The sequence below is a fragment of the Dipodomys spectabilis genome, unplaced genomic scaffold (assembly GCF_019054845.1).
Source record: "Dipodomys spectabilis isolate Male_0828 unplaced genomic scaffold, ASM1905484v1 ptg000231l, whole genome shotgun sequence".
NCBI classification, from domain to species: Eukaryota; Metazoa; Chordata; class Mammalia; order Rodentia; family Heteromyidae; genus Dipodomys; species Dipodomys spectabilis.
The window spans coordinates 5,873,215-5,935,244 of record NW_024870908.1 but is presented as its reverse complement, the minus strand read 5'-3'; the positions used below and the strand labels follow the sequence as shown (position 1 = coordinate 5,935,244).

General features: G+C 56.1%; 4 protein-coding genes across 6 annotated transcripts; 1 reads left to right on the top strand and 3 right to left on the bottom strand.

Moving 5' to 3' along the window:
• Positions 1 to 1,967: 1,967 nt before the first annotated feature.
• Positions 1,968 to 7,967, bottom strand: Nagpa (N-acetylglucosamine-1-phosphodiester alpha-N-acetylglucosaminidase). Its single transcript, XM_042698411.1, has 9 exons — positions 7,870 to 7,967; positions 7,323 to 7,778; positions 5,936 to 6,075; positions 4,601 to 4,838; positions 3,726 to 3,931; positions 3,597 to 3,644; positions 3,050 to 3,151; positions 2,894 to 2,957; positions 1,968 to 2,769 (listed from the first exon to the last, which is right to left on the bottom strand). The coding sequence occupies exons 1-9, from the start codon at positions 7,953 to 7,955 to the stop codon at positions 2,559 to 2,561; spliced, it is 1,551 nt and encodes a 516-aa protein (XP_042554345.1). The 5' UTR covers positions 7,956 to 7,967; the 3' UTR covers positions 1,968 to 2,558.
• Positions 7,968 to 13,001: 5,034 nt separating this feature from the next.
• CUNH16orf89 (chromosome unknown C16orf89 homolog) lies at positions 13,002 to 20,913 on the bottom strand. Of its 2 annotated transcripts, XM_042698412.1 has the most exons (8): positions 20,709 to 20,913; positions 19,358 to 19,507; positions 17,925 to 18,075; positions 16,920 to 17,037; positions 15,988 to 16,123; positions 14,989 to 15,093; positions 13,973 to 14,059; positions 13,002 to 13,256 (listed from the first exon to the last, which is right to left on the bottom strand). In XM_042698412.1, the coding sequence occupies exons 1-8, from the start codon at positions 20,911 to 20,913 to the stop codon at positions 13,126 to 13,128; spliced, it is 1,083 nt and encodes a 360-aa protein (XP_042554346.1). In that variant the 3' UTR covers positions 13,002 to 13,125. The 2 variants fall into 2 exon arrangements, with proteins under 2 accessions (XP_042554346.1, XP_042554347.1); XM_042698413.1 differs by lacking the exon at positions 13,973 to 14,059.
• Positions 20,914 to 22,632: 1,719 nt separating this feature from the next.
• Alg1 (ALG1 chitobiosyldiphosphodolichol beta-mannosyltransferase) lies at positions 22,633 to 31,198 on the top strand. Of its 2 annotated transcripts, none has more exons than XM_042698403.1 (13): positions 22,633 to 22,949; positions 23,943 to 24,020; positions 24,191 to 24,294; positions 25,347 to 25,495; positions 25,944 to 26,033; positions 26,336 to 26,446; positions 26,769 to 26,890; positions 27,032 to 27,070; positions 27,472 to 27,531; positions 27,833 to 27,943; positions 29,056 to 29,170; positions 29,938 to 30,013; positions 30,731 to 31,198. In XM_042698403.1, the coding sequence occupies exons 1-13, from the start codon at positions 22,733 to 22,735 to the stop codon at positions 30,854 to 30,856; spliced, it is 1,398 nt and encodes a 465-aa protein (XP_042554337.1). In that variant the 5' UTR covers positions 22,633 to 22,732; the 3' UTR covers positions 30,857 to 31,198. The 2 variants fall into 2 exon arrangements, with proteins under 2 accessions (XP_042554337.1, XP_042554338.1); XM_042698404.1 differs by lacking the exon at positions 22,633 to 22,949 and adding an exon at positions 23,418 to 23,522 and having other exon boundaries at positions 30,731 to 31,196.
• A 36-nt stretch (positions 31,199 to 31,234) lies between these two features.
• Positions 31,235 to 36,226, bottom strand: Eef2kmt (eukaryotic elongation factor 2 lysine methyltransferase). The gene is made up of 8 exons (XM_042698405.1): positions 36,120 to 36,226; positions 34,727 to 34,792; positions 34,570 to 34,650; positions 33,604 to 33,705; positions 33,226 to 33,359; positions 32,869 to 33,134; positions 32,397 to 32,543; positions 31,235 to 31,335 (listed from the first exon to the last, which is right to left on the bottom strand). The coding sequence occupies exons 1-8, from the start codon at positions 36,216 to 36,218 to the stop codon at positions 31,235 to 31,237; spliced, it is 996 nt and encodes a 331-aa protein (XP_042554339.1). The 5' UTR covers positions 36,219 to 36,226.
• Between the last annotated feature and the right edge of the window lie 25,804 nt (positions 36,227 to 62,030).

Sequence of the window (62,030 nt, the reverse complement as noted above, 5' to 3'; positions counted from 1 at the left end):
AGCTCAGGTATACAGTATTTGTTTTGTGGGTGTGCAGTTACAAATAACCAATGGGGTTCAAGTGACAGGAATGATTTCTCCCCAGCTCTGGAGGCTGGGGGGTCACATCAAGGGTTCTGCAGGGCTGTGTTCCCAGAGGAGGCTCATGGCCTCCTCCAGCCTCCGGTGGCTCCCAGCAGGCGTTGGCTTGGGGCCCCATCACCCCACAGTCTCCGGCCTCTGTCTTCACAGGACCTCCCCTGTACATCCCCTCTTCTTTTACGGTCTATGTAGCCCAGGCTGACCTTGAATTCCAGACCCTCCTGCCTCAGTCTCCTGAGTGCTAGGATTACAGCTGGGCACTACCACACCCAGCCTAGGTCTCCTTTTCTAAAGGACATCGGTCATTGGGTTCAGGGCCCATTGTTTTGTGATCTATGGCTAAGGATGTCTGTGGGGACATTTGCCACCACACAGGCCCCATGCTGAGGTCCTGGAGGACGTGCATCTTGTGGATGCACAGGTGCATCTTGGATCCCACCTGCTAGGATTCAGGAACCCGAGGGAAGCAAGGGCCCTCCTTAGGCACGCTCTTTCCTGGGCTGCTCACTCTGCCCAGCTCTCTGTGGTTCAGGCCAGCCACAGCCCTGGTACCACAGGGTATGAGGGCCTGTCCAAGACGGCGCCTGTCTTTTGGTGGTCTGGAGCCGGGCACAGGACGGGAGCACTGGCTGTCCTCCCACTCGCTCTGACTCCATAGGTTTCCCTTGGGTCACGGTGGCAGGTCAAGGCTCAGCCAGTGGCTCCGTGGGTGCCCTGAGTGTGGAGAGAACAGTGCCTGGAGCTGGCCTGCAGGGCCTGGCTGACGTCTGATCCACCTTGCTGTTCCCGAGGCCTCACGGGCCAAGCCCAAGCAGAGCGAGGTGGGAAGAGGGGGGACTCAGGTGTGCCCTCAGGATCCTAGGACAGTCTTGGCCAAGCTGCCACCCTGGGGGCTGGTGGGACCAGACTCCCCAGGGAGGCTCTGAGACCCTCCCTATCTCGCGTCTCCCATCTTCTCTGCACCCAGCCCCCCAAGGCAGCTCCGAGGAGGCAGTTTGAAACCCAGTCGGTTCTCTGGGGAAGAATTTTCTGAAACAGACTCCTTTGAGAACCTGACAGAGGTTGTGAACACACTTGATGCCTGAATGGCTGCCCTGGTCCCCAGAACGTTTCAGAGGTCTCCCGAAGCTCGTTCTAAGAGGGCGGCTGGGGTGACCCCAGTGACTCATGAGTTCCTTACTTTCTGGGCTGTCCGAGATGCCAAAACTGAACACAAATGGCTTCAAACAAAAATAAAGATTTATTGGCTTCAGGTACAGCTGGATCCAGGGGCTGGGACGTGTCGCCCCTCTCCCTCTGTGGCTCTTGTGCGCAGCAGCTGGCCTCTCCCTCTGGTCAAGTATTCACCACATGGAAGAGCTTCTCTCCTCTCCTCTGTGTGGCTCAGGCCTGGACGTCGGGCCGTCCCAGCACAAGGTTCAAGATGGGCTTTGGCTGCCGGCCTGGGGCAGATGCTTATCTCTGAATCGGTCCCTGAAGGCCCTCTGGACTTGGGCCAGTACCTTCCGGACCGGGAGGTAAGTGGCCTGGGCACCCTCCCATAATGCTGGCATTTCAGGCATGACTACCACGCCCGGCCTCACCACTGGTCGCCTGTGGTGGCTGAGCCCCTGTGGAGGGGACGTGGGCAGCAGCCACAACCAGCCATGCACAGGCACTGGCTGCCCGCGCCCAGCTCACCCCGTCTCGCGTGGTACAGGAGGGATGGCACTGAGTGGTGGTGGCCTGATGCTCAGCACACACCCGGCACGGGCTGCCCTCCCTCCCCGTCCCCGGCTTCCTGGGGCCACCTCCCAAACGCACCATGTGCTTGGAGTGGGCTCTGGGAGGCCCAGCTGATGACTGCCTGTAATCCCAGCGCCTGGGAGGCTAAGGCAGGAGGATCCGGAGGTTGAAGCCAGACTGGTGAGATCTTGCCAGAACAAATAAATACCAAGAAGAGGGAGCAGCAGGTGCTGGGCAGGCAAAGACAGCAGAGAACCGCGGTGCCGATGTCCAGTCCCTGCCAGCACAGCAGAGGACAGGGACGTGGGGAAGGCTCGGGGGCGGCGTGGGCACAGCAGGTCTGAGAGCACAGGTGAGCTGGTCACCTGCCAAAGCCTGGCGTCCTCCCAGCCAGGCCTCACCGACGCCCCCTGGTGGCTCCTTCAGTGCAGCTCTAGGCAGAGGGCTGCGGACCACGGAATCCACCTGTAAACACGACCCCAGCTCTTCCCATGCCTTCTTCTAGGAGCTTGTGACGAGACACCAGGTCCTGGCCAGCAAGCCCACAGTGAGCAATGTGGACAGGTGTTCTGACCTGGCCTGGTCACTGATGGCCTCTGGGGATTCTTTGGCAATGGCGCAGGCCCTCCTGGGGCCAGGCCCTGGGCAGCTCAGGCGGTCAGGCACGAAGCAGGCGTGGTCTCAGGCTCTGCATTGCTGGGGTCAGGTGAGGGGCCGAGGCTGCCCGGCGTCTCGCCAGGCAGGCGGGGCCGTCAGTCCTTGAAGGGGTCGTGGCTGTCGCCAGGCTGCTCCTTCTCGGGTGCCAGGGACTCCCCGCCCACCTCCTGCAGCGGGTGGTACACGTAGTCCCCGTCCACGTGCCGGGTCCTCTTGGATCTGGAGCCCAGGAGCAGGGACACGTTGGCCGACACGCTGACCAGCAGCAGGAAAACCAGGCCCAGGGTGAGGGCTAGCCACGTGGTCCTGGGGCAGAAGACAGAGTGGATGGAGGCTGCTGGGAGCTTGGCCCCGCGCCTGTCCTGTGCTGGGGATGGGGTCTCGTGCCATACCCCATGGGCGGGGGCTGGGCCCCCACGGGAACACCTACCTGCTGAAGAACGAGAGCTCTGCTGCCTGCGGGGTGGCCTCGGAGGGCTGGAGACACTGCTTCACTGTAATGAGCAGAGAGCCGCTGCAGGCCTGGCGGGGGAGGGGGAGGGGAGAGGAGGAGGGGGGCTGCCCATCCCCGGCCCAGGGGATCTACCTTGGGAAGTGCTGCAGTTGCCAGTCTGGGGATCGCAGGGGCACTGGTGCTCACACTGGCAAGGCCTCTGGCAGCCAGGCCCGTACCAGCCCAGGGGACACTCTGCAGACAGGAGGAGGCAGGTCAGGGGTAGAGGCCTGGCCTTTGGGTGTGGGTGAACTGCGTCCCTGAAGGAGACCTTGCGGGAAACCGTGTCTCTGCAGGTGCCACAGGGCTAAGGATCTGGAGGTGCCACCCGAGATTTCAGGCAGGGCCCAGAGGGGGTGTCCCCCTGCTCCTCAGGAGACAGGGTGGCACAAGCAGAGGCTTGGGGAGGTTGAGCAGGGACAGCAGACACTCGCCACTCAGGGCTGGCAGGGCCAGGGACCCCAGGAGCCACTTCAAAGGGTCAGGGAGGACCCTGGGGACCCCTGCTGCTGTCTGGCTGCCCACATCCACGCGTGCGATTTGTCACTGGGGCACTGGAAACCTGGATGGAACTCAGATTCCCCCTGAACCAGCAGGCAGACGGGGGCGCGAGGCTGGGGTTGGGGTGCGTGGCTCTCACCTTCGCTGCAGCTGGGCCCAGTCCAGCCTGCGTCACAGCGGCAGCCGGCTGCCAAGACAAGAGCAGGGGGCTGGGTAAGAGGCCGGGCGGGGCTGGGTGGGGTGGGTGGGACACCAGACCCCCACTCACTGTCGGTGCACAGCCCGTGCCCGCTGCAGTTGGAGGGGCCACAGTCCAGCTCGCTGCAGGCTGCACCGCGCCAGAACTTCCCGGTGCACTGGCAGTGGCCGTCCACGCAGGTCCCGTGGCCGCTGCAGTCGGGCGGCTGGCAGCGGGGCTCATGCACGCAGACCACGGTGGACACGCGGCGGGGACAGCGCCACCTGCTGTCCTGGCTGCTGGGGGGAAGGGTGTAAGGAGGCAGTGACGCTGCCCCTTCTGCGCTCTCCTCCCCCCTCCCCCGCCATCTCTCCACCACAGGGCCTTGTCCAATATGGATAGCGCCCTCTACCCCCTCCCCAGCCAGCCTGTCCTTCCCCACAAATGTCTTTCCTGACAGACTGGCCCTGCCTGCGAGGGGAGGGGGCTAGTCCTGGTGACCGCTGGCTCAGGCCTTAGTGCTTGGTGTGTTTGACTGAGACAGGGTCTAACTGTATAACCCAGGCAGTCCTCACAATTGCCATGCAGGCCTTGGTGATTCACGCTTCTAATCCTAGTACTCAGGAGGCTGAGATCTGGAGGATCACAGTTTGAAGATAGCCTGGTAAGCAAAGTCCAAGAGACCTATGTGCAATTAGCCAGCAAAAAGCTGGGCTGGAGGTGTGGTTCAAGTAGCAAGAGTACCAGCCCAGCAAGGAAGCTGAATAAGAGCAAGCATGAGATCCTCAGTTCAAGCCCTAGTACCAGCTTTAAAAAAAATGCTATGTAGCTCAGAGCGTCCTTAAACACACAATCCTCTTGCCTTAGTCTCTCAAACTGCTGGGATTACAGGTATGTACCACCACACCAGGCTTTTGTGTTCACTGTTAAACCCCCGGGGCTGAGGTGGGCTGACGGTTGCTTACCAGTGATCTGACGGGTAGCTGGCCAGGGTCCCATTGAGCACGAAGGTGGCGGAGCCACCGCCATCCAGGTTGATGGCGTTGACCACGTCCTGCTGCAGCAGGAACTCGGCCACCTCCCACAGGCTGAGGCCACGCTGCTCCGTCTGTCCATCCACGTGAAAGAGCACCAGCTGTCCCTGGCGGTCGTGGCCTATGGCTGTCCTGGCCGACATCACATTCACAAATTTGCTAAAGGAACCTGTAAGAGAAGCAGTCAGCTGATCACCAGCTCTCCCGCCTGGAACCTCTTGCCAAGGACCAACTGTCCACCTCCAGGCTCAGGGCACCCTGAGCACACACCACCCTTGCTGGGTCCCTGAGCAGAACAGCTAACAGCTTCCACCGGGATTTCTTTGTTTGGTTTTGGTGCTGGAATCCAGGATCTCATGAATATGAGAGGAATTCCACTTGGGCCGTGTCTCACAGCCATTTTGTTTTTGAGACAGAGTCTTGCCAACTTTACCTGGGCTGGTTAGAACTTAAGATCTTCCTGGTCTGGGAAGGTGGCTTAGTGGTAGAGTGCTTGCCTAGCATGCAGAAGCCCTGGCTTTGATTCCACACTAGCACATGCACACAGAAAAAGCCAAAAGTGGCACTGTGGCTCAAGTGGTAGAGTGCCAGCCTTGAGCAAAAGAAGCTCAGGGACAGTGCCCAGGCTCTGAGTTCAAGCCCTAGGACTGGCAAGAAAAAAAAAAAAAAAAAAGATCTTCCTGCTTCCATCTCCCGAGTGGCTGGAATTACAAGTAGGTGCTGCCATGCCCAGCTTCAAAGTTTTTCTTCCTTTGCGTTTATGACTTTATTTTTTCCAGCTTATTATATAACCATTTCCTTTGTTATGCATTCCATACAAGACTGCCTAGATCTCCTCGGCTACCAGGAGTGCTAAGTACAACTTGGTTGCTCCCAGAGGCTTATGGGAAGGCTTAAGAACAGCCCACCCCACATTGCTCCTGGTTCTCTATTTCTTTTTTTGGTAATACTGGGTTTGAACTCAGGGCCTTGTGCTTGCTAGACAGGTACTCCAGCACTTGAATCATGCCCCCAGCCCTTTTTAAGTCTTCAGTTGTTTTTGAGCTAGGGTGTCCAGTTTATGCTTAGAACGGCCCAGACCAATGCTACTTATGCTTCCTGGATAGCTGGGATGGCATCTGGTCGAGATGGAGTCTCAGTGAACTTTTTGCCTGGGCTGGCCTGAAACTGACAATCTTCCTGATGGCTACCTCCCAAGCAGCTAAGGCTATAGGTGTGTGCCACAGCGCCCAGCTGTCGTACGGCGGCGACGGCCTCTCCTCGCACCTGTCTCCTGTGTCTCGTCGCACTCGGCGGCCTGGCTCTCGTTGATGTAGATGCTTCCATTTCGAATCAGCCACACGACCCCGCTGAGCAGCTGCTCGAATGGATTGTTGGTGTCTAGTGCCTCCTCTTCAGACAGGTACCTGCACCCAGGGAGGGCGGGAGGCTCACTCAAGGGCAGTAGAGCAGGTGCAGGGGGAAGGTGAGCTTCCTCTTACCCCTTACCAGGCTTCCTGTTCCTCCCCTTACCCCAGGAATATGCCTGGCCAGGGTGCAACTGTGGCTTCCTGCAGTCCTTTGCTGTCTCCCCATTGTTGGGGCCCAAAAGGCTGAAGCCAGGCAGGGGCTCCGCAGTACCCCCCCCCACCCCCGGCTCCTCACCCCCTCTGCAAACCCTCTACCACACTTCATTAAAAACCCCACCAGATCTCAAATCCATGTGTGACCCTCAATTTCTGGCAAAATGATCCTGTTACAGTCCCTCCACCCTCCCTGTCCACTTCTCCAACCTAGCATCTCTCCTCACCCCAGGCATGAGCCAGGTGGTAAGCAGTCATCCCTGTCACCTTCAGATAACAGGTTTCATTTGTTTGTTTATTTTTAGGTCCTAGACTGGGCCTCAAACTCCTCAGCTCACTGGCAGGCACTGTACCAACAGAGTCATGCCTCCAATCCCTATAACTGTTTCTTCTGTGGCTCCTCTCCCTATCCCCCTAAGTCTTCTTGATCTCTGTGTGTGTGTGTGTGTGTGTGTGTGTGTGTGTGTGTTACTGGGGCTTGAAGTCAAGGCATGGGGTCCTTCAGCTTTTGCACACCAGGCTGGCACTCTACCACTAGAGCCACAGTTCAGTTTCTAGACTTTTAGTGGCTCAATAGAGATAAGAGTCCCATGGACTTTTCTGCCTGGGTTGGCTTCAAATCTTGATCCTCAGATCTCAGTTTCCTGTGCAGCTAGGATCACAGGTGTGAGCCACTGCTTGGGGCCTTGCTGCATCTGTGAGCCTTCGCCTGTTAGCTGTTCCTTTTGCCCCAAATTCTGTTCCTCCACTTCGCCCCTGGGTCGTAACTCTTCAGAGGTCAACTCACCGGTCACTTTCTCAGATCCCATTACAGCCAGCCCTGGCTCACTCCTGTGCACCCTGACAACCTCCACCGTCTGAACTGATCACTGTCTCCTGACTTTTCCTACTCCCGGGGCCGGTCCCTTCACGGAGGGCGCTCCCCGGGGCTCCGCACACCGCCTGGCACCCCGCAGGCGTCCCGGTGGAGCGCACACCGCCAGGAGGCGAGGTGACCGGTGGCCTCCACCCGGACGGCACAGCTGCCACCCCATCTCCGGTCTCCGGGCGGGAAGGAGGGGAGGGGGGCGCGGCGCTCCCGGCGTCCTCACCCGGTGACCAGGGTCCCGTCGCGGCGGATCCCGAACTGCGCGTTCTGCAGCCCCCCGGAGCTGCTGGCGCGCCGCCCGTCGCTCACCACGTTCCCCAGGCACTCGCCCGAAGCCAGGCGGAAGAAGCCGCCGTTCTGGGCCACCCGGCAGCCGGCCGCCCGCGCCGTCTCCTCCACGGTGGCGCGCCGCCGCTGCGCGCAGCCCCCGGGCCCGCCGGGCTCCAGCACGGACACGGCGCGCCGGGGCGCGGGCACCCGCGTCAGGTGTCCGGCCACCGCGCGGCCCCCGAAGTGCGACACGAAGGCGCGCACGGCGGCGCCGGGGGCGGCGGGGGCCGCGGGGGCCGGCGCCCAGCTCTCGTGCGCGCGGGGGCCGGCGCGCACCCGTGCGCAGTCCCGGGGCGGGCGCGCGCGCGCGCGGGGGTAGGGCGACAGCAGGTCGTCGTCGCGGGAGGCCCTGCGGGGACGGGGCGCGCGTGAGCTCGAGGGGGGGACACAGGAGGAGGGGGGACCCGGGCCCGCCCCCCCCCGCCGCGGGCGCCACTCACCCCGAGCCCACGCCGCCCCACGCCGCCCGGACCAGGCCCAGCAGCACGAGCAGGAAGCGAAGCCCGCGACTCGTGGGGGCCGCCATGTTGGGACCCCGGCTCCGATCACGTGGGCCCGGCCCACGTGACTGACCGAGCGGCTCCGCGGGGGGCCGCTTCCGGAGGGCCGGGGCGTCCGCGCCTGGTCCGGGTTATCGCGAGATCTCAGCAGGTACCTGCCGGGTGGTGGGAGCCTGTTATCCGGGTGAAATGTAAGATCTGTGGGAAGTTTCCAGAACGAGCTGTTGGAGTCGTTGCCAGAGGCGGTGGGGAGGGGAGCGAGTCCGGTGGGGACTGGGCCGAGGGAGGCGCAGGGCGTGCGGAGCTCTGGCTACTCATAGTCGATACTAATTACATATTCATCCTGTGTGTGTGAGTGTGTGTGAGTGTGCGTGCGTGCGTGTGTGAGTGCGTGCGTGTGTGAGTGTGTGTGCGCGCGCGTGAGTGTGTGTGCGTGAGTGCGCGTGCGTGTGTGTGAGTGTGTGCCTGCGTGTGTGTGTGCGTGCGTGTGTGAGTGTGTGCGCGTGCGTGTGTGAGTGTGTGAGTGTGCGTGAGTGTGAGTGCATGAGTGTTGCGTGTGTGTGTGCGTGCGTGTGTGAGTGTGTGCGCGCGTGTGTGTGAGTGTGTGAGTGTGTGTGTGTGAGTGTGTGTGAGTGTGCGTGTAGTGTGCGCGCGTGTGTGAGTGTGTGCGTGTGTGTGTGTGTGCATGTGTGAGAGTGTGTGCACGTGCGTGTGATTCTTCTGCTTCAACCTCCCTGCAGGCATGCACCACCTCACCCACACCCACCACCAGAAGGACTCACCCAAGGACTCTTGGCCTGATCCTTTTATGTATCCCAAGATGGAACAAGAAGGCTCGACCCCCTGGCCTCGTATATCCCAGGTGCATACAGGTGCCAGGCAAGACCCCGGGTATGCACCGACCGTGCCCAGGTAGGGCAATCCGACCTAAGCCAGCCTGTAAACGTTCTGTTGTGTGGGTCTAACCTGTAGGGAACTCTTGAGGCTGAGCTGTGAGACCCGGAAAGTGTAAGGTCCATTCCTAGAAGGCAAACAGACTTTGCCCAGTACCTGTGTTACCTAGGCAACTGGGACACCTGGAAGAGGTCACCTCTGCATCCGCTGAGGTCACATCTTAATCTGATGTGCCACACCTTTCTCCTACCTGATCCCACTTCCCTTTACCTGGACACACCTTTCTCCCCGCCCCTACCCTATATAAGGCCTAACCCGGGGCCAAACCCTCTCTTTTGCCAGCCACGTGGAGTGCCAACCTTGCCTGGTCCCAGCAGGTCTATTGAATAAACCTATCCCTACCTGAATACCACGTGCGTGGTGCTGTTCTTACTCAGCTACCTCTTTTTAAAAACCTAACAGAAAGGATTAAGAAATCAGACAGAAGGCTGAGAACTGGATTCTGAAAAGGTCAAACCATCAAGGCCAGACAGATGTAGAGCCGTTTGGACCTTGAAAAGCTTGAGGCTTTGGAAAAGGGAGTCAATTGTCACTATACTTAGCCTGTACTCTGCCCGCACCTGCAGTAACCTCCCCGTACTGAACTCAAGTTACCTCTGTCTCCTTGTTCAGACCCCACAAAAGCCTAATTCCAACCCCACCTCCTTGCACAACTTCTGATCCCTCAGGAAGATTGTGCCCCTTGCTGTCCCTCAATAAACAGTCCTAGCCTGTTGATAATTGAGTCTGGCCTTTGCCTTTCTCCTCCATTTTCCTAACTATTACAAGCCAGCTGCACACAAGCAGCTTTTCCCTCAGCTTCATTGTTCTGTAATGCTACCTTTTCGTGAATCCAAGTCAGAAAAGGATATACTTAACCTTTAGATTCCTGGCCAATGCATCGAATGCATTACCAGACATTTAGGGCAGCTAAGGTGACCTCAGGTGCCTGTGTCTGTCAAGAGATGAATTCAGGCAAGATGTGAACTGTAGTAAAAGTGACACAAAAGTGTATTAGGATAGAAATCTGGCAAGGAAGGGTGTGGCATCGCTCATCTCAGCTACTTTGGTCTTCTTCCTCCTTACAGAGCTTGGCCTTGGGTTGAATGGTGAAATGAGGGGTCTTTAAAGATGGCTTTCTGACTGGCAGGTCTCCTTTCTGTTTCCTGTAAAACTGTGACCTTAGAGATGTGGTGTCCCATCTTTATTTCCTCATTCTTCCGTTCCTCTTACTTTCTCCTTTTGTGGTCACCAGCCCCCATTTTGTTGTGTCGAAGGTTTCAGTTGATCAGTTTTCTCCTGTCATCTGTGAGTTCTGTAGACCACAATTTCCTGATGGGCTGATTTTCTATGAGGTCCTATCTCAAGGACAGGATGTTATCTTAAGTAACCACTGGACCACTAAAATGAGGACGTTGGACATAGGCAAGTTTTTTATCTAATCATGTGGAGAGTGCTCTGGTTGCCAGTGGGAGCCTGGACTAGGTGGGCCACTCAAGACTTGACAGCTGGGGCTGGGAAGGTGGCTCAGTGGTAGAGCGCTTGCCTTGCATGCCTGAGACCCTGGGTTCGATTCCCCAGCACCACATAAGCAAAAAGAAAAAAGCCGGAAGTGGTGCTATGGCTCAAGTGGAAGAGCGCCAGCCTTGAGCTGAAGAGCTGAGGGATAGCGCCCAGGCCCAGAGTTCAGGCCCCATGACCGGACCAAAAAAAAAAAAAGACTTGACAGCTGGCTCCGGAGGGCCCGGAGTCATGGAGCGAGTGACTAGTGCCCAGTTTAGATTTTGTCAGTTGTCCCTTTCATGTCATTTCTGACATCCCCCCTCCAGGAGCCCCTGCTAATGTAGGGGATTACGTAGCCTGGTGCCAAGCTGTTGGCATGGAGGGATTTGCCTCCTCCTGGTCTGCATCCAGGGTGCTAACACTACTTAAGCCAGCTGAGGTCTGAATGAGGTCTGAATGTTCCCGACAGTCCTTCCTCTTCTCTGTCTATTCTACTAGGAGTGTAGGGGGCTGGTGACCTCTGACCAATTCTCACCTTGGAGTCTTGTGAATTATTTTTTGCCCAGAGGGTCTTGAACCATGATTGTCCCATCTCTACCTCCCAAGGAGCTAGGATTACAGGGTGGAACTGCTGTGCCTGGTTTTTTTTTTTTTTTTCCCTTTTCTTTTGTGACACGGGGCCTTGATATATTCCCCAGGCTGTGTGGGCACCCTGCCTCAGCCTCAGAAATTGTTTTAGTAAGATATAATTTACATATGAAAATTTCCTGGGTCTTAAGTGTACAGTTCAATGATTTTTTTTTTTTTGCCAGTCCTGGGGCTTGAACTCAGGGCCTGGGCGCTGTCCCTGAGCTTCTTTTTGCTCAAGGTTAGCACTCTACCTCTTGTGCCACAGTGCCACTTCTGGCTTTTTCTGTGTATGTGGTGCTGAGGAATCGAACCCAGGGCTTCATGCATGCTAGGAAAGCACTCTACCACTGAGCCACCTTCCCAGGCCCTAGTGCAATGATTTTTAGTAAGTATGAGATATTCTATTTTTTAAACATTTTTGGGGGGTTTGAACTCAAGGCCTTGAATTTGCTAGGCAGGAGCTTTATCACTTGAGCAACACCTCCAGCCATTTTTGCTTGAGTTATGGTCTGCATTGGGGCTCTCTCTCTCTTTTTGCCTAGGCCAGCCTCAGACCTCCACCTCCCGAGTAGATAGGATTACAGGTGTGAGTCACCAGACCTGGCCTTCTAGAAGATTTTTATGACCCCCTACAATTCTGTTGTATGATTCTGTTTTAAGGCCAAGCTGGGTTGACAGCAAGCAGCTTAGTGGTTTCTTGGAGCTGTGGGCTGAGGGGGAACAGGATGATGATTAGAGGTTTGCTTCGTCACCTCATGGGTAAACCTGAGAGTCTCCCTGTGACAGAGCCGTCCGGCTCCACATATTTACCGGACAGACCAAGAGCTCTAAGCTCCAGGATGTGGCAGGGATTCTTACACAACTTAAGCTGATTGAGTACATGAATCCCCCTGCTGGGGTGGGAGTGGACCAAGTGAGAGGGAGGGGGTTGGTTCCCCTGCTGTTGGGTATAAAAGGGGCTTTACCGGCTCTCTGCTGAGAAACACGGCCTCCTCACCAGGGCCCATGAATTAACTGGGAAGAGGATAGAAGTTAGGTACCCTTTCTGTTTCTTTGTGCCAGTACTAAGGATTGAACTCAGGGCCTGGGCACTGTCCCTGCCCCCACCCCCTTTTTTTCCTCACTTGAACCACAACTCCACTTCCACTTTCTTGGCAATTAATTGGAGATTAGAGTCTCATGGACTTTCCTGCCTGGGCTGGCAGGCTTTGAACCATGATCCTCAGATCTCTGTCTCCTGAGTAGCAAGGATCACAGGATTACAGGAGTGTTGGCCTCCGTGATTTTTACCTGCATTTTCCTGCGACGTTAGTAATGGCGAAGGTGCTGGAGGCCATAGCACGCTGGGACAGTGGGAAGGGAGAGGGAGAGGGCGGCTTTGCGAGTCAGGAAAGAGGCTCATGCGGACTCAGGGCTTGTGGGGAGGAGTGGGAGGGGGGAGAAGGGCACCCCTGAGCAGCTTCTCTAGTGGGGTGCAGAGAGAATAGTCACACACGGCAGAGACTAAGAATGATGGTCTCTAGAAAGACTGAGTATCCATGTTGTGACCTACAATTCTAGGGAATTTAAATCTGTCCTGTAATTCCCTGTTTCCTAACATGACATTACTTGGAGTAGAAAAAAAAGGATGTTTTTTTTTTGGTCGGTTGTGGGGCTTGAACTCTGGGCCTGGGCGCTGTCCCTCAGCTCTTCAGCTCAAGGCTAGCGCTCTACCACTTGAGCCACAGTGCCACTTCCAGTTTTCTGGTGGTTCATTGGAGATAAGAATCTCACAGGGACTTTCCTGCTCCGGATGGCTTTGAACTGTGATCCTCAGATCTCAGCCTCCTGAGTAGCTAGGATGACAGGCGTGACCCGCCCAGCGAAAAAGATCTTTTCTCCCCTCTCTCCCCTCCCTCCCTCCCTCCCTCCCTCCCTTCTTTTCTTCTTAAAACAGGATTGTGAAATCCTGACTGGAAAGAAAGATAAAGAAAGAAAACAAAAAGACTCGTTTCTTGCGCTGTGAATGTATTCACCTGCTCCCTGCTCAGTCTGGGTTTCAAACCAGCCCAGAAGTTTTCCACAGAGCTGTGTGCTATGCGGCTCCTCTTCAGCGGCTGACCCTTTCAGAGATGCCAGTGGAGCCCCGGCTCAGCGGCCGCTGGGGGGTGACAGTGTCGCCGGATGAGGCCCGTCATTTGCCAGTGGGTGTGCCGCCAGGAAGTACAGGAACCCACCCAGAGCGCCCACGGCGGTGGCTGTGCTGTGGCAGGAGCAGCCGTCTGGGGGGGGGGGGCAGAAAGAGAGGGAGAGAGGGAGACCGCTGGTCACAGGGCTTCTTCCCCTGCCCTCAACTATCTTGCCATGTGTCCCATGGGTGCCCTGGGACTTTGTGTAGACCCCACTTTGCTGGGGCTGTTCCCCAGCACCTGGGGGGGGCACCCACTCTGTGAGAAGTCATGCCAACCCCTTCCTGCTCTGCCTTGTGGGACATCTGTTTATCTGGGTCGCTGTCCCAGAGTTTTTTGTTGTTGTTGTTGTTCAAGGCTGGCATTGTACCACTGGAGCCATGGCTCCATTTCCGGCTTTCTGGTGGTCAATCAGAGATGAGAGTCTCATGGTCTTTTCTGCCCAGGTTGGCTTTGAACATGGGATCCTTATATCTCAGCCTCCTGAGTAGCTAGGATACAGATGTGAGCCACTGGCATCCAGCCATTTAAAAAAAGAATGTTTTTGAGACAGTGTCTCCCTGTGTATTCCAGGCTGAGCCCCAACTCCAGATCCTTCTGCTTGAGCCACGTGGGGGCTGGGATTGCAGGCACCCACCATCCCACTTCCTAAGAGGAGACTCTCAGAGCCGCCTACCTTTCCTTCCACTCAAACTTCAAGGCCCTGGCCTCCCCCCCCCCCCCCCCCCCGATGTATGGGGCCACCGGGGTCAGGGGGCACTGCAGGCCTCAGTTTCCTAGCCAAGGGGTGCCTAGGGGCCTGGGGTCACCTGTGAATAGCTTTTCCCGCCTCCTCACTCTTCTCAGAGCGTGCTGTGGGGGAAGGGGCACACTGGGGGCTTCTTGGTCCTTGGTATCTGAAGGGGAGGAGAGAGGGGAGGGAAGGGGGGAGAAGGGAAGAAGGGGAAAGGGGAGCGTCAGGTCCTGCTAGATTTGAGCTGATTTAGAACCAGTCTCAATATTCCGCCCAGGCTGGTTGGAAGATCCTCCTACCTCAGCCTCCTGCGTGCAGGGATGGCAGGCATGAGCTGCCTGATCTGTTTTCTCAGTGTGACCTGTAAACCTCTCTCCATAACCCTCAAGTCCCTCAACACAGGCTATTCCAGAAGCTTCCTCCGTTACCTGTCTACAGGTCCTTCCAGGTGGCCTCCACTGTCCTCTCCTGATGGTTTCTCAAACTGTGGCTCTCAAACCACATGGATCAGCCCTCGGTGCCCTCCCTTGCCAGCCTCATTTCTTTGTTTAGGGGCTGTCTGCCCTCTTTTCCCCAGCCCCTCCGCCTTTCCCAGAGCCTTGTCATCCCGGCTACTCAGGAGGCTGAGATGTGAGGATCCAGGCTCAAAGCCAGCCCAGACAGGAAAGTCTGTGAGACTCTTATCTCCAATTGACCACCAGAAAACCAGAAGTGGAGCTGTAGCTCAAGTGGTAGAGCGTTCACCTTGAGTGAAAAAACTAAGGGGTAGTGCCAAGGCCTCCTGAGTTGAAGCCCCAGCGTCGGCAAGGCGCACACTAAAGGAAGTCCACCTCCTTCCCCATCTCATCCCAAAGCACCAAGCCCATTTCTACCTATGTGTGTGCATGCACACATGTGCACAGCACGCACATGTGCACACACATGCACAGCATATGCACAGTACACATGCATGGTACAGACATGCACAGCATACACAGTACACACATGCACACACGCACATGCACACGTATTACCAATCTCTCTCAGTGTCCCCACACCAGTGCACCCCCCTCCTGCCCTGGGGCTCCTCGTCGGGCCAGGAGTACAGCTCACCGGGGTTCCCGAAGCAGCCTTCCTGTTGCTTCTGCCAGCTGAGGATGGCCTCCAGCCACCGGAGCTTGTAGAAGTCGGAGAAGCCGGCGATGCCACAGAACATGACTGGAAGCAGGCACAGGGGCCCCTCTGAGGGTCTCCTCCCCCCCCCCCCCCCCCCGCGGCCACCTCCTTCCCTCTCCAGGGCCACTGTATTGCTGCCTGTCTCCTGCCTAGTGAGGCGGCGGCGGCGGCAGGAAGGTTTGAGCAGGGGGATGTTCCACGCAGGCTGGAAGGAGGAAGTGCTCCAGGCTCTTCCTCAGCAACCCAGGGCCTGCAGGTCTGTGCCCCGCCTCCCGTCCTCCCAGGGCTTCCGTCCGGCACAGGATTACTTAAATGCTAGAGCTGGAGCCAGGCCTGGTGGTACATGCTTGTGACTTCCAGTTATTCAGGAGGATGCTGGAGAATCCTAAGTTTGAGGCTAGCCTAGGTGAAGTTAGTGAGACCCTATCTTAAGAACAAAATACATGGTAGACCTGGTGGCTTAGACCTGCGATCCTTGTTTCTTGGGAGATGGAGTTTGGGGAACTGAAGTTCCTGAGCTAAACACACACACAAACGACAACAACATAAGTTCTTGAGATATCATCTCTGTCAGTGGCTGGGCATAGTAGTGACCACCTGTCCCCTTCAGTGATTTAGGAGGACACGAAGAGGAATATCATAGCCATCCTGAGCGCCAAGCAAAAATAAATAAATAACAAACTCATCCCAAATACTGCAGGGGATATACATTGTTAGGACAAGGATATCCCAAGGCAATATTTGGGATATGCTAACACTCTGCATTTCTCCATTGTTTATCTTTAGTTCCAACTGGATGGCTCATCCTGTAGGTTTTTACTGGTTTCATCTGACACCGTGAGTGTGCATGTGTGCCCCATGCTCTTACACACCCATTCCCACTCCCCCCCCCCCCCCACTTCCCCATCCTGAGAGCAGAAGGTGCGGAAGGCTCACTGTTCTCCATGAAGAGGTCTTGGGTGGGGTAGGTGTAGCCGGCGGCCTGGGCTCTCTGGTTCAGGGCCATCATGTTAGCACAGAAGATGCCGATGTACAGCTGGCTCTGGCGGAACAGGCTCTGTGTGCAGCCTTTCTGGAGACAGCATGCAGGAGACACGGAGGTTGGGTTACAGGAGGACCTGCAGATCGCAGAGGCTCTTGGGGATGAGTTTTTCTCCTTCCTCCCACCTCCCCAATCTGTGTTCCCAGAGGGCTTGTCAGTAGGGGTCAGGAAGACGGGTTTGAGTGAGTTCAGGCTCTGCCACCCAGAGGTTATGTGACTTTGGCTGGATAAATTAGCCTTTTGGAACTTCAGCATCTTCTTCTGGAAAGGGTGAGGATGCTAGGATATACACTAGGTGGCACTCTGCAGCCCCTTCTCCCTTGGCAGTGTCAGTGCCTGGCTGGTTCCGGCCCCACTCTGGGAGGACAGGGTTCAGAACAGCCAGGGTTTGAACCCCGGGCATGGCATATGCTAGGCACTCTTCTTTGGAGTTTCGCCTTCAGAGTAACTTTTGCCTTGTTGAATCTACCGAGCAAAACAATGTAGTTCACTGAGTGCTGGTGGCTCACACCTAAGCATGCCTCTGAGCTTTTTTTTTGGTTGTTGTTTGAGGCTGGCGTTCTACCACTTGAGCCATCCAGCTTTTTGGTGGCTACTTGGAGATAAGAGTCTCACAGATTTCCCTGCCTGAGCTGGCTTTGGATCTTAATCCTCAGAGCTCAGCCTCCTGTAGCTAGGATGAAAGGTGTGAGCCGCCAGGGCCTAGCCCCACTTTGGTGTGGAGACAGGGTCGCCTCTAAACTGAATCCAGGAGCCCCTCGGTTCCCTCTGCCTGCCCGTGGTGTCCATCATGCTGTCCCCTCCCCTCCGCCCGGCCCTCACTCACCATTCGGGCCCACAGGAAGAAGAGCAGCTGATGGGACAGGCTGTAGCCGGAGCAGCCGGCCTTGGTCATGAGCGCCCTGCAGAAGTCTGAGAGCATGCAGGGCTGGCTCTGGTCCGTCCTGGGGAGGCCGTCCTGGGCTGTCACACATCCGCCCAGCTTGTGACATGCCGCCCCCTCCCCCCAGGCTGTGACTTCCCCACAGGCTCTGGGCTAGACAAAGGGGTTGCTAAGAAGAAGGCTGGTGTCTGGTGCTAGCGTGGCTGAACTGCACCCCTGACTCTGGGGAGATGAAGCTGGAGGTGTCCGGGCTCATCTCCCCATAGGCTGGGACTTCTCCCGTTGCCCCGTACAATTCCCATCTTTCCCATCTCAGGCCTAAATAGGGGACTTGGATCCACACAGCTTGGAGGTCTGGGCCTAATATAATATACTTCCAGAGTCCAGTCACCTGCAGACTGAGCTCTGGTGTAACCCGGGCACCTATAAAGGATGCTGAGAGGATTAGAGTGGGGTACCAATGCCCATTCTGTCCTGGCCCCCTGAGCTTGGGGCTTGCTTCAAGCCCAGCTGCTGAATAATCCAGGGAGACCCACTGCCCCTGGACTGTGGAAGAGGCATGAACTGCATTTGCATACAAGAGATGTGGACTTCATTTGCATAAAAGGGATGTGGGCTGGGCCTGGCTATAGGTGCAGGCAGAGCCCTCCTCAGAGAGCTGCCTGGTGCCAGGATTGGTCTAGAGGTGAGTTGGTCTTGGGGAGTTGGGGGTGGATGGCTTGGGGCAGGGTGGGCCTGAAAGGAGAAGCCAAAGTCTTAAAGGGGGCGGTGCCATTGGGAGTATGCCCAGAGGCCCCTGGGAGGGTATGGGGCAGCAGAATCTGAGGTTTCCACTGCTGGGTAGGAGTTCACATCACACTGCCCCGGCATGCACACGTGAGGCATGGAGAGGGAGCCCCGCCCCCCACCCCTCTCAGTCTTCAGCCAGCGGGGGCAGTGGGGACCCACCCAGTTCCCAGTAGCTGCACCAGACACAAGTCACTGCTGTCCTCGGAGAACGAGTCATGGGGGTCGAGCCAGGCGTAGACTAGGGAGGCATTGGTGCGGGTCCACGTGTGAGGCAGCTTCCAAAACCCAGGCTGGAGGCTTGGCTGGAACTCTGCAGGGGAGAGGCGGGAGGGGCAGGGCGTGGCTGGGAGTCCTGGCTCCTCCCCCCAGGAATGGTGAGCCTGCCCACAGCAGGGGCAGGTGTGAATCCCCATAATCTCCAATATTTCTCCCCTCCCTCGTTAATAAGAATAATAATTATATAAGAATATATAATGTAAATTACATAATAACAACCACAGTAACAGTGTGGGTCAGGCTTTGGCTAAATCCACTGCCTTCCAGGAAGTCTGAGGCACCGGGAAGGAGTTCAGGTCGCACCATAGGAGCTCTTAAAACACACATGCCCAGTCCCCGCTCTCCTCATCCTTCTTCCTCTTTCCCTGGGCCTTGAGCACGCCCCCAGCCCCTTGGTTTTGAGACGGGGTCTTTGTAACTTTGCCAGGTCTGGCCTCAAGCTCAAGGTGCTCCCGCCTCTGGTGGGGTCAGCTGCAGGCCTCCTCAGAACGGTGTCAGAGGCTGGACGTGAGGGGCAGGCCTCTACCTCAGGTGGGGCTAGGGCCACCTGTGGCCGGGCTGCTGCTGCGGCTATGACCCTACCCCTGACAGAAACCCCCAGAGCTGGTTTCATAGCTGCCCGAATGTCCTCCCCAGGAGCAGCTCTGGCCAGGCTCATAAGATGGGCTCTGAGGCGGGTTTAGGTGAGGTGTGGGGGGCTGGTTTCAGGCCAGCTCAGGTGAAAGCTAGACACCCTAGCTGAAAAACAAACTAAATCAAACAAAGCCAGGTGCCAGGAGATCCCCTTGTAGTCCCAGCCACTTGCTAGGTGTAAAGATCAGGAAGATCATGCTTCAAGGCAAAAAGTTTATGAGATCCTCATCTCAAGCAATAGCTGTTTACAGTGGCACATCCCCAGCATCCCAGCTATAGGACAGGTGTAAACAGGAGGATCACAGTCCAGGCTGGTCAGGAAACAACCAGACCTAAACGAGTTGGGAGGGGGCATGCCTCCTTTCGGTACAGTGTCTGCCTAGTACGCTTGAAGCCCTGACTCCAAGGCCCAGTACCACGAAGAAGGCGCTGGAGAGATGCTAGAATGGGTGGAGTTAGGCGAAGGGGTGGACTGCCTTTTAGGGTTTCCATCCTTGGGGCAGACCAGGCCTGCCCCTCTTGGACAAGGCCCCTCAGGCTGCGGTGAGAGTTAAATGGTGAGGAGGGACAGTCACCTGCTGGGAGGGGGCTGCGCCTGGCCCTGCCTGGCACCAGCGGGGTCTCTCAGTTAAACACCCCCGATACGGCCTTCCCAGAGCCCCCCCCCCCCCCCCCGCTAGTACCTCTTAGGTAAGTGGGGTCGGTCTGCTGGAGGTAGACAACAGCCTGGCGGAGGAGGGCGGTCAGCTTGGCGGCCAGCTGCCCGGCGCGCAGGCCGAGTGGCCGCAGCAGGGGGTCAGCCGCCCACTTGTCCTGGATGCCCCGGAGCTGCTCTGGGGGACGAGGGGACAGAGGTCATTCATTCTGCCAGCTGATCAGCCACCCCGGCTGAAAACCAAGGCTTCACCGCTGCCCCCCCGGAGCCTTTGTGGGGTTGAGCTGGACCGCCAGCTGGGGCCAGAGGGCTGGACAGGGGCAGCTGAGGGCTTGTTCTCTGGAGGCGGTCTTGGGTTCGACTCCTGACTGATACTTTTTTCACAGGGTGGGTGGTGAAGAAAGCCATTTTATCTCTCTTCCTCTGGGAAAAGGGAACATGGACAATGGTCAATTCTGGGAGCTGGTGGCTAAGGATGGAACGTGCCAATAGGCACATGCTGTAGCCCAAGCAAAGAAGAGGGAGATGGGGAGCAGAGGGACAGGCCGAGAGCGGGTGGACCTGGTACACACCCACCTGTTTGCCTCCTGAAGCATCTTCAGGGTTCTGGAATGTTCTATAATGGGCCGCCTCCTCCCCCCCCCCCCCCCCCCAGCCTACCCTGGGCATTTTGTTTTTTGGAGAACCCTGCCCCGGGGGGATTAATTCTTCACACTTCCTTTTGCCTTTCCCCAGAGGTGAGGCTGGCGGATAGATGACCCTGCTCAGGTCCAGGTAGGTTCAGGGAGGGAGGTGGGGGGGGGGCACAGCAGTGTACGTGTGTGTGTGTGTGTGTGTGTGCGCGCGCACGCATGTGTATGTCTCCCTGTCCCTGCTTGTCTTGGCTTCTTTCCAGTCCATTCTCCAAGGATCTTTTACTTTCAAAACTAAATAAACACTTGATTGTTTTCTCCGGCCCTGCAGGTGGCTTTGGCTGGAAGTGCAGGAAGTGGAAAGGAGCCTGGTTTTGGGGACACTGTGGTGTCTCACCACCTTCTTGCAGGGGAAGCCCCCCAATTGTAAATGTCCATTAAAAGGGACCCCCTCACCCTCTCCCCTCCCCTTAATCAGGGCATGACGAGAAGGCCATCTGCTGGACCTTTGCCTTTTCAGAAGATGATTTCCAAATCTCTCCTCACGTTACCTTTAACTCCTTTCTCCCGAGAAGCTTGAGAACCGCCTGTTGAGCCCCTGCCCCAGACCAGCACCCCTCCAGTCCTCCCCCCACCCACAGCAGGTTATACTGGAAGCCGGGAGGTGTCCAGGGGTCCAGGGACAGAGCAGACCAGGTGGCCTTCCCAGGGGTCAGCCTGGGGTTCCGGGGGTCTCAGCCTGCTCACCTTCCAGCACCTGGAATCCCACCACTGCATCCAGGTTAACCCCAGGCAGCCTCTCCTGCAGGAACAAGGTGGCTCTCTCCAGCGCAGACAGGATCAGATCTGCCATGGTGGCCTTGCCCTGGGAGGTGTCCGGCTGTGGCAGGGAGGATGGCTGCCGTGGCAGGGCCAGGAGCAAGAGAAGTGCCAGCAGCCGGGGCCTGGCCATGTCTGGTGCTCTGACTGTAGCTGGAGCGGCAGGCATGCACCCTGGGTGCCTCTACTCACTCCTCCCGCCTCTTCCTCCTCCCCCTTTCCCCTGAAGATCTGCAGACAAGTGGCCTGACAGGGCCACAGGGGATAGCCAGGGAGGCCAAGGCTAGGGTCAGGCTAGGCCTGAAGTGCAGCCGGCCGGATGGCTGCCTGAGGGGAAGAGGAACCCGCCCTGGCCTTCCAGCCCCTGACTTCCCATTATGGACCAAGAGTGTGAGCTGCAGCTCAGAAATCCAAAGACCTGGGAAAGTCCGGCTGGATCCAAGTCTGGAGTAAACTCCCTGGAGGGCGGCCCTGTCTTCAAGAGCTTCTTTGGGGGGGTGGGGGTGGGGGAACCGTCCACTGGAATGAGAATTCAAGCTACAAAGGTAAGCATGTTGCACTTTCCATTTTTCTAGTACTGGGCTGGAGAGTGTAGCAGTGGTACAGCAGCTTGAGCTGAGGCCCTGGGTTCAATTCCCTGTGCCATACTTTTCTTTTTTTTTTCTTTTTAAAGCACTGAGAAGGCACTGAAATAGATTTCAATGACCTCTCTTATTTCCATCAAACACATTATCATTTCAAATGTACTCACTATAGAGTGGTTTAGCTTTCTCCCTCTTTCTCAAACTTAGGCTTGAGCTTGCCAGGCAAGTACACACCCACCCTCTCTCCCTCCCTCCCCCCCCCATCCATCCCTTCCTTCCATCCATCTTTCCTTCTTTTATTGTGCAGGTACTGGGGTGGAACTCAGGCCTGACACAGTCCCTGAGTTTTTATTGTGCTGGTACTGGAGTTAAACTCAGACCTGACACTGCCCTGAGTTTTTCTGCTCAAGGCTAGTGCTCTACTACTTGAGCCATACCTCCACTTCTGGCTTTTTGCTGGCTAACTGGAGATGAGTCTCTTGGTCTTTCCTGTCCTGGCTGGCTTCAAATTGTGATCCTCAGATCTCAGTCACTGGAGTAGCTGGGATTATACCCATGAGCCATCAGTGCCTGGCACCCCCCCCCCCCCCGAATCTTTTTGTCTTTAATTAAGATCGATCCAAATTCTTGTTTCGTTCCACTTTGAAATTAGTGCTTTGAAAAAAAAAGAAGTTATAGGTCTCTGTAGCTCAGTGGTAGAGTGCTTGCCTGGCACACACGAAGCCCTGGGTTCGGTTCCTCAGTACCCCATACACAGAAAAAGCCAGAAGTGGCGCTGTGGCTCAAGTGGTAGAGTGCTAGCCTTGAGCAAAAGAAGCCCAGGGACAGTGCCCAGGCCCTGAGTTCAAGCCCCAGGACCTACCAAAAAAAAAGAGGGAGAAGATAATGAGTAAAGTATACAATATATGTCAGAATAATAAATACTACACATTAAAAATGGAGTGTTAGGGCTGGGAATGTGGCTTAGTGGTAGAGTGCTTGCCTTGCATGCATGAAGCCCTGGGTTCCATTCCTCAGTACCACATACACAGAAAAAGCTGGGAGTGGTGCTGTGGCTCAAGTGGTAGAGCGCTAGCCTTGAGCAAAAGAAGCCCAGGGACAGTGCCCAGGCCCTGAGTTCAAGCCCCAGGACTGGGACCCCCCCCCCAAAAAAAAGGTATAGGTCTCTCTAAAGAATTCTGTTCACACCGATTTGTGGCCGCCCCGAACTGTGTGGTTCCGCGGAGCCCAGTTAGGGAACGGGCTCCTCGCCCCGCCCACTTCTCCCGCCCCGCCCACCAGCTGAAGAGTGGTTCTGCGGCTGCGCACTGCACACCGTGGGGGCGGGGCTACGACGCTGGACCACGTGGCCGCGACCGGCCGGGCAAGATGGCGGCGTCCTGCGTGGCGCTGCTGGCCCTGTGTCTGCTGTTGCCGCCGCTGCTGCTGCTGCTGCTGGGCGCGTGGAGGCGCTGGCCGCGGGGGCGCGCGGCCCGGCACGTGCTGGTCGTGGTGCTGGGCGACGTGGGCCGCAGCCCCCGCATGCAGTACCACGCGCTGTCGCTGGCGGGGTGCGGCTTCTCCGTGACGTTGCTGGGCTTCTGCGGTGAGTGCGGGAGGGGAGGGGCGGAGCACGTCAGCACGATCGCGTCATCGCGCACGCCACGCCCCCATGCCCCCCCACCCCTGCGTGCCACTCCCGCCCGGGCCTCTCGAGGGACCCGCGGGGGGAGGCGGGGAGCAGCTGGCAAAGACCACGGCCCGGGCTGAACCACTCACTCCCTGCGGGGGGGTCCATTGAGTCCTCGGGTTCGAATCCCGGCGCGCGGGGCCGCTGCAGCCCCTCCGCAGAGCCGCCTCTGAGCTGACGGGAGCCGGCCGGGCCCCTCCCGGCCCTCGCCCCTCGGCTCTGAGCCCCGCAGGCCCCGGGGGTTCACTCCACGCCGAGGCCCGCTTTCCCGCGGTGCAGGCCGGTGCGGTGCGGGCCGGAGCGGGTCCCCGTGGACCAGATCCTCGTGCATGGCTGGAGAGGGGGGCTCCGCCTCAGCCTAGGGTTGACCTTTAGCCTCTTGTGTACAGTCTGCTCCTGCTGCAGCGCGGCGGATCTAGACTGCCGTGCAGGAGTCTTGGTCGGCTTGAGCTCCTACGGTGCAGCTGGGCCTGGTGTTCGGTAAACGTGGTACGATTTTGGACCCCTTCTCGCTGGGCATTCTGGTAGAAATGGACATGAATTGGCCTTGTTCTCTGTTCTCCTTGGAGGAGGATCAGAGAGGTTTTGGAAACTCGAGTAGTGATGTGTGATTGTAATCCAAGCTACTCATGAGGCAGAGGCAGGAGGCTGCCAAGTTCAAAACCAACCAGGGCAGAATTACTGAGGGAACCTCAAGATATCCACAAAAGGGCATGGCTGAAGTAGTACAGTGCTTGCTTGCCCAGCATGCAGGAATCCTGAGTTCAAATTTTAGTATGTCAGGGGGAAAAAAGAAAGGTTTCATTTTATGAAACACTCACTTTTCATCTCAAGCTGAACAGTGGAGATATCTGACTTTAAGATTGGTGGCCACATGTGATTCATTCAAGGTGATGTTCTCATTTTCAGACTCCAAACCCCGAGATGAGCTCTTGCAGAATGACAGAATTCACATTGTGAAGTTGACAGAACTTCAGCATCTTGCAGGTAGGACGGTCAGTTCCAGGTTCCTCTGACTGGAGGGTGTGTGTGTGTGTGTACACAACGCGCGCGTGTGTGTGTGTTGTATATATGTATACATTTGCGAGTTGTATGCATGTAAGCCTGTAGATTGCCAGAAGCTCCTTTGGTGGTGTTAAGTATGTTTTGATTTGCAGTTGGGCCCCGAATTGTCCAGTATGGAGTGAAAGTTGTGTTTCAGACAGTGCACTTGCTGTGGAAATTGATGTGGACTGAGCCAGCGGGCTACATCTTTCTCCAGGTGAGAGCCACTTTAAAAAAAATGCACAAATTGGGCTGGGTGTGAACTCAGAAAGGCCCTGGGTTTGATTCCCAACATCTCACACAGAAATATGGACAAATTGATCAAGTACACGTTCATTTATGTATATAAACTTTAAACCAGGTGCTGGTGGCTCATGCCTGTAATCCTAGGTACTCAGCAGGTTGAGATCTACAGTTCAAAGCCAGCCAGGACAAGAGAGTCCTTGAGACTCTTACCTCCAATAAACTACACAGAAAAGGCTGGAAGTGGCTGTCTGGTTCAAGTGGTAGAGTGCTAGCCTTGAGCACAAAGAAGCTCAGGAACAGTGCCCAGGCCCTGAGTTCAAGCCTCAAGACCAACAAAAAGAAAAGAAAATGTGGTATATAATCCCTTTTTAATCCCTCCCCCCTTAGTTTCCCTCATTTATCTCTAGACCATCACTAGCTGCTGACAGGGGAGAGTGGAATCTTTTCATGTCCTTTTTTTAATTTTTAAACTTTATCTTATGTAAAGATGCTGTACAGAGGGGGTACAGTTACATGAGTAAGGCAGTGAGTACATTATTTGTCGATCATTGTTACCCCTTGTAGTCCCACTATCCCTTCCCTCCCCCAGTTCTTCTTCTTTTTTTTTTTTTTTAAATAAGGAATTTGTTTCATCCTTGCACAGGGGCCGTGCTTCATTCTAATTGTAATTTATATCTGCCAGAGCAGGCAATTCTGTTTCTTGGTTATAACAAATTTGGTAGCAGTTCTGTTTCATTTATGATCTGGCACTTCTGGTGGTGGAGAGGGTCTTTATTCTACTCATTGGTTACCTAGAGGTCAGTCACGCTTCCCGTCTCCCCGTCATGGTGGCACACTGCTGTAATTCAGCACTCGGGAGGCTGAGGCAGGGAGATTGAGAATTGGAGGCCTGCCTGAGCTACACAGAACGAAACAGCTCTTGTCCTTCACGTCTGTGTGCCGTGGGCACGGCGGCTTTTCCCTGGGATCGTGCGGCATGTGGTTGGGCTTCCTCCTCAGAGTCCACATTGCTCTCTTTCCTAGAACCCCCCGGGCCTGCCTGGCATCGCCGTCTGCTGGTTTGTGTGCTGCCTTTGCAGGAGCAAGCTGGTCACCGATTGGCACAATTACGGCTACTCCATCATGGGCCTGGCGCACGGCCCGCAGCACCCGCTTGTCCTGTTGGCTAAGGGGTGAGAGCTGGGGGCTGCAGGTGCCATGCTAGAACTCCTTCCCGCAGGGAGGTGCCGGCTCTGGAGCTGCTCCGAGCCTGGTGTCACCTCCTCTGTCTGGGCACTGCCGGCCTCAGGCCGCCCACCCCGGGGGCCTTGCTCACTGTGGGTGGGAACAGCAGCAGCACCTGGCAGCCTAGGCCCCTGCTGTGCGCACCCACTCTGTGCTGCGCCTCAGGGGTGCCCTCCGTCTCGCCCCAGTGAGGGGGTGCTGCGTTCTCGTATGTGTGTTTAACAGAAGAGTGACGGGACGGAGGGGGTAGGGGGGAGAAGGCTGGTACAGGGGCTGCTCGGTTGGCACCAACTCCGGCAGATCTGGGAGATGGCAGCTCTGTAGCCTGGTGGAGGTGTTGGTGGCCTCTGGGCCAGCCCCACCCCAGCTGCGCGCTCACCTGAGACACCTTTGCAGGTATGAGAGGCTCTTTGGGCGTCTGTCCCACCTGAACCTGTGTGTGACCAACGCCATGCGGGAAGACCTGGCAGAGAACTGGGGCATCAGGTACCTCAGCCAGCCCAGGGGTCCCAGGAGTGTCCAGGGGCAGCTGCCACTTGCTACATCTGTTGGTGGTTTTCCGGCACCCACCAGATGGCTATGGTTTTGGGGGAGCGGGGTGGGGGGAAATGTTAGGCAGCTTCTTTTCCCACCTAGCTGGGGCAGTCCTGGAAGTTTGCTGCTTAAATATCGTGCACTTCCCAAGGAATCCGGACGCCTGGGATTCCCCAAGAGCTCTTACTTGCTTGGGTCTGTCTGTCTCCTCCTTCCCTCAAGTCCTTTGTGCCCTGACTGGCCTCTCCTTTTAGGGCTCTGACTGTCTATGACAGGCCGGCGTCTTTCTTTAAGGAGATGCCCCTCGAGCTGCAGCACGAGCTCTTCATGAAGCTGGGCCGCACCCACTGTCCTTTCCAGGCACGGTTCGTCTTGTCTTCCTGTGCTGGCTGCCCACCTGGGTCTCCCTGTCCCCTCCTACACACCCGGTATTTCCCATACTCACGGGTGGGTTGACGGTGTCTGCTCACGGGCCGCAGCTGCAGAGCTGGGTTTGGAAGAGCTAGGGTGGCCTGAGTATTCGTATTCCCCTTCAGGAGCGGGGTGACAGGCGGGGAAAGGGGGAAGCCTGGAGGTCAGTGTAACTTGAGTGTGTGGGGTGGTCGTTGGGGCCAAGTAGCCCAGAGCCCGTGGCCACCTGGCTCCGAGGGTTTTGCCACATCCCCTGGGCTTTCCTTGCTCCTTCAGTTCTGAGCCCTCGGACCCCGCCACAGAGAGGTCGGCCTTCACCGAGAAGGATGCCGGGAGCGGGCTGGTGACGCACCTTCCTGAGCGGCCAGTGCTGCTGGTGAGCAGCACCAGCTGGACAGGTGTGCCCGCGCCCCTCCCCACACTGGTGTGTCCACCCCCTACACCTGGGGGCTCCTGCCAAGTCACAAGCCCGTCCCCACCCCGGGGAGGAGGGGGTGGTGTCGGGGAGGTGACCTGTGACCCTCCCTTCTCTCTCACAGAGGACGAGGACTTCTCCGTCCTGCTGGCCGCATTAGAAAGTAGGTGTGTGGTGGGGTCCATTGTTCTGGGCTGGGCAGGGGTCACTGATCCGTGAGACGCTTGCTGGGCCTTTGTGGAGGGTCTTCCTGTGCCCCCTCCCCTCCCCCCCCCTCCCCCGGGGTCATGGGGCTGGTCAGCCTAGCGAGGAGGGAGGTGGTGTGCAGCTCTGTGTCCCATCTTGAGGCTCTGGGGCTGAAGAGCATCTCAGGGCCAGGGTCTCCCTAGGGGAAGGGCCCCCCCACTTGGCTGTCCTTTGTCATCTTTGTCTAGATGTATGCATGTATGCACGTACGTATGTTGAGTGTGTTTTTTGAGGTGCTGGGGACCCAACCCAAGGCCTCAGAAGCACTTCTCCCGTGTGAGCCTCATCCCAAGCCTTGTTTCTTGATTTTTCTAACAGAGTTTGAGCAGCTGACTCTCGGCGGGGCTGGCCTGCCTTCCCTCGTGTGTGTGATAACAGGTACCCGGCTTCCCTGGGGCCTGCTCCCCTGCTCACTGCCCTCTCAGTCGGATGCCCACATCTATACAGCGCACCCAAGACCCTGGTGGGCAGGGTGGGCCCTGTGCCCCACCTCCCGGCATTTGGCCTCTCAGGGTGTGCCTGGCCTGGGATGGCGGCTGCAGGGCTGCGCTCTGAGGTGGGCTCTGAAGGTAGCTGGGAGAGAGGCTTCTGGGAAATGGCCTCCCAGCCTGAGCGGGGTCCGCTGAGGCCTGGGCGTGGGGACACACGGTCCAGGGCAGCGACTACTCTTCTTGCGCAGGCAAAGGGCCGCTGAAGGAGTACTACGGCCGCCTCATCCGCCGCAAGAGCTTCCGGCATGTCCAGATCTGCACGCCCTGGCTGGAGGCCGAGGACTACCCGCTGCTGCTAGGTGAGGGGCCAGGGAGGGCGGGTGTTAAAGGGGGTGCACGCAAGAGCCAGCTGGGAGAGCGCTGCTGGCTTCTGTAGCATAGTCTTAAAAAAAAGAAAAAGAAAAAAAGCTGGGTGGCGGTGGCTCACGCCTGTCACCCTAGCTACTCAGAAGGCTGAGATCTGAGGATCGCAGTTCAAAGCCAGCCTGGGCAGGAAAGTCCGTGAGACTTATCTCCAATTAAACACCAGAAAACTTGGAAGTGGAGCTGTGGCTGAAATGGTAGAGCGCTCGCCTTAAGCGAAAGAGCTCAGGGACAGCACCCGGGCCCAGAGTTCAAGCCCCACAACTGACCAAAAATTAAAAAATTAAAGAAACGCTTTAGGGCCAGGTGCCTGTCCTCCTAGCTACTGAGGAGGCTGAGATCTAAGGATTGTGATTTGAAGCTAGCCTGGGCAAGGAAGGCCATGAGACTCTTTTCTCTAAATATCTTACTCTTGCCACCCCCCCACAAAATGACAGACGTGAAGCTGTGTCTCAAGTGGGTAGAGCACTAGCCCGGAGCAAAAAAGCTCAGGGTCAGCACCCAGGCCCTGAGTTCAAGTCCAGTACTGACGTACATACACAGAAAAATTATGTAGGCAAAATAGCTTCAGAAAAGCTGCCACTGCCACCACTGTGAGTACATGCCACGTATACACCAGTGGTATTCGAGATATCCACCAAGCTGTGTAGGATCTTCATCACCTTCAGTAGAAGCTGGGTTGTTGTGCAGTAACTGCTGGGAAGTTCCTTTTTCCTTTTTTCCTTCCATTTTTATAAAGGTGATGCACAGAGGGGTTACGTTTTCATGACAGGCAGAGTACATTTCTTTTTGGACAATGTTACCCGTTCCCTTGGTCTCTCAAGGCTGGGCAGGTCTTTCAGAATAAACTGTGGCTACGTAGGAAGCATGTGTTCAACTCTGGGCAGCCTCTGATAGGCCTGATGGCCAGTGGCAGAGGCCCAGGGCTGCCTGGCCACCGTCAGTGGGGACACTTGTTGGGAACATTGCCTGTTTCTGTGTGTGGGAGGGGCCACACAGTCCCAGGCAGCTGCTCCCCAGCGCCCTGACTACCCGTCTCCCTCTCCAGGGTCGGCGGACCTGGGCGTGTGTCTGCACAGGTCGTCCAGCGGGCTGGACCTGCCCATGAAGGTGGTGGACATGTTTGGGTGCTGCCTGCCTGTGTGCGCCGTGAACTTCAAGTGGTAGGCGTGGAACCGAGCCCTCCTGGGTGGGATACAGATGAGCCATCGGGGTGCCATGTGTGACCTGCAGGGTGCTGCCTCCCTGCACCCTGGGGGGGGGCAGAGGACCCCATTTCTGTGGTGTCCACACGCATGGCTTCAGTGTCATCGCACCGGCGGGGGAAGCTGCCTTCGCAGCATTTACTCTGGGTGATGTACATCATCTGGAGAGGATTTGGGGCCCAGGTCACCCACAGACCCTACCCCTCTGCTGAAGGGCCTGGTCTGCAGCACAGGCCGGGCCCAGTGGTGGGTGGTGGCTTCCCGCAGCGCTCACTGGAGCACAGGGCCGCGCGAGCCAGTGGCCTGCTTTCTTCTCTCCTCCATGGGCCTCTCCTGGCTGCTCTCCTGGATGAACAGTTAAACAGCCACAGCTCTAAGACTTCCCTCCCCTGGCAGCATAGACAGTGGGAAGGGCCATGATAGAGAAGGTTCTGGAAGCGGTGGTCCTGGCATAGGCCCCGGGTGGGCAGTTAGGGTGTTGACCGTGGTGTGAGCCGAGTTCAGGGTCCTTGGGGATAGAACAGCCATCTTTAAGCCGTACTTTGGCTTCTTCCCTTGGTTCGCACACAGGACCAAAGCTGCCTTGGGGTGGCTCCCTGCCACACATGTGCTGCCACGTGTCCAACACTCAGGTCAGAGCAGCTGCCCCAGCCTGCTCCCCGCCTCTGCGTGAGTGTGGGCTCTGGGCACCCGGCGGGCTCAGGCTCCCCCTGCTCTCCCTGCAGTTTGCACGAGCTCGTGAGGCACGGAGAAAACGGCCTGGTGTTCGAGGATGCGGAGGAACTGGCAGCTCAGCTGCAGGTAGCCGTGCTGGGGCCAGGGCTTGAGGGGTTTGGAGGAGGCCCAGCAGCGGCAGCTGTGGGGGTCTGTGGATGGCTAGTGCCGGGGCCACAGAGGTGATAGGTCATGCCGCCAGCCAGCCCCTGAACACCGCTTTCCCTACCTACCCCGAGTTTGCGGCTTACCACCCACAAAAGATGGGGTGCTGGGCTTCCCTCCAGGGAGCAGGGAGAGGCAGTGGGGCTCGACTAGGATATAAAATTCAGTCCTTTTTTTCTTTTCATTTTTGGAAGAGGTTTGCTTATTGCAGTACTAGAGATGGTACTTGCCTTGCCTTGCATTTTCTAGGCGGGTGCTGTAGCACCTGCACCCAGCCCCAGCCCATGGTTCCTGAGTTGAATAGAGACGGCTGGGTCTGGAAAGGCTTCACCCTTCTGCTGTAACGTGAAAGCAGCCACCAGTCTGTGCATGCATGGGATTGTAAATAAAACTTTATTTCTCAAAGCAAGTGGGCTGGACATGTTCCACAGACCCCCACTCCTTCCTCCCCTGCAGATGGCTAGCTGGCCTGCGGGCCAGGATGAGGGGCTCCTCTAGGGCCGGGGCCGTGGCAACAGGAGCTGGCTCCCCAGCACCCCATGACTGAGTGGGATCCAGTTAGGGGTGCGGCTGGATAGACCCCGGAACAGTGGTTTGAGGGCCTGAGATGCGGATCTGTGCTCTGTGCTTTTCCTGCAGAGGCTTTTCTCCAAGTTTCCTGACCCCACTGGTGAACTACAGCAGTTCCGCGAGAACCTCAGGAGTGCAGAGCAGCTCCGGTGGGACGAGAGCTGGAGGCGGACCGTTCTCCCCTTGGTGGACTGACCCTGGGGCCTGGGGCCACTGTTATTGAGTGCCCCCCAGTGGCCAGAGGCGGGAAGGACCGCAGCAGGCACTCCGCGGCGCTGACCTAGGGGCTGCTTGGCCCAGATCCCAGGCCTGAGACTGGGTTTGTCTCCTGCAGTGGGACCAAGAATTGTGATGTAGAGCACACACGGGCTGGGGACACACGTGGCAAATACATACTTATTTACACAGAGGACCCGGTCTGAGAGCCCGGAAGCAGCACCCCCTCGTGCCCGCTGCCTCTTCTCAGGAACGTTGGTGGTTCTGACTCAGAATTTAACCCTTCACAGGGTGGAGGCAGTGTGGTTCACAGAGCCCCTTGTCTGGTGGAGATCAAGCCTCCCGGTGCTGGTGCACCTACAACGTGAGCCTCAGGATGGAAGTCTCTGAGCATCCTTCGTAGGGGAACAGCTTCCGGGTGTGAGGCGGCACTGTCTCCCAGCCGATCTCAGCGTCGTCTGAAATGGCACAAGGTCTCAGGATGGCAGGACAGGGGCAGGTGTGTCCAGCCTGGCTCGAGCTGATCACAGGTTTCCAGGCTCTGTAGCTGTCTATAGTCTACCTCTGGGGTGGGACCAGGAACCTGTGGTCTTAAGGCAGGAATGACAGGCTGGGCATGGTAGAACACGCCTGTAATCCTAGCTACTTGGAAGGCCAAGATCACCTAGGCCAAAAAAGTTTGGAGACTCCATCTCTGCCATTACATACAAAATAGCATGGAGGCCCATCTCTCATCCCAGTGGTGCGGGGAAGTACAAATAGGAGGATTGCAGTCCAGGCCAGCTAGCCTGAGAATAAAGGGAGACTTTACTGAAGGAAAATAAAACAACAACCAGAAACAAACAAAAAAAGGGCAGGAGGTATGACTCAGTAGTAGAGCACCCACCTGGCAAGTGTGAGCCCCCAGGTCGAAACCCCAGCATCACACACACACAAAACCCAACCCTTCTCCAACCCTGCAGTGACAGCCACGGGAGCCCTCAGGTCCCCGTCACTCTGCACCCATCCAACCTGCCAGTCAGCCCAGGGGGCGAGGAGCTGCGATCGGAACCTGCATTGGCCGGGCTGCTGGACCAGCGGACCGCACAAGGCCAGGACCGGGGCGTGTGCGGGCGCAGATGGCCGGGCTCGCTCGCCATGGAGTCCCAGTTACGGTTATTATAAAACCAGTTAGAATAGACAAAAAGATGTGGAAGGCTCTAGACTGTTGCTACTAACTGGAGTGTTCTAGAAATTCCCCATAGTTACAGAGACATGGAGATAGTTGTCTTGAGGGGTGCTGGGGGTGAAGCCCGGGACCTGTGCAGACTAGGCTAGGCTGTGTCCCTGAGCCACACCCCAGCTGCACACAGGGTGGGGGCTGCAAGCACCGACTGCCCGCACCCAGCCTGAGACTGCATCTGAGGCCCGTGGTGGGGCTCCCCCCTCCCCCCCCTCCCCCGTCAACCTCCCAGGCCCATCTCCACCTCATAGGAGGCGCGTGGGGGACACCACGGTGGCCTGAGGGCCCAGGGCTCACCCAGCTCGGTGGTGAACAGCCGGTACGTGTCTGGGTTGCGCATGGTGAAGGCCACGTAGACTTCGGGCGTGCAGCCCCCTGGGCAGGCAGAGAGCCTGTGCAGGATCCCAACCAGCGAGCGGGTCACGTCCGGGCAGTACAGCACGTCTGCGGTGAAAACCCATGTCACCACGAGCTCGGGCCCGCTGGCCGCAGGGCAGGAGGTGGCCGGGTGCATCAGAGCTGTGCCACGCACTGCCCGGGGAGGGGACGCTGGGGGCGAGAGGTGCTGGGGATGGGTGTGCCCCACGTCTGAAGCTCTGGGGGTGCGCAGGCCACTAGCCGCCTGGCACTGATGTGGGGGCAGGGTGGGGTGTCCTCTGGGTGTTCACCACCCTGGAGCCCCCGGGGTGACTTCGGGGTGCCCTGTGGGCCCCTGCCCGCCACACTGCGGCCCACCACCCCCGAGACATGGCCAGGAGCCCAGGGTCACCGGCTGCGATGATGACGTCCGGCTGGAAGGCAGCGACCTCAGGGGCGGTGGCCACGTCCCAGTCCAGGTGGGCCACGGTCACCAGGGGCGTGTGCGTGTCTGCGGCGGGCTCTGGCTGCAGCGAGAAGCCGTTGAGGCCCACGTTCTCCCGGAGCTGCCGGAGCACGCGGCTGTGGCAGTCACTGAAGACATAGGCTCGGGGGCGGCACGACTTGCAGATGACCAGGCCCGTGAGGCCGGCCCCGCTGCCAAGCTCCAGGACCGTCCTGGGTGGGGAAGGGGGCCCGTGTCTGTGACTGCCCAGCCCCGCTGCCACGCTCAAGGAAGACCCAGGGTGGGGGACGGGACCCAGGTCACCTGTGAGCAAAGGTGGCTGGGTTCTTGATGGCCCACTCTGCGAGGTAGAGGGCGGCGTCCCATGTGACCAGGCCGGTGGTGCCGTGGGACACGATGGCTGTGCTCTCAGAGAGCGTGACCACCGCCCCCGATGGCTGCAGGGAGACAGGGCGGGAGAATTAGCCCAGGCACGCACAGTACAGATCGCCACGTTAGACCACAGCGGGCAGTGGCTAAGAGATGGTGGGTGTCCACTGTGGGGGAACACTGCTCAGTAATGAGGAAGAGCACACTGTGGGCACGCTACCACCAGGACACTGCAAGGGCCCGTGTAGGGTGAGAAGCCAAGCTGGGGTCCCATGTCCCATGGCGGGCGGGAGGAGGGCGCATGCGTCATACCAACACGTAGCTCCGGTGGCACCGGGTGGACTCCTTGGCTGTGAGGACCTCTGCCAGCGCTTCGTACAGCTCATCCGAAGGCTCGGTGTGGACAGCTTCGTGCTGGGGACAGACAGGGCCATGGGACAGCTGGGGTGGCACCCAGCTGCTGCCTGTTGGCTTTGGTTGTGATCCAAAGGTGAGGCTGGAATGGGACCTTGTCACCGCGCCCTTCCTCTGGCCTGATTCTCACCATGGTGACAGAGATTTGGGGTGGAAGGTCGGAGGAAGGGACGACAGGTGGATCCCACCAGGGCCGCCAGGGACTGAGGGAAAAGCTCCGCCAGTCTTAGACCAGAGAATGGTCCGATGAGTCACCAGGGTGGCACCCCAGCTGCTCTCAATGGCACCCCTGAGATTCACCAGGTGGGACTAGGCTCATCTGAGGACCAGCCGGGCTTCTGGGGACCCAGGAAGGCCCCAGAGGGGCCTTGGGCAGGGGTGATGGAGGGGCACAGGTCATTAGCGTGTGGGCTGGCTGACAGGATTTGCTATGGCCCGGCCTGTGAATGTAATCCTTCCAGCCAACTGCGCATGGAGAACGTCACTGGCTAGCTGCGAAGGAACGTATGCTACTGCTCAAATTTCCAGCGGCAGCCATTGTGCCATTCCCCAGGCTGGCAGGTACCAGGCGGGATCCGAGTGGGTGGGGCTGTGGGGCAGGGAGGGGGTGCCCCCAGTTCTCTGCAGGACCAGAACCTGTGTGGTGGGAGGCGACCAGAACAGACGTGGCTGGTGTTGAGAGCGCTGGATGTGAGTGGGAAGAAAAGCCTTGCTGTCCCCTACCCCTGCCCTCCCTTCTCACTCTGCCCTGTCCCTGGTGGTCCAGCCCACTGCCCTCTGGAGGCCCCTGGCACAGGGCTGGCAGGGGAGGCATGGGGCAGGGGGGAGGGGTGGGGGGCCTGGCAGTCCCTGACTGTCACTAACCTTTTTGATGAGCTCCAAGACGAAGCTCTGGGTGTAATTCTTGGATGGTGGGTGTCTTGCACACACAGGGTGTCGCACTGTCTACCGGAAGAACCCAGTGGTTAGATCTTAGCTTCTGACAACTTCATCTAGGAACACTGAATCCTGGCGCCCTTACCTTCTGTAAAATATCCAGCAGCAGCTGCTCAGACTCTGGTGAACATCTCAATTTCTCTTCTAGGCTCTACTGGGAGGAAAAGAAAGATAGATGGAGCATGAATGAGATATTAAGCCATTTTTTTCCCCTCAGCAACACGAAACATGCACAACTGGTAAGCAAAGCATGGAGTGCTGCCTCCTTGGGGTCAGAAGTGGGAGCCATCGGAGGCTGAAGCCTGGTGCTCACCTGTCAAGGCTGGATTGGACCTGCCCTCTGAGTTGGGACGGAGACTCAACTGTGCAGGGGTTAGGCCTGCTCATTCGGTGCTCTTTCGGGGGACTGGAGCCCATTAGTGAGCTCGGGATCCAGGCAGATCAGGCCCTGGCTCCTCCTTGATCTCCTCTTACCACCCTGTCCCATACGTCCCCCTCTGGCCACACTGACCCCCTGTGTTCCCACTACAGGACCTTTGTACTTCTTGTTCCTCAAGGCAGTCCAGCAGCGGCTGGCTGCTTCACTAAGTCTCAGTTCAAATGCCGCCTCTTGGCTAAGTCTCCCGTTTCCCCCAGTTCTGTCTCCCTGTTTAAGTGGTGTTATGGCAACTTTCCTGTGGAATTTTCTTGTTCAATCATTTATCAGTTCTCTGGGGCTCTCATCTGAGCAGGGCCTTGTCTGTAACACAGACTGCCCGGTGCCTGGCCACTAAATCAGGGAGGCGCTGACTAACTTAAGGACGGTGACACAAACAGCTCCAGGAAGTCAGTATCACTGATTACGATGGTAGAGAGATGCTGTCACGGCGTCAAGCAGTATCTAGGGGTGTGGGTCAGGGACAAGGCCTGGGTCCTCGCTCTGCTTCTCTCCTCATTGAACACGTCCTCTGATCGGCCTTTGAACACGTTCTCGGGTCGGGCTGTCAGCGGTAGGCCGCAGCTCTCGGGTGCTGGCCGTATTCACGAACGAATACAGTGGGCCCTGAATGGGGGCCTACAGCTGCTGTTACCTTCCGTGTCGGAGGCAGACAAGGAGGCCTGGGTATCCGAGGGGCTCACGCATGAACTCATCACCGCACGTGCATCGCCAAGCAGGGTGCGGTGGGGTCCACGGAGCCCCCGCCGCTGCGGGGACCACGCGCCAGCCCGGGTCCCCAGGCCCTGTCAGGCCTCGGCTGCTCCGGGGCGGCTTTGAGGTCCGATCCCCGGGGGGCCGGGCTGGTCACCGTCCCGGTCCTGGAGCGCGATCGCGCGCGGGCCGCGACCCTGCGGAGCCCCACGCGGCGGGGGCCCCGCGCTCCCGCACCGCCCAGGCCGCAGGCCCGGGGGGCTCCCGGGGCCGCCCGCCGGGGCTCCAGTCCCGATGCCTCCCCCCCCTCCCTTCCCGAGCCCACCGGGCCCCGGGCCTCGCCGCCCACCTGCCAGGGGAAAGAGCGCAGCGCCCGCGCCGCCAGGAAGCGGCGCTCGAAGCTCCGCAGCAGGCCGGCGGCTGTCTCCGCGCGCTCCTCCAGCGCCATGGCGGGCGGGGCCGGCGTTGCTAGGAGACGGGCGGAAGTGGGTCGGAGCCTACAAAGGGGGCGTGGCCGAGGGCCTGACGGCGTCCTTACAGTTACGGGGCGGGGCCAAAGAAGCCTGGGCGGGGCTTGTGGCGGGGCCAGGCGGGATCCGGCCCCCATGGGGGCGTGGCTAGACGATCCCCGGGTAGTGGGGGCCGGTACCACTCCCCTGGCCCGGGTCAGGCCCTGGCTGTGGGTGTCCTCCAGGGCCTCAGGGCTAGCTAGGAGGACATTAAATAAATAAGCATTCAGTAGGCCTGGGGAGCACACAGGATCACCTGGGCTTCCAGGGGTTTGCTTTGATCTTTCAGGAAGAGGAAAAAAGTCACCCAAACTCCAACACACCCGAGCGCACGCGCACACACGAGCAGACAACAAAGTGAATTCATTTTTAGTTGCAAGGCAGGACGGCTTGCAACCTACTCGGGCTCGGAGGCTGACTGTGTGTGCCAGTGTTGGAGCTTGAAGCCAGGGCCTGTGTACTATCCCTGCCACTTGCGACACAGCTCCACTTCTGGCTTTTTGGGGTCGTTTTATTGGAGATTAGAGTCTCCCTGGGCTGGCTTTGAACTGCGATCCAGTCTTCGTGTCAAAGAGTGGAGGTGAGGTTCAGTGAAGTTTCCCTTTAAAGGTAGGAACTCTTCACTTAGGGTACTTGACTTTGATTGCAGAATAAGAATTACAATGGTAAGGAAACTTGAGCTTTAAGGAGTAAGTAAACAAACAGACAAAGGGACAGACAAACACACTGAAGAGCAGGTCACAGCCTAACAGGGTGTGGGAGCTCTCCTGGGGAGATAGAGACGCACAGCCCCTTGGGCTATTGGAGGTATTTATATGGTAGGAGGGGGAGGGTCTGGCTTCAAAGTTATGCAAAGATAGGAGCTTTGTCTTTACTCTAATCAGATGTGGTGTTAACTTTGGGAGTTTCTAGAAACCGATCCTTATCCTTGAGATAAGGAGTCAGCCTGCTATTTGCATTCTGGGGCACGTGGCTTAAGTTTGCAGAAAGTTTTTTCTCTGGAGGGCGAGCATTTTATCAGACAAGTGTTAATTCCTGGGGTGAGGAATGCATCCTGTTGTCTTTCTTTGAAGCAAAGATAGTACTTATATGTTTCTAAATACCCTGTTTCTGTGGCCTTCAACAGGACTCAGTTTCCTTAAATTAACCTGTTTCATTTTCCCTTAAATGACTTTGGTCCCTTAATCTCAAGGGAAGCACATGAAGGAATATCTCCTATATTTGCTGTAAGCTGACCACACCTCATCTTCCCTTCATCTATTCTGCCGGGGTGACAGGCGTGAGTCACCAGCCTTCTGCAGCACTGACATTCTGACGCTGGCAGATCTCTCAGATCTCTCCATATGGGGAATCTCAAGCTAATTTGTTAAATATGCTCACAGCCGATAGAAGGGTAGAGAAAAGGACAGATTAAGTCTTATTACCTCTTTCAGATGAAAAACTTGTGAGCCCTGCTCAGCTTAGAGGAGGAGAGGGATTAATTCTAATTGAATGCAAGTGTTCTCTCTAATCTGTGGATCCTCCACTTCACCGAGCCAGTGAGCACAGATCGGGTAGAGAAGATTCATCATTTATTTCCAGAACCTTTGGTTTACATGAAGGCAGCGGGCCAGGGAGTGATCAGCTCCCTACCTGCTGTAGACCACGCAGATCTGTGGGGATGGCTCGGGGACCCTCGGAGATCCCAGGCTTACACATGGCCCCGGTGCCTCCCGCCGGCCATCTCAACCACTCAGGAGGCAGAGATCTGAGCATCCAGTTTCAGGAGAAGGCATGCTGACTAGAAGTGGCAGGACTTCCCTGAGCAGTCTAGCCCAGGAGGGAGTGGGTGTACAAACCAACTCTAATCCTCCAGCTTGGAGACTTTCTATGAGAACATAATAACTGAATGCATTTAAGCAGGGTGGAATGATTCTCTTTTAGAAGGGAAGGTGTGGGCAAAGGCAGTCAGTCAGCACGCAGGAGTTTTTCCTTTCTCTCTCCCACAACTAGTAGTTTTGTTGAGAAAAGACCAATTGATTTCTTTCTGAAACATTGCTTCAGCGTCTCAAGACCTCTATGGGTCATAGTTTCAACTTCTGGACACATTTTTATCTTTAAATTGTATTAAATATGGAGTCCGTAATGGAACCTAAGGTTAAAAGTAAAGGCCTTAGGCTGGCGCCGGTGGCTCACACCTGAAATCCTAGCTGCTAAGGAGGCTGAGATCTGAGGATTGCAGTTCCAAGCCAGCCAGGGCAGGAAAGTCCATGAGACTCTTATCACCAGTGAACCACCAGAACACCGGAAGTGGCACTGTGGCTCAAGTGGTAGAGTGCTAGCCTTGAGCGGAAGAGCTGAGGGACAGCACCTCCAGGCCCAGAGTTCAAGCCCCAGGACCGACAAAAAAAAAAGAGTAAAGCCTTGACTTACCTGAAGCTGTTTCTAGAACTCAGACTACTGAGACAGTTGTCATACAGGGCTCAGGCAACTTGGAGGCCAGAATACATCTATTTTGGTTGGTGGCAGGACCTGTGTTGAGAGTTGAATCGCAACCCCTAGAAAGATCAGCTGAGTGGGGCCTGATGGGAAGCTGAGGAGGGATGGTGGTGAGTTTGAGACCAGCCCATGAGAACTTATCTGAAAAATACAAACAGCAGAAGCGCTGAGCAAAAGGGTGGTTAAGACAGTGAGTTTTGGGGTGCTTTATTCTGCCCATTGTGAGGGGCTTTGTTAGGAATAAATTCCTAGGAAATGGCAGCCACATAAGTTTGGGAACCCAATGCAGGGTCCCCCCAAAGGGCAAAGAATTGGGTATTTCAGAATAGTGCTGGGTGTGGTGGTGCATGCCTGTAATTTCAGCACTCTGGAGTTGGCTGAGACCGGAGGATCTCGAGTTCTAGGCCAGCCTGGAACCCAAGCTCAACACCAAACAACAGCCACAAAGCCAACACAAATACATGAATTTCAAAATAGTGTTGGTGATTGGGCTGTTCTGAAGGACAGTGGGTGACAATCCCAGGGGGCGGGGTGCGGGCCTGGGATACTGAGTTCTGAAAGTGCTCCAGCCCCCTCCCCCAGAGGCAGTGTGCATGGGGTGAGCTATTGCAAGGCATGATGGTCTATCACAGGAGGCCGAGGGCCGGCCACTTCTTTCTCTGGTGAGTGACTGTGACGAACAGAACCGCAGGCCTCCTGCAATGCTGCTTGGACATGAGTGATTGCTGTGTGGCAGAGCTCTGGGCCCTCTGTCTCTCTGATCCTGTCCAACACAAAATCAGAGTGTTTTTAATCATTTGATTATAAGGAGGTTGTTCCAACTGCCCTAGGCCTCCAGGAGCTCCAGTGAATATTAATTATGGAAATGGAATGTCCATTAGCCCAAGAAAGTGTTCACTGCCTACAGCATTCCGAAGGCAAGTCATTGGAAACCCATTTACTAAATGACCTTTTTACCAAATGACCCATTTGCCTAATGGCCACTGCAAACGACTGATCCGCTCAAAGCCAACTTGCTGAAAATTAGTTGGTGGGTTGCCCTGCTTCTCCGTGGCCTCGGGAGATGGGTGCTCAGTGAGAGGCATTGCTGTGGTTAAGATCCTGAATGGCCCCCAAAGGCCCGTGTGTTAAAGGCTGGTTTCCCAACCTATGGCTCTTTAAAGGGTGGAGCCTAGAGGGAGGAAGTAAGGTCATGAGGAGGCGTATCCTGGGAGGGAGTGGTGAGACCCCGCCCCTTCTTGTCTGCTTCCTGGCCACCATGAGGTGGGCAGCTTGCTGCACATTTGGGATCCCACTGACAGAGCCAGAAGCCCCTGCAGTGGTATTTGACTGCCAGCTATTCTGATGGCAGAGGCAAGAGGTTCACAAGTTCGAGGCCAGCCTGGGCTACATAACAATAACAACAACAAACAAATCCCCAAAACAAAAACAACCCAGAATGAAACAGTTCCGGGTGCACTTTTATCGCCGTGTTGGGCACTGGGCTGGTGAACGAGGCGGTGGGACTTAGCTTTGAGTGAGGCTCCTTGCAGATGGCATTGGTTGGCTGAGATGTGGGGCAGAAATGGAGTGCCTGGGAACAGTGAGTTCCAGCTCATTGTATGCCTTGAGGTGTTATTCTTATTTTTTCTAGTCTTTTCCTCCCGGATGCAAGATAGGTGCCTTTATTTTAAATTTTTATTTTTGTTTGTTTTTGTCTGGTATTGGGGCCTGAACTCAGAGCCTCAGACCCTTGCCTAGCTTTTTTGCCCCCTCATCCCCCATTAGTTATTTTCATGCATAGGGTTATGCATGGGTAGGCTGGGAACAGGCTGCCTAGTGTGGGCAGGGTGGATGGCAGACTTGAATCACTGTGTCTAGCCATTGTGCTTCTCCATAGCTCAGACTCAGGCACACACAACCACACACAGCCATTGGTTTAAGATGGGGGGCGGTCTTGCAAACTTTACTACCTGGGCTGGCCTCAAACCATGATCCTTCGATCTCTGCCTTCCAAGTAGCTGAGAGTATGGGCATGAGCCGCTGTGCTCAGCCGGGAAATGATGATTTTTGTTGTTTGGTCTTGTAGGCATTTGAGGTGCTATGAAGTGAGTTTCAGAGATAAGCCCTTAGACACAAGCCTGCACAGGCAAACACCACGTTTGACTTTCTAGCTGGGGGCCACGGCACTCAGAAGTGCAATTTCCAACAAATGCTTAGGAGAAATCATCTGAGCACTTAATTGGATGCAAAGAGTGGGCATTTACTATTCTCCCTTTAATTAGCAGCACTCAGGATGGGAAAATCGTGCCTTTATTGGTTCTATTATTCTCTCTTGGTGCAATGTTCTGTCAGCTTGGCCATTATTCTTGAGTTGCCTCTGTAGAATGGCTTGGGGTGCTTCCTCCAGGAAAATCCTCTCTTTTTTAACTTTTGGTGGTCCCCGGGTTTGAACTCAGGGCTTTGTGTGTGCATTCAGACTCTTAAGCTACCTACCTCACCCCCCTGCAGCCCTTACTGCTTTAGGTATTTTGCAGATAGAGTCTCACATTTGTGCCAAGGCTGGGCTGGGTTGTGTTCCTTCAACCTATGCCTCTCATGCAGCTGGGATTACAACAGATTCCATCACATCCTGCCTATTGGTTGAGATGGGGGTCTAGCTAACTTTTTGCCCAGGTTGTGGCCTCAGACAGTGATCTTCCTGATCTCAGTCTTCCAAGTAGCTGGGGGTGTGCTTCCCAGTCCGGCCCCCATCCTGACTTGGGTGTTACACCGAGTCCACCGAGTCTACCCAGCTCGTTAGAAGCAGTGATCTGAGAGGTTTGGGTGCAGCATTTGATTACTCCTGTCTCTTCTCGTGGGTAACCGTTCCATTGTGGCTATAGGTAGTTCAGTCAGGACCCATGGATTTTAACACCTGGCTGCAGCCATTGCGTTTAGGAGCTGTGAGCTGTGCCTCAGGGTTTAGGGGTATAGGGGGAGGGGCAGAGCCCAGTTTCCACCGGAGGCTCCTTGTCCAGCCATGGCCTCCATCCCCTGGGCCTGGCCCCTCTGGCTGTTTGGCCCAGACTTGAATTTGTATGTTTTTTGTTGAGGTTAACCATGTCCGATGAGAGCTGGGCGTCCTTTGAACTCAAGTGTATATATCTGAGGGGAGGTGACTGTATTTGAGGCAGAACATTTTCTTTGTCTCCAGGTAACCAATGTAGCCCAGAAGCGGAGGATAACAAAACACAATTCAGTCTTCTATTTGTGAGAATCTGGATTTTATATTCTTCTTGGTGATGGAGCAAAGGGAACATAATTCTCTTTTCTTGGAGAAACCTCGTTCTAGCTGGCGAGCAACAGCTCTTCCAGTCAAGGGAACCAGGGTTGTATTTTTCCCAGCACGGAGTCTCTCAGAGAGAGCGGGATTGTTTTGGGAAGATAAACTGTCCATCTTCCTTATAATTCAGGAGTGTCTGTGGGTTAAGTTTGAGAGTCTGTGACAAGGCCGAGAAAAATGCACCAGGTGAGATTTCTGGCTTTTGGAATGATGGCTGCTTGATGCGAGATGAAGAAAAAGCTGCCTTTGCGTTTGTCATGGGTCTGAATGTTGAGAGTGAATTCTAACCAGGGGGATTTTATGGTTTTATTTTATGTTTTCAGTCTGGCAACTTCTCCAGAGATCCTAGAGCTTGCATCTCTGTTTCCTAACTCAAAACGCACAAGCAAGCAGCTCGCCCAGTGGATTTTTGGGGCCTTGGAAACGGCTATAGTGCATCCACCCTGGGCAGAGCAAAGCTAAGGAGAGGGAGCCCCCAAATCGCCAAAGCATCCCCTTCCTTGCTTGGGAGTTTTTGGGCCCTGACACCCCAGTGTTTGCCACCTTCTTGAGATGCTTTCTCATCACCTGGGTTCTTTGGAGGTTGTGTGTTGACCAACGAAACTTGCATCTCTTCTCTCAGGAAACCAGTTTCAGGCTGGTTCTCCTGGCTTTTAAAAGATCCAGAGTGGTCACATGAATAGGGCTTGTCCAATCAGAAGACTCTATTCTGGCTGACCCCGTCGATAGGTTCAGAAATGTATGGGTCTTCGTAACCAGTCAGTCAGCTTTTTCCCTAAGTCTTTCCCCAGAGCTTTTGGGTAGATGCCTTTTCTGCATTGAGTGCTCTGCATAAGGCACAGGGTTGGGGTAGTGAGTTGCCATCTTGTTTCTACTTGGAAGCTGCCTGTGGGATCAGCAAAACAAAATGGAGCAGAGATAAGGGAGGAGAGTGGAGAAGCGCAGGGCATTCCGGTAGTATTTTGTGAACCCAGATCCAGCTAGGCCTGAAGTTAGGACCAGACTCTCAAGCTCCCTGTGTTGAACTGGGTGCTACTTGGAGTTGTGTTTCTACTAAAGTCACAGGCTTAGCGAATATGTCGGTTAGGACCAGGCAACTTTAAATATATCATTCCACCTAGAAAAAGAGAGTGGTTTCAACGCATAAAGAAAAAAAATATGGTACTGAATTTTTTTCCTCCTTATTAAAATAATAACTGGTAGCACTCGTTAACTTACCTTCAAGAGGTTGGGAAAAAGGAGAGGGGAGAAAAAATGTCAAAGATCTCTTTGCCTTGTGGACAGGCAGAGAAGGGATGGGAACCTTTTGCTGAGGACTAGAGCTTTAATCTTGTTTCCACAAAACAATAAACATGTTTATGAGCTCTTACAAAGAGGTAGTTAGTTCCTAAAGGGAAAAGGGATAACAATTGGATCCAACCAGAGAGAAATGAAAAAAAAAAAAACTGAAGGAAAAAAAAAAAGCATGAGGTCATTTTAAAAGATCAAAATTGAGTATATTACACTAAATATAAACGGATTCTATGTTTTCCATTAAAAGGCAGTGACTGCCAGTTGGGTTAAAACAAACACCCAAGGGCTAGAGGCATGGCTCAAGTGACAGAGTGCCAGGCCAAGCGAGCAAGCCAAATGAACACAAGGTCCTGAATTTAAACCCCAGTACTGCCTCAAACCCAAATACACAACCCTTGTATCAGCTAGTGGGGGACTCCTTCTTGTGGGCGATATGGGGTGGGGATAGATAACAGAAAGGGCAGATATGTGCCCTATCTCTTGAGATTCCCTGCTTTTGCTACAGGTACTTTGTCATTTTGGCTCTGTCAGTCAAATCAAGTGAGGAGCCCAGCCCAGATTCAAGTGGCGGGATATCAACCTGATCACCTGATAGAAGAGATGCACAGGGATGAAGGTCTTGTCACCAAGTTTTGGGAACGTAGGCTGGAATACCTGGTCTGCAATATCATCCTTGTTCTGCTTATGGGCTGTTTGGGCTTGCTCCCCTCACACCTACGTGGTGTGTGACACACAGACTGGGCCTGGTGGTGTGAGCCTGTAATCCCAGCTACTTAAGAGGCAGTGGTGTGTGTGTGTGTGTGTGTGTGTGTGTGTGAGAGAGACGGCTGTGACAGACAGGGGACACTGTCCCTGGCATCTGAAGCTTGGACCTCAGGGCCACGGGCAGTTCCCAGGGCCATGGTGGCTACATGGTGGTGGAGCAGGGGGAAGAGGATGATGAAGTCCTCTTCTACGTGCTCAGGGGGCTTTGGCTTGTAGCTCAGCTCAAGGGACTTTGGAGTCCGCACTCTGGTTCTGATCAAGCCCCTGCCCCTCCCCAACTCCCCCCCCCCCAGCTCCCATGTGGGGCCTCTCACACCTTGCTGCCGCCACTTAGGGTGCAGGAGAGGATCAGCGTGCGTGGTCAGAACCCTCGTGTGTCGTAAAAAGACCTCCTGGCAGAAGTGGCCACAGTGCACCCCGCTTAGAGCGAGGTGTGTGTGTGCATGTGCGTGAGTGTGCGTGTGTATGTGCGTGTGTGTGCACGTGTGTGTGCGTGTGTGTGCACGTGTGTGTGATCAGGAGGGGGACCAATCTTCCCAGGCCCGGGGTGCGGCCAAGAGAGGAGGAATTAGGGGTCTGGAGCGGCCTCCCCGGGCCAGGGCCCGGTGTGACTCACGGCGCGGCACAGCCCCGGGGCGGAGGGCAGCGCCCGGCCTCGGCCGGGCCGGTTCGCGCGGGCACCGGCCGGGAAGGTGTGAAGGAGAAGGGTCCCGGCCGGTTGTGCTCGCTTGATTTGTAAAATCTGTGTCTGGGGGTCCTGGGACTCGAACCCGGGGCCAGCGCTTGTGGGCAGAGGCTCCGGCGCTCCGGGCGGCCCGGCCCGGCCCCGGCTCCGGCCCGCAGTGCGCGCGGCGGCCGGCGGGGGGCGGCGGCGGGCCGGGCCGGGCGGCGGAGCGGGGCCGCGCTGCTCCGCGCCGGCGGCGGCTCCGCGGCTCCGGCCATGGCCAGCCCCGCGCGCCGCCCCGGGGACCCGGACGCGGCCCCCGCGCGCAAGAGGCCGAGGCTGGAGGCGGGGAGCGCGGGGAGCGCGGGGCCGCGGCCCGGGGGCGCCGGGGTAAGTGCACGGCGCGGGGTCGGGCCGGGGGTGGAGGGGGGCGGGAGGAGGGAGCTGGGGTTCGGGGTCTGAGGTGGAGCTGGGGTTCGGGGTCCAGGATGGAGCTGGGGTTCGGGGTCTGAGGTGGAGCTGGGGTTCGGGGTCTAGGATGGAGTGGGGGTTTGGGGTCCAGGATGGAGTGGGGCTTTAGGGTCCAGGATGGAGTGGGGATTTGGGGTCCAGGATGGAGTGGGGGTTTGGGGTCCAGGATGGAGTTGGGGGTTCGAGGTCTGAGGTGGAGTTTAGGTTTGGGGTCCAGGATGGAATTGGGCTTTGGGGTCCAGGATGGAGTGGGGGTTTGGGGTCCAGGATGGAGTGGGGGTTTGGGGTCCAGGATGGAGTTGGGGGTTCGAGGTCTGAGGTGGAGTTTAGGTTTGGGGTCCAGGATGGAATTGGGCTTTGGGGTCCAGGATGGAGTGGGGGTTTGGGGTCCAGGATGGAGTGGGGGTTTGGGATTTGGGGGTGGGGGCTGCTGTCCGTGGGGCACGGGGCACAACTCCCATGGCATCTTGGTGTCCCCAGAAAGCAGGGGCTCTGAGCGGACCCCTCCTCTTCCGGGTGGTGTCCACCCCCAGGTTGTACCGCCCACCCTCCCCGATCCGCCCCCTTTACTGCCTGCCCTCATCTGTCACCCCTTGTCCTCACTGTGGCCCCCACCCCACGCGGGGAGGAAGGGTGACAGGAGCGGCCGCGTCTCCCATGAGCCCACCTCCCCCAGCCCTGCAGCGCCCTCCCAGTGCCGTGTCCACCACGCCCCCTGTGTCCCCTCATGTCCCCTCATGTCCCCTTGTGTCCTGTCTGTGTTTCACCAGGGTCCCTCGGTGCTGTGTCTGGGTTTGGGGACCTGAGTCACTGAGGGTGGGTACTGGTTGCCTGACCCTGCAGGCGGGCCCCTGCTTCTTACCTGGGCTCTTTGGGGTGACTCTCGCTCTCTCTGGCAAGGGCCCCCTGCTAGTTTTTCTTTTTCTTTTTTTTGCGTACTGGTCCTGGGTGCTGTCCCGACCTGCTTTGCTCAAGGCCAGTGCTCTCCCACTTTGAGCCACGGCTCCACTTGCAGCTTTCGGGTGGGTCATTGGTGATAAGAGTCTCACGGACTTATCTGCCTGGACTGACTTTGGACGGGGATCCTCCAGATCTCAGCCTCCTGACTGGTTCTGATGACCAGCTGTGAGCCACAGAGGTCTGGTGCGCTGCGTGAATTCCAGACTGAGAATTGCATTTCTAGCCCATGGCCCTTCCCACCCCCACTCCCTGCACACTCTCCTCCCCTGCTGCCCCTTGGAGAATGTTCTAGATGATGAGCCTCCGTTAGCCTGAATCTCTGAGTCCCAGGGCAGGCTGACGTGGAAGCAGAGTCCCACCCTCCGCCTGCCCCCTGCTGCACAGCACATTTTTTTAGTTTTAGTTGATGAGACTTAGGGTTATTTGTTACTGCAGCAGAACTTAATCTATCCTGACTGATTATGTTGGATCTGTCTCTCCCTTTATCTCCCCCTCCTCCTCTGTTTCTCTCTGTATTCAGTCTATAAAACCATTTGTTGTTATTGTTATTATTATTTGGAGGTGCTGGGGTTTGAACTCAGGGCCTTGAACTGAACCACACTCCCAGCCCTGTTCTCCACTGGTGATTTGGAGGGTGGGGCCTCACTTCGCACCTGGGTGGGCACTGGACTTTGATCTGCCTCCAGGGCCCGCCGATTCTTGAGGGCCTTGCAGGTGTGTGCCACTGTGTCTAGCCTCCCTGTGTGGAGATGGGGTCTCAGGAACTTCTCTGCCCGGGCTGACCTAGCGCTTCGATCCTTCTGCTCTCAGTCTCCCCTATAGCTTAGATGACAGGCATGGACCACCATGTCTGTTTCTCAGTTGAGTTGGAGGTCTTGTGAGTATTTCCATCCTGGCAGGTGTTGAACCGTGATCCTGCTGATTTCAGCTTCCCAAATAGTGATGCTTATAGGCATGAGCCACCGACTTGGAGTTTTCCTGACTCTCCCTTTCAGGGACTTTTGGGATGATCCTGAGTGAACCCAGTGGCTTTAGTGGTGCCCTTCCCCACCCACGGTCCCCTGACTCCACCGAGGGCTGAGTCCTTCCTCTGAGCAGGCCTGGTGCACCCCACATTGGTCTCCAACCCTCCTGACCAGTGCTTTTGCTTGGATGTCCCTCCCTCCCTCACCCCATGCACTCACAGAACTGGGCTTGGGGTGACTATAATTATTCTTTTCCTCCAGTTCCACAGAAAGAAAATGGAGACTAAAATGCTAATCAGGGGCCTGACCCTGCGTCATCACGCAGCAGTGGTTTCTGTAAAATGTTTGTTGCCTAGAAAGAGCGGATCCGGCTGTCTTTCCTCCCTAGAGGTAGAGGCTGAGTCCGGGCTCTGCAGACTCCCCTCGGAGGCTGAGCTTATAGAGAGGGCGTGGGACCCTGGGGCCCGGTGCCCTGTGGCCTTTGCCTGTGGGGTATGCAGAGAATTCCCACATAAGCCTCAGTTTTGGGGGTGTTCTGAGTGATGTCATGCAAAGAAAAAAAATGACATTGACAGTGAGTTGGGCACCAGTGGCTGACGCCTGTAATCCTAGCTTCTCAGGAGGCTGGGATCTGAGGATCATTGTTTGAAGCCACCCCTGGCAGCAAAGTCCCCGTGAGACTCTGATCTCCAACTAACCACTCAAAAGCCAGAAGTGGCGCCGTGGCTCAAAGTGGTAGAGCTTTAAGCCTTGAGCACAAAGAAGCTCAGGGACAGCACCCAGGCCCCAAGTTCAAGCCCCACAACCACCACCACCACCACCACCAACAAAAGAATCAGAAAGCAAATGCAAGCAGTGAAGATGCCCTGGGGCCCGTGGCGGTTCTGGATGTTTCTGTTGGCATCTATACTGGCTGTCAGGTGTCCCCCACCACTGAGATTTGAACTCAGGGCCTCACTCTTGCTAGGTGTGTGTGTGTGTGTGAGGGCTCTACCACTTGAGCCACATCCCCATCCTGTTGCTTTTAGTTGCTTTCCCACCTCAGGTTTTGTATTTCCCCCCAGCCTCCTCCCCTGGGGCTACCTCCTGTGTAGCTGGGATTACAGGTGTGCAGTACCAGGCCTGGCTCTTGAATAGATATTCATTTGATATATTTTTTAAAAACAGAGTGCCACCCAAGAAAGCATATTAAAACCACCCGGATGGCTGCAGGGGGTTGGATGGGTGTCTGGGGCGCGGCTGCGGTGACTTTGGTCTGGGCCCCCTTCTGGCCTGTGGCTGGAGGAGGAGCACGGACTTTGTTATTTGCCAGCCTCGGGACAGCACATTCGGTGGTGGTTGTTGTTTTTTTCCCCAGCTGAGCTCAGCCGCGTTGGAAGCCGGGTCTGTGATTTTTGTTTCCTGTGAGTGACATGCACCGTGTTTCCCGGGAACCCACGCAAAAATACCGCTGCCTGGAGCCCGCGCCGCCTCACCTGCCCGCCTGGGAGGGAATTCAGCCCCAGCTGGTCTGCTTTTGTATGGATGTCAGAGTAGTTCTGGAAAGTTCTTTCTTCTGAAATCAAAGCCGAGGTTCCCATGGTGATCTGAGCCGAGTTGTGGCTGTGTGTGTGTGTGTGTGTGTGTGTGTGTGTGTGTTTGTGTGTGTAGGAGGGGTGCTAGGATTGAACCTAGGGCTCTGCACGTGCTAGGCGGACACACTGCTTGCTGCTTGGGCTACATCTGTTCTCAGTCCTTTAAAACCTTTTATTTTTTGATGGTGGTGGTCTCATGCTAGTTAGGCAGGTGCTTGACCATGTGGGCCATGCCCCCAGCCCTTTTTGCTTTTTTTGTGGGTCATGGGGCTTGAACTCTGGGCTTGGGTGCTGTCCCTGTGCTCTTCAGCTCAAGGCAAGCACTCTACCGCTTGAGCCACAGCGTCACTTCCGGTTTTCTAGTGGTTCACTGAAGATCAGAGTCTCATGGACTTTCCTCCCTGGGCTGGCTTTGAACTGTGATCCTCAGATCTCAGCCTCCTGAGTAGCTAGGATGACAGGTGTGAGCCACCGGTGCCCGGCTTGCTTTAGGTATTTTTCCGCTTAGAGTTTTGTGTGTATGCCTGGGGTGGCTTGGGCTTGCAGTCTTTCTGTATTTGTCCTTCCCATGTAGCCAGGATGATAAGTATGTATGTGCCATCAAGCTTGGCTTGTTGATGAAGATAGGGTCTTTTCTAATTGTTTTGGTTGGGCTGGCCTCGCTCTGTGATCTTCCTGATCTTAACTTCCCCCAAGTAGCTGGGATTACAAGCGTAAGCCACTACACCTGGTTGTGAACTTTGATTTTTGAGACAAGAGCTCACTGCTGGGGCTGACCTTGATCTCCTGTTGGATGAAGTAGGAGAAAAGCATGAAATGGTTCAAATGAACCCATCCTGGGCAGCGGGTGTGTGGCCTCTGGGCAGGGGTGGATGCATCACACTTGGGCGGAGTGGAGGCTAAAAGAGTCTCAATGGTGCTTGTGTTAAATAGACCCAGCATGGGGATGAGCGTGGGGTGCTGGGTGCCCGGCTGGCTGGGGAGAAACTCAGAAACAAAGGGAAGTACCCTGGAGAATGGGGAGAGATTTGGTTTGGCTGAGCTTGCTCAATCTGTGTGCACAGGGGAGGTGGCCTAGGGGGAGGAAGTGAGATCAGAGGAGTGGCCAGAGGGAGGAAGTGAGGTCACAGGAGCGGCCAGAGGAAGGAAGTGAGGTCACAGGAGTGGCCAGAGGGAGGAAGTGAGGTCACAGGAGCGGCCAGAGGGAGGAAGTGAGGTCATAGGAGTGGCCAGAGGGAGGAAGTGAGGTCACAGGAGCGGCCAGAGGGAGGAAGTGAGGTCACAGAAGTGGCCTTTGAGGCTTCTGTGCTGCTCAGCCAGGAAACTCGCAGATGTTGGCCATGTATGCCGTGCAGATGTTGGCCGTATAAGCTGCCCAGGGCGCAGAGCCCTGGCCTTTGCCTGAGCGTCCTAGGCCTCCCCCAGCTCCAGTCCTGGCCTTCGCCATGAGTTGCCCTACTTTTGAAAACAGAGTCTCTTACCTCATGGAAGGAAAATGGGAAAATGAAACCTAGGAAGACACAGTTTGTCTCAGCCAGTGGTGATGCCACCGGCAGCCCGGTCCTCATGTTTCCTCAGGCTGGCTGCTCTGAGGGTCCAGAGTGCTTGGGATGGGGGGACCCCTTCCCTGGGGTTACATCTGATCTCTGAGGACCGGGAGGACCCATCAGGGCAGGGAGAGAAGATCCGGAAGAGTCAAAGCCTCTGGGTGGGGATTGAACGTCCGGGAGCAAACGCTGTCCCTGGGCACTTAGGGGTCGTGTGACAACTCTGGCGAATCAGAGAAGCCCCAACACCTCTTGCACAAAGTCACTGTTGAGTCTTTAACCCTGAGGCCGCTGAATGTGTCTGGATTTGGAGACAGGGTTTAGAGGTAAGCAAGTATTGGCAGCCCTTAACTGGTGTATTTGTGAGAAGAAGGAACTTGATAGGCCAAGTATAGTGGCTCACCCTTGCAGTCCTGGCTACTTCAGAGACAGAGGTCTGCTGGATTAGGTTCAAAGGTAGACTTTGGCAAAAGTTAGTGAAATCCCCATCTCAATCAACAAGCTAGGTGTGGCGGTCCACACCTGCTATTCCAGCAATCCAGGAGGCAGAGATAGGAGGATTGTAGTCTGACGTTGGCTTGGGGAAAAGCTGAAGACCCTACTTGAAAAACAGACTAACAGCACTGAGACGGCAGGCCAAGGCAGCCGGTTCTGACACTCTGACCTTGAGAGGTGGGGTGAAGGGCACAGGCTCTGGCCTCGCAGAACAGGTGGTCCTGTATGAGGGTGGCGTGGGCAGGCCAGCACCGTCCTCATCTGTGATCAGGGTGACACAGCCCTGGCTCTCAGCCTTGCTGTCTGAGCACTGATGGCGACCATGAGGGCTGGGGTGGGCAGGGGGGCAGGGGGCCTTTCTTCCCAGCCCATAGGCTTAGCACTGCCATCCTGCTTCAGCCTCGTTCTCAGGAGAATGATAATGGGAGATGAGGCTTTTTGAAAGGCTTCAGGCGTCAGGGCTAATGGATTCGAGGACACCGGCCGTTAATGTCTATTCCCAGTCCTCAGTGCTGTCTGTCTGCCCATGCTGGTAGCCAGAAGTTCCTTGCTGATGGGGGGGCAGATTTAAGAGGTGCGAAATTAATTGCTTCCTAAACCCAGCTGGGGGAAGGCAGCCAGGCTCTCCGTATTTGTTGTGCCAGTGAGGTGAGGATTGAAGGCAGGCTCCTGGAGCCCAAGGGTGATGAGCCAGTGCCACTGGGGGCAGTGACAATGTGGGTGTTGGTGGTGTTGGTCAGGGCTAGTTCCCTGCAGCCAGGGTGGCTGGGGCTGCCTCCTGGGCTGCTGGGCAGACAGAGTCCTTTGCTCTCTGTGGCATTTATGTATTAGCCAAGCATTTGCCTGGAAGGAGGAGACGCCCCTTGCTGGAATTGCAGCCCCCCCCCCCCAATTGGTCTCTACCTTTTTTTTTTTTTTTTTTTGTCAGTCGTGGAGCTTGAATTCTGGGCCTGGGCGCTGTCCCTGAGCTCTTCAGCTCAAGGCGAGCCCTCTACCACTTGAGCCACAGTGCCATTTTGGTTTTCTGGTGGTTTATTGGAGATCAGAGTCTCACGGATGTGCCTGCCCGGGCTGGCTCTGAACCATGATCCCCAGATCTCAGCCTCCTGAGCAGCTAGAATAACAGGCGTGAGACACCAGCGCCCAGCCCAATTGGTCTCTTCTGCCGCCCAGCCATTGCCTCCATCTTCAGTCCTCAGGGACAGCCAAGCTGGAGCTGGGGTACCTCCCTCCCTCCTCCAGGAGCCCCATAGTGGCAGAAGCACCTGCTGCTGCAGCCCCTTAATTAGGAAAGTGCCGGAGAATGCATATATAAATATATATTCATTAATAATTTAAGATCCCTGCATATTTATTTAGTCCTGTGGACAGCGTTCTGCCCCAGTGCTGCGTTATTGCCTGGGGCAGGAGCAGGTTTGTGGCGTTGTGACTGCATCGGCAATTCCCCGGGGTGGGTGGCAGGGGCTGCGGATCGCTAGCTCCTGCTCCCCATTTCCTCTTCCCCTGGAGCTGTCACTCACTCCAGAAAAACAAACCTGCCTCACGTGGTGAGGGATTTCCAGCTGCCCCTGGCAGGGGCGGCTCCTCAGGAAGAAGCTTCTGTGCCTTCAGGGGACAAGGGGCCAGGCGACCTGGCTTTCTTTGTGTCTTCACAGTGGCCCTTATTCTCTGGTCCAGTGAAACCTCTCTGCTTCTTGAAGTCGGTGCTCTGGGCCCTGTGCTGCGTTCCCAGGGGTTTCATTGACTGACAGAATCCTGGGCGGTGAGATCTGTCCACGCTTGTGCCTTTGACCTTAGGTGAGGAGGAGGTTCCAGTGAACCACAGTGGGTTCCAGGGGAAGGATCAGAGAGACCCCCCCAGCAGCAGTCAGACATCTTTCCGGCCAGTTTGCCAGCCAGTCTGTCCATCCAAGTTTAGTCATCTCTGATCTCTCACAGCGACCTGATCTGTTCCAATGGTGTCACTGCAGGACACCTGAACCTGTTAACAGGATTGTCTCTTGGGCCCCCCCCCCCCCCCCCCCCGCCCCCAGTCCCTTTTCCTGGCCTCCTGCAGTTTTAAGGCTGCTGAGAATCGCTTTGCCACACCAGGCCACCCGATGGATGGGGTTTGGATGCCTTCCCTTCCAGGGTTTTCTGGAGTCAAGAGTGAGAGGTGGGGAAAAACACATCTATTTAGAGCAACTTGAGACAAAAGCCTGCTTCCTTCTCAGGGAGTAATCTAATTCGTCCACTCCCGCTTAGCTTTTATGCCCAATCACTTTAACAAGCTGTGGTGCGTGCTTTCTGAAAATCCTCACTGTTAGGTATGCTGGTGAACTGGGTGTGAAAGAAAACAAAACAAAACCAGAAGCTGGGGGCTGCATTCTTTGAAGAATTCTGTCACCAGAGGGGGCAGCAGGGTGGACCTGTGAGCCGAGGCCCTGCCTGTAATCCCATCCTGGACCTTCGGGGGTCTCCTGCTAAGCAAGCCGTCCGCACACCCGCGTTTGTGGCCAGGAGGAGCTCCGTGGCCTCTCCCCGCAGTTCCTCCTGCCGTGGCTGCTTCAGCCCACACCTTCTGCGTCCCTCTCAGGAGCGTTGAGATGCTGTGTTGTGAAATGTGAAATGAGTAGTGTCTGCCTCTCTATCTTTTCTCTCTCTGTGCTCTTCTCTATCTCCTTTTCCTCTTTCTCTACGCCTGCCTCTCTCTCTCTGTGTCTCGGTCTCTCTGACTTTCTCTGTTTTTCTCTGCCTCCTTTTTCTCTTTCTCTACATCTGTCTCTGTCTCTCTTGTTTTTCTCTATCTCCTTTTTCTTTCTCTACATCTCTGTCTGTCTCTCTCCTCTCCAGACCTATTTCTCCACATGAGGCCCACAAAAAGGCGGTGTCTTGGTCACTGGCTGTGTGTGCTGCGTCCATGCTGGTCTCCTGGGCGTGCGTGCACTGTCCATGGTACCCACACCATCCTCTCGTTTCCTACCCAGGAAACAAACAGAGATAGGCTGAGCAGTGGCCCACGTCCATACCCTTGGCAAGTGCTCCAGCCAAAAACCTGGGCTGCTGCCCGCCCGGGGCCTGCTTCCCAGGAAGCTGGTGAGACTGGCACCCGGACCACTTAGGAAGAAAAGATTTTCTGAGGCTGGCACAATGGCCCCTGCTCTCTTCTCCTCACCCCTCACTGTTCTAACTGGGAGACCCCGGGCACTGTTCCTCGAGGCCATTTATTAATTTATTTATTGAGTGCCAGTCCGGGCTGGGGGCAGGGCTAGGATTCAGGGCCTGGGTGCTACCCCTGAACTTTTTCACTCAAGGCTGACACTTTACCACTTGACCCACAGCTCCACTTCCGGCTTTTTGCTGACTAATTTGAGATAAGAATCTTAAAAAGACTTTCTTTCCGGGGCTGGCTTTGAACCTTGGTCCTCAGATCTCAGCCTCCTGAGGAGCTAGGAGGACAGGTGTGAGCCATTACATGAGTCGGTCACAGAGAGTGTGCTGCTGGGTACTGCCTTAGGTTTTCTTCTGTGGCCCTCAGTCGGTCTGCTGTGCACCTACTGTGTGCTGACACTGTGGCACATGCTGGGGACACATGAAGGAGTGAGCTAGACGCAAGCGGGTGTGTGACCACTCATGTTGCAGGGCCGAGGTTGGCTTCCTGGTCCTCTGCCCTCCCTCTGGCCCTCCCTCTAGCCCTCCCTCCCAGGCTACTTCTGCAGAGGATTGTCCAACTGCAGCCTCTGGATCCATAGAGAATGGCTTTCCATCGTGCGATCTGTTCGCAGGTTTCTGCAGCCATCCTGGTCAGTTTCTGCTCCTGCTGCAGCTGGTATAGAATCCCCTGGAAACTGAGGCCCGGGTCTGTAGTGGGGGGGTGTCTGGCAGAACAACCTCGCAGCCGCTCTCCACCGCCAACTCCTCTGGCCCCCGGGGGAGGGGAGCAGGGAGCGGGTGGTGCTAATGAGGCCTGTTGCACGGCTAAATCCTGGCCAGGGGGCCATCCTGCCCTTGTTCTGGGGTGTTGGGGAGGGGTCTCAGCCCTGTGCACCCTGAGTCTGTGGGGCTGCAGGGTGTGAGAGAAAGAGCCCCCACAGTCCCCGAGCCTGTGCGCCGTTCCTGAGTGGCTGTGGCCCTGGTGCCCGCGAGGTGGGAGGTTTCTATCCAGGAGTCTGTCCTTCCTGCCTTGAGCCCAGGGCTGGGGGTTTGAAGGGTTTGGCAAAGCATGGAGCTGCTGTAGAAATCAGCTTCTGAGACACCCGGGAGTGAAGACAAATGAGGGGGTGCTAGCATAACCACCCCAAACTCTTCCAGCAGATGTGAGGCCTTCCTTCGCGGAGCTCCTGGGGGATGGAGACCCAGCTCCTGGGGGTGGAGTCACGAGGAGAGATGGGTGGGGGAGTGGGGGTGGTGGGAGGGAGAGAGGAGGGAGACTGAGGATGACCCAGGCCTTGCCCAGTGTGCTGCCCCCCCCCCGTCGGCCCCCCCAACACCTGTCCACAAGTGTTTGCAGCTCGTGGGGAGGGCAGGGGGTGGGTATGAGACCGGAACATTCCATAGTTTACAGCACAGCCCGCTCAGCGGCCGCCCACAGAGTGTTTTTCTCCTCCTTCCCCTCCAGGTGATTCTCCTGGCTTCTCACTTTTTTTTTTTTTTTTTTTGAAAAGGCTCATTTTAAAGCATAATGACCTTTACATGTTTTTCTTTCTTTCTTTCTTTTTTTTCTCTCGAAACACCCATGTCGCATTGCCAATTTGAGGAGGGTTAAAAAAAATAAAAAGAGAAATCCAAAAGAAAGAAATGTAGAGCTGCGGTTGCCAAATCTGGGTGCGTTTTCTGAAATGTTCGGCCCCAGCTTCTACATAGAGAAGCAGGGAGACAGATGACCGTTGGCTGCTTCTTGTTTTAACCCAGCCCAAGGCTGGGTGTTTGAGCGACACAAGAGGCTGGCGGAACTCATGGTTCTGAAGGCTCAGATAGGGGGGTCTCCTTGGCTGGGGACCCACAAGGCAGACACACAGCACCCTGGGGTGAAGCAGGGAGCCAAAGAGGCTGGGGAGGATCTGGTCCTTGTCTGTTTACAACAACCCGCTCTTTAGGAAAATAACTGCAGAATCAGCATTCATCATCTCCTGCTAGGCCTTGGACCATGATCCTCCTATTTCTAACCTCCTGAATAGCTGAGATGACAGTCATTCATCGCCTTGCCCAGCTTATTGATTGAGGCTGGGTGGGGCTAGATGGTCTCTTGAGCTTTTTTACCTAGGCTGGTCTTGAACCTTTGATCCTGCGTATCTCAGCCTCTGGAACAGCTGGTGTTTTTAGGCATGAGTTCTGCCTAAGATCTACTTCTGGGAGTATTATTCCGTGAGTTATGTTCTTGGGCAGCCTAGGCTCACAGAAGAGTAGTTCCCACCTAGTTATTTTGTTTTTGTGCTTGTCATGGCTGAGTCTCTCATTTCTCTGTCCTGCTTCAGTTGGGGGGGGGGAGGGGGGAAGTAAGGGGGGGGAGGGTGAGGGAGGGGGCGCGAGCCTTCCGTTCAATCTCATGAGGTTCCAGAGATGTTTAAGTGCCTTAATTTCAGCTCTTGAGAACGGCAGGGAGTCTGTGGGTGGGCAGGCCTCTCTCTCTTCCTCTTCCTTTGCTCCTTCTTCCCCCCTCCTTTCCCTTCCTCCCTTCCTCCGGCTCCTTCTCCCTCCCCCTCCCTGCCTCCCTCCTTTGAGCATTTCTCCAAAGGTAGGCAAGTAGAGTTCCAACTACACAGAAGTACCGCGCAATTGCTTGGTAAACAAGGGAGAAAAAGAACCCAATGAAAAGCCACACAAATCAGTGCAGCATTTCCCAGACTTTGCCATAGTAGGAAATTCGTTGTTGGTTTTTTTTGTATGTGGGGTGGGTAGGATGGTACTGGGATTTGAGTGCATAACCTTTTGCTTGCTTGGCTGGTGCTCTAACCACTTGAACCACCCTCCTGGTTCTTTGTGTTTTTGTTATTTTTCAAAATAGATTCTCACTTTTTACCCAGGCCCGGCTGGACTGTGATCTTCCTGTTTATGCTTCTGCATCACTGGGGTGAAAGGCGTGAATGACATGCCCAGCTTTCTATTGGTTGAGATGGGGTCTTGCTGACTTTTGTTCATGCTTGTTTTCATATATGTGTCTGTTCTGGAGCCTGAACTCTGGACTGGACACTGTCACTCAGCTCTTCAGCTCAAGGAAAGTGTTCTACTACTTGAGCCACAGCGCCACTTCTGGCATTTTCCGCTTATGTGGTGCTGAGGAATTGAACCCAGGGCCTCATGCATGCAAGGCAAGTGCTCTACCTCTAAGCCACCTTCCCAGCCCCTTGTTTATATATTTTTGAGGTAGGGTGTTGATAATGTGGCTCAGGCAAGCCTCAAACTCCTGATCCTCCTACATCTGCCCCCAAGTAGCTGGGATTACATGTGGGCACACCACACCTGGGCCGTCTGGTGACTGTTGATTGAGTGACCCGGGAGTGAGGCTGGAATGGCCCCTTTCAGGATGGAGTCAGGAGCCAGCCCCTAGACAGATGGTTAGTGGGGTCCTGGGGGCATTGTGGAGGGGAGGGGGTGTGGTGATGTGAGGGTACATCTCACAGGCAGCTGGGGGGGGCCCTCTGGAAGTGCTAGAAGATGGCAGTTAATGTTGTGGGGTGGAGGGGGGGGCAGCCTCTTACTGTACCCTGTAAAATACATCTCAAAGAGCCCTGGGATGGAGACCATGTGCAATCTGAAGTGTGTTCCTGCCCAGAAATGTTCCCACTTGCAGCTGTCACCGAGGGCCCTGGGCACTGCTCAGTTTACAATCGGTGATTTATGTTTATTTTTTTTGGTGGGGGGGTGGCTGTATATCTGGATTCTGCATCTGATGGAGAACATTCATGAAGGATCTTTCCCGTGGGGGACGAGATTTCCCGGCAGCCATCAACATTTGAGGCTGGCCTTCCTTGAGGGAGACGAGATTTCCTCGTGAGGAGCCATGTACACTCAGGATGGCCCTCTCTTTTTAAGACGAGATTTCCTGCCGGCCATCAACATGTGGGACTCATCTTTCTCTCACAGACGAGATTTCCCACCAGCCACGAACACTGGGGACTGGCCATTCTCGCGAGACGAGATTTCCTTGGGCAGAGCCATGAGCATTGGAGACTCGCCTTTCTCTCGAAGGCCAGAGTTCCTGCCAGCCGTGAACATTCGGGCCTGGCTTTTCTCACAGAAATGAGATTTCCCGTCAGCCACGAACATTCCGGACTGGCCTTTCTGGAGAAGAGGCAATTTCCTGCCAGCCATGAACATTCTAGACTCTCTCGAAGCCGAGAGTTCCTGTCAGCTGTGAACGCTCGGGACTGGCTTTTCTCTTGAAGATGAGGTTCCTGTCAGCCGTGAACGTTCGGTCTGGCCTTTCTCTCTCGGACGAGATTTCCTGTCAGACATGAACTCCGGACAATGAACTTTCCCGGTGTGGAGCGGGGCTTGGCCTGCCCCGCGCCCTCCACTCCCAGCTGGCCTGGGCCCGTGGCCGCCGCCAGCCCTCGGTAGCCGCTGCGGGCCTCTCTTGGGTTGACTCTGTAAGACTAGGGGTGCATTTGCCCTGCGAACCCCATGGAGCTGCGTGGAGCTGCCCGCGACGCAGTAAGTTCCCCTTGCGCCCCTAAATCTCCTGATGAGACGTCGTTTCTTGGTGGCCGGGGTTAATGACGAGATCTCCTGGCTTTGTTAGGACAAAGGCGAAGTTCAGCTCACTGGCAGCACTGCCGCCGCCTCTCCTCCGTACTGTAATTTTGGGTGTAGCATATGATTCATGTCGGATATTCTATTCCTTTTTTGTTGTTGGAGAGTTCTACCAAAGACCACTGCAGCCCTGGTTTGTTACATTCAGTCATTCTTTTCTATCCTGTGATTGCAAACCTCGTTGTGTGTGTGTGTGTGTGTGTGTGTGTGTGTGTGTGTGTGTGTGTGTGTGTGTGTGTGTGTGTGTGTGTGTGCGTGCGCGTGTGTGCACTAGTACTGGGTACTTAGGACTTTGTGCTCCGGTTTAGCTGTTTTTCACCCAGGGCTGAGCTCTATCTATCGCTTGAGCCACAGCTCCACTTGTGGATTTTTCGTTGTTAATTGGAAATAAGAATCTCAATGACTTTTGCGCCTGGGCTGGTTTTGAACTGTAACTCTTCCGGTTTGTTGGACTCGCAAGAGACAGAAGGAGATTCTGATGACTTCTGTTTGTAGTATTTGAGCTGTTTTCCACGTCCGGCATTCTGGGTGCAAAGTGAGCTGCCCAGGGCTTGGGCGGCCCCCCTCCCATGTCCCTCCCCTCCCCCTTCCCCTCCTGTACTCCCTCTCCTGCCCCTCCTTGCCCCTCCCATGTCCCACTTAGTGCCCCCTCCTCTGCCCCTCTCATGCCCCTTCCCGTGACCCCCTCCTGGACCAGCCCCACCCACCGCCCGAGGCTTTCCTCTGTAAACACCCACGTTTGGCTGATCCTTAGAAATAAGGTGTCGGTTTAGGATTTTGAGGTGAAATCATCTTGGATTTGGGATGGGCCCCAAACCGATGCCTGCTGTCCTCTGAGGAAGGTGACCGGGGTGGCCACAGGCCAGGGGAGCAGGAGGGCCGGGGAGGGCTGGGACCCTTTGGGGGGGGGCGGGGGCTGCGTCCCTGCCACCCCGAGTTTGGGTTTCTGCCCTCCAGAACCTGGAGAGAATGAATGTCTTTGCCCGTGAGCCACCAAATCTGCAGCAGCCCCAGGCTATAAATGCCCAACCATTTTAGAGTAACGCAGAGCGGGGAGGGCTAGCTCCCAGGACTGCCCGGTGGAAGAGGTGGGATTAGAACCCCTCCTGTCACTTGTGCGCTAGTTTGCCTACCTTCCTCGCAGGAGGCGGCATTTATTGTTAAGTCCTTATTCTGGGTCCTGGGTCCTGGTAAACAGTTTTTGCTTTTTTGTTTTATTTGTTGTCATTGTTGTCGGTAGTGGGTGTGGAGTCATGGCCTGTGTCGATAGGCAGGTGCTGTACCACTGAGCCACGCTCTCAGGCCGTTTAGATCTTAGTTACTATTCTAGATCGAGGCTCACTTTCTGTCCCGGGGCTGGCCTCAGACTCTGATCCTCCTGCTCTGCCTCCTGAGAATCTGGGATGACAGGCGTGCACTGAGCGTCTCTTTCCAGTGAGCTCGTCTATCCTGAGGGTTGCCTTGCGGGAGCTGAGTTCATCTGCAGATCGGAGTAGACCATTTCCGCTTGGAAGGGCCTTGGCTTTTGTGTCTGTTGTTATTTCTCCTGCTTGTCCCTGGCATCTTAGCTGCAGACGGAAGCTCCTTCACCTCGAGAGCCACGTGGAGGGAGGGGAAGAGGCCGGTGTGTCACCGGCAGCGGGGCGCAGAACGTACTTCATCTTGTAATACAGAGAAAGGCTGTGGTGGTTGCAGGCTCATTCCAGTAATCGGTTTTTAGCACTAATGAGTGGTTTAGAGAGAGCTCAGCCTTACTGGCTGAGTGCCGACGCTCAGGCTGACATCAGGCGTTTGAAACTCCGTCAGAAACGATAATCTCCAAATAAGAGGCCTCACAGCTTTCTGTGTCCCGTGAGTTAACAGTGGTGGGTGGCGTGCTGGGTGTCTGCAATTGGAGCCCACCTGGTTCTTGTGACAACCTTGTGCCAGCAAATTGGATAGCTTGGGGCTGAACTGGCTGGAAATGAAGACAGTGCGGCTGATGGGTGATGGCAGAGAGAAGGCCGAAGGGGGGAGGCCGCAGGGAGGAGGACTCCAGGAGGAAGCCGCCCAGCCCTACATGCATCACATCCTATGGCTGCCTACCAGCTCATGGAGTGGGGGCCTGGCCGTACAGAGGAAGGTTGGCAAATGAGAGGTAGACCAGGCAGCAGGAGGGACAAGCCAACAAAAGCCACCATTGCCAGCATTTTCCTTTGTGCCTGCCCCATGTGAATTTCAACTCAGTCACCGCAGTCCAGGATGGCGGTGGTCAGCAGTGCATCGTTTTTTTTTCCTGGCTGGTCCTGCAGTGAGGCTGAATGTGGGCCCAAGAGCAGCTGCCAGGGAACTGGCATCGATGACACTGTGTGGTTATTGTGTAGGGCCAGCCCTGGTGAGCCCACCTTCTCCTCCTCATCTTCCTCCTCCCCTTCCCTCTCCTCCTCCTCTCCCCCCCACTCCTTCCCTTCCCTTTCTCCCACCCTCTCCTCTCCCCTCCCCTTGCTGCTGCTGCTGCTGCTGCTGCTGCTGCTGCTCCTCCTCCTCCTCCTCCCCTTCCTCCTCCTCCTCCTCCTCTTTCTCCTCCCCCTTCTCCTCCTTTTCCCCTCCTCTTCCCCCTCCTCCATTTTTCTCTCCCTCCCTTGCGAGGGCAGTGTGATGGAATTTGTACTTTGGGGCGCCCATCTGGGGTGGGTGCTGGGGGCGTGGGGTGGGTTCCAGGAGACCTTCTGGGTCCTAGGGCGGCTGTTGTAATGTCTCAAGCAGAGTGATGTGGAGCTAGGACTAGAGTGATAACCCCGGGAGGTGGGGCAAGGGGCTCTGTTGGGAAATCTTCTGGGGTGCCGGGCAATGTGCTCCCTCTAGCTTCCTCCCTCCCGTTCCCCTCCTGGCTTGGTGACACATCTCTGCTTCCCGATCTGTGCCACCACTGAGCTCTCAGGGGAGGGGGTTCAGGTCTCAGATTCTTCACGTCTGCAGGACCCTTACCAGTTCCAGGTCAGAGCAGAAAATTCCTCTCCGTTGGTGAGATGGAAAGACTTCAGATCAAGCAGTTGGTTAGAATCAAACTTGGGGCCAGGCATGGTGGTGCACACCTGTAATCTCAGCAACTAGGACACGGAGAGGAAGACTGTGAGTTCTGCACTGCCCCAGGACGACAGCGAAAGATCCTGCTTCAAAAACAAGCACACAAAACCCACAAAAGCAAAAAGAGAACCTTGAAGCAGAAAACCAGTTCTGATCCTGTCGCCTGCGTGCATTCACATTGCCTTGAGCTCTGAATTTCCCTGCGTGGACGTCATTAGAGGGGGACAAGTACCCCACGATCCACCCCCCATTCCTCTGTTGCTCTTTCACCGGCCCTGTGGGGCACTGAGTGGAGCAGGCGCCGCTGTGTTCACTTACAGGGTGATTCGTGTCTATCCCCGTAACTTAGCTAATTTCTCTGAACTGTTGCCAGAAAACTTTTCTGGGCTCCAAAGAGGGGCACGGTGACCGGATGGTGCAGCTAAATTGCTTTCAGAC

Coding starts and splice junctions, on each gene's coding strand:
- Alg1 (XM_042698403.1), top strand. CDS start 22,733: ATGGCGGCGTCCTGCGTGGCGCTGCTGGCCCTGTGTCTGCTGTTGCCG. Junction 26,447..26,768: donor CACTGTCCTTTCCAGGCACG/GTTCGTCTTGTC, acceptor TTGCTCCTTCAG/TTCTGAGCCCTCGGACCCCG. Junction 29,171..29,937: donor TGCGCCGTGAACTTCAAGTG/GTAGGCGTGGAA, acceptor CTCTCCCTGCAG/TTTGCACGAGCTCGTGAGGC.
- CUNH16orf89 (XM_042698412.1), bottom strand. CDS start 20,913: ATGGCCAGGCCCCGGCTGCTGGCACTTCTCTTGCTCCTGGCCCTGCCA. Junction 14,060..14,988: donor AGGCTGCTTCGGGAACCCCG/GTGAGCTGTACT, acceptor CCTCCCCTTCAG/ATACCAAGGACCAAGAAGCC. Junction 13,257..13,972: donor GCGGGAAAAGCTATTCACAG/GTGACCCCAGGC, acceptor CCCCCCCCCCAG/ACGGCTGCTCCTGCCACAGC.
- Eef2kmt (XM_042698405.1), bottom strand. CDS start 36,218: ATGGCGCTGGAGGAGCGCGCGGAGACAGCCGCCGGCCTGCTGCGGAGC. Junction 34,651..34,726: donor TGCTGGATATTTTACAGAAG/GTAAGGGCGCCA, acceptor TTCTTCCGGTAG/ACAGTGCGACACCCTGTGTG. Junction 33,360..33,603: donor GCCACCGGAGCTACGTGTTG/GTATGACGCATG, acceptor GTCTCCCTGCAG/CCATCGGGGGCGGTGGTCAC.
- Nagpa (XM_042698411.1), bottom strand. CDS start 7,955: ATGGCGGCCCCCACGAGTCGCGGGCTTCGCTTCCTGCTCGTGCTGCTG. Junction 7,779..7,869: donor TGGGGCGGCGTGGGCTCGGG/GTGAGTGGCGCC, acceptor CCGTCCCCGCAG/GGCCTCCCGCGACGACGACC. Junction 3,645..3,725: donor GCACGGGCTGTGCACCGACA/GTGAGTGGGGGT, acceptor TTGTCTTGGCAG/CCGGCTGCCGCTGTGACGCA.